Here is a 72,089-nt window from a genome sequence, read left to right as displayed (position 1 = left end):
CAACATCAATTTATGTACCCCTTAAGACTGTTCCGACCTCTTGTTAGTTCTATCCATGTCAAATACTATAACCTACAATGTTATTAATGATTGTGAAGATTTAAGGTGTGTTGCTCAACCAAGCATAATTCTAACATGTACATTGCCTACTCGCACTTTGGATCCTGTGAGAGAAATGATGACTGGTTACTGTGATACTATGAGGGAAGAAATATTAGATTTCAAGGAGTAGTGATGAGAGGAAGAGCATGGAAACCATTCCCTGTTACAGGAAAGCATTTGAATATAGAAAAAGTGCATAGTGATGGAAGCTGTTGAATCGGTAGTTATAGATATTTCTGAAAGTTGGTGTTCTATTACTTCAGCTTCACAGTGAGAGATGCATGGGGTGTTCAATTGAAAAGAGAAGAGCAATATTGCCTCTTGCAGAACAGTAATAGGAGGCAGATCATGAAAACCGTGCTCTGTCGCAAGTAAACATCTACATTTAAAGAATGTGTCTGGTAATTTGTGCTGCTAACGTGGCCATGCTAGCTAGATGATCTCTTCTGGGCAAGGGTCCTCCTATTGAGATATATTGGAGTAGGACTTAGGATGACAGTATAGATTGATGTATGGATCAGCCCTCCCAAAAAAGAAAGCTCATTGGGAACTGAGGAGAAAAGCCTTGGATGACATAGCTAAAAAGCACCACTTGAAAAGGTTTAATGCCATGTTTTACTTCTTGCCTGCCACTGAGGACCCCAAGTGAAGTGAGTTGCTCCAAAGAGCCTATGAAGGGGAAAAAGGGTCATGCTTTTACAGAAACATGAACAGTTACAGAGCTGTGAAAATGATTCTAAAATGTAGTGGCACTCTTAATAGTAAACAATGACAGCAGTGGATCACATTTTCTGCCTGTTACCTCTCAATTCAACCTCTAGTGGTATCACAAGGTTTGACCCATGAGTATCCATTTTGTATTCTAGGATCTCATTACCCCAGCCCTTCAAAAATATGATTTACTAAATCAGACACCGATACGACGTGCTCCCTCCTCTAGCATAACTCCGTCCTCTCTATACATCAGCTAGTCAACTGCTACCAGTGGGACTAGTCTTCAACACAGCCCTAGCTATGCCAAAGCAGAAACAATTTTGAGATGGATATATGTATTTTTTCCTCACCTAGCACACTTGCATATTATTATTTCACATAATAATACACAGTACCGTCCTATTTTTTACCACCTAATGCCATAACATATCAACTCTCCAAATTGTCTATTAGAACTCATCTTTCAAGAAATTGAAGAATTATTTAGATATTGGATGGCTTATTGACCAACAATTTCAGTAGACCTAGTAATAACACTGTCTATATGTATAGTTTTCCACAGCAGGAATAATATTGTACTAAAATTAACAATATAATACATACTCAGTGAGGAGTCATTATTGTACCCCTGTGTGTATTCTAAGATCAGCTTGAAATCAACAACAGTAGCTACACAGTGATTTCAGAGTCATAACCAACTGATAAGCTCATAGATCACCAGCAGTGATTGGTATACATAAACACCATATTGACACTGTTTGTAATAGAGCTTACTGTTTATTTGTGTATATCTTCATAGCCTTGGCTATATATGAGAGCTCCTGTTTCTTTTTTCAAAGGTTTAAAACAAATATATACATCTTTTAAATTGTGAGTTACTCTTTGTCAACAGGTAACATATGTGTCATTGCAGTTGTACTATGACATTTCATATACATCTCATAATTGCAACACAGAAAAAGGCGTGCTTTATATCATGATAAATTATGCCAAATGCCATACAAATGCAACCATTTATTGATACGTGCCTCTATTTAAAATGAGTACCATCAGACAATTTTCTCAGGAGCATCAGAATTACAAACAGCCAATTTTAGATGGCCATCAAATTAAATAGTTTTACAGAGTTTGGTATTGAAACATCCACAAACTGTTATTTTGGCACTGTACCATCACAAATAGCATGTGTGCACACACATTTCCAAGAACAATTCCGCTAAAACAGTTGCTTTCAAGAACTTCCATGATAAATATGACACATTTAAGATGGGCCATTTGAGAGTTGTAAGTACTGTCTATGCAAATATCCTGAAAACAAATAGATGTACCCTTGCTATAGAACAATGCTCAAAGGCAATTGTTTAATTGGACCGGTTCAGGTATTTAGGCTGGTCCACAAGTTTGGTAGAGAAGGTTGGTCTGCTAAGTGGCAGATCCAAACGAGGAGTCAAGAATATGTACAAAACGCTCACTGTGTTAAAAAAAAATCCAGAAATTCAAAAGCAAAAATGTATTTGCTCTTACAGGCTAACATATAGTGCATGTATTATAAAACAATGCTGTGAGATACAACATACATGTGCAAAAACAATAATAATTCATAATGACATCAAATAACAAAAGAAAAGTCTAATATATACAACAAGATGAGCATAAAATCCTGTATGGTTAGTATACAGATGGATTTCAATAGTTTCATTCTTATATGACATTATAGATGTTAATGTAGATCAGTAGGTGTTTTTGTGAATAAATCCAAATTGGAAAATTAAATAGAAACAGGAGGGGCTAAAGAGCTACCCAAATTTCAAAAGAATGTCCTCATTCATAGGAGATTTCCTGTTTATAATTTGTATTCCTTCTAATTGTGACAAATAGATGTTCCAGGGTCATAGGGAAAACAAGATATCTTTTAGGCCAACGTGGCAGAGACTGAAGGTACAGAATCTGGTACAACTGGGAACCTTACAACACAGGTCTTCCCAGCTCGTATCACGTTTCGGCGGAAATGCATAAAATTGCGTCCGCCTTCATTAGGGTTCTGTTGGGGCAAGCCTGCCGGTGCCTTATATCCCAAGTTCTCGGTTCTGATTCACTAGGAGGCCAGGGGCTGAGCAGGGGACCTCCTCCGGCTTGGTCCTGCTGGGAGCTGTGGACCCTTACTAAGGAGGGTGAACTCTACATCATGGTGCTGATGATCGGGCAATGAATGATTCGTAGCATGAAATAGTTGGTGAAGCGTGCGGTGATAATTCTTCCAATCGACCAACTGGGAGCTTAAATTGGTTCCTGGGTAAATCAGGATAACTGTACTGGAGGCTCTGCTCAGATGCAACACCAGAACAGGGAAAAGCGCGCTGGACGGCTTGCATGGACAGCTGCTGAAGGTTCTCAGAGCGTTAAATATGCAAATATCCACCTACTCTCATGTACCAGAAACTTTGCGACTGTTGTATGAATGTGTCCCACAATTTCCATGAAAAGAAGTTAATGCTCCGCAAAGCTTTTCCATATTCTTTGCATACACAGTCTCTCTCAATGACAACTGAAACAGCATGTTAAAATGAGCTTTTAATTGACCCAAGTGGTATTATCAAATTTTAAATAACCAACGTAAAAAGTATTTGACAGTGCATTATGTTTAAATAGAAACAATGGAAATAGAAGAGGCACATTTGGGCATTTCTAAGAAGTGCTTATAACACATTTCATGTTATACTGTTAAATATCACAAGCCAAAACGACTATATTCCTTAAACGTATGCAAACAACCTCTAAACTTCAAGCATGGAGTACTTTTGGACGGGGTGCATGAATGGCAAACAACTGAGCTTTTTGTTTAGTTTTGGTTGTAAATACAAAATATTAAACACAATTAAGACAAGATTAATTGTTTTGAAAATTCTGGGAAGTTGTAAATATTTGAATAGCTCCTGTCAAATATTTACATCATTGAATTGTATTGCAATGAAAATCATCATTTTAAAAATTGTAAGATAGAAATTGACTTAACACAGATCATGTAAGAGATAGCAATATAAATGTGGTGTATTACAGATGAATACATTATAAATAATAATTTTTGTATGCTAAAGAAAATGTTTTGTAACCAAATAACACATAAATCAAAAATAGTGGATTACTCACATCCTGTGAACAGCAGTCTTTTGATGAAAGAGAAATTGACAGTGTTATTCCTTTTGTTAGTCTTTCCTTTCTAAATGTTGTACATGAGTCATGAGTATACAGCAAAAACAGTTTGTATACTACAAAATGCATTTCATATCAGCTTTCATTATAAGTATTACATTCTAGAATATATTTTCCATTCAGAGTGTATGCACACAGCAAGACAATGGGCCTCATTAGGACCCTGGCGGTAAGGGGTTTACGCTAGCGTTAGCTGCGCCGACCCCTTACCGCCAATTCCGAGTTCCCAGAGCGCCATGGTCATTTTTCCGCCCGCTTTTTGCGGGCGTAAAAATCCATGGCGCTATGGGACCTTGGTGTTAATTACGCCACCGTAATTTACGGTGGCGTAATTAACTCCTTCCCCACTCCCATTATACCCTATGGGGCCGAAATGGGAATGGGGAAGGGTAAATGGGTCAATGGGGACTTACCGCCCCGCCGACCTCGGAATGGGGCGGTAAGTCCACCATCCGCCATGGCGTAAACGGACTTTACGCCATGGCGGAAAAGTCCGTCGATGGCGGAAAAAATCCGCCAGGGTCCTAATGAGGGCCAATAGAACGTATGCATTCTGTTAAAACTGTTGCACCCATATTCCCAAGAGCATCTTCTATAGTAAGTACTTATTGATTATGTGTAATCAAATCATATGCAAGACAAAGACAGAATGTCTCACTTTCTCCATGCATATCTTTAAAAATGTAGAACCTTGTAAATGAACAGGTATATTGTCACAGCTCTTCCATTTGACCAAATTTCACAGTAATGTATTGAATCTGATCATGAATGGGATTGCTAAACCAAATTTTGGAAAAAATAAAGATGTGACAGAAATGAAAACTAATCAATACACTTTCTAATCCACATGTACGCAACAGAGAAATGTTCTAGTTTCTTCCAATGCACAATGAATTGATGAGACATAGGAAGAGTCAAACCATGTGTTTCTAATATGTTAACTGCATTACATTCTATGATAGGCTGCAGCTCACGCTTCAGCATGTTGTTGTTTAATTTTGCAAAGTCAGACAATGTTGGCTTTAAGCACAGTGGATGTATTTCTTTTCCACAATTGGTCCACCCCTTTGGGGTCAGCTGTACTATTTTCATATCACTTAGTGCATATTTTTTATCTTACTCTGTAGAAACTATGAAGGATTGCATTCTGGCAAGGGTGTAAAAGCTACAGCCTTTTTGATTTTTTTATATAAAATTATGCAGGTAATTTTTTCTCAGTAAGGGCAGTCCCCTGACCAGACCCCTACATACACAATCTCCATGCTGTGCACTAGCACTTAGAGTGTATCTTATGCGCAGAATGGAATTACCTTGATTAATGATCTCAGACTCAAATAACTGGATAGACACAAAGAATATGGCAAAGGACTACTTTGTTGTCAGCTCAAATAAAGTAGGGACAACTGGTGATCATACGAAATGCAGCTCACTCCCTCTCGTCTAGTTTTTGGTTAAACAAAGATGTTATATATCAATGTACGTCAGCTTTGATGTCACACTATGTGGCAAACAACAAATCCTTTTCACGGGCGGTATTGGTTGGGAACATATATACTTATAGTATGTGTAATTGTTCATAACATCATTGGCTGCCCTTATCTAGTAGGCACACCTCAAACTACCCCTAAAATATGTATAATACCGATTATAGAAAAATACTTACAGCGGATTGGCGTTCGCAATAATGCATAGCATGCTGCTTCATAGCCACTCATGATTGTTTGGCATAACCTCCCAACCTTGGACATTCGGCTCGCTAGCAGCAAGTAACCAAAAAATAAATAAAAACAGGTGCAGAGAACAACATCAGTCCACTGGCCTCTTTGGTCCCCCACCCTCCTCCTTCCTCCTTCTCCCCTGTGTTTCCTGAAGAAGTTACCAGAGTTGTCCGCTCCATGAAGGTCGGTTCTAAACAAGTTTTCCTTTGCTCATCCAGAACCATTAAGGATAACATTGGCTCTCTTGCCCCTGCCCTCGCTGATTTCTGCAATCACCCTTGACACTGGATATTTCCCCTCCTCCCTTAAGGACTCCCTTGTTTGCCCACTCCTGAAAAAACCTTCAGCAGACGCTACCTGCCCTGCAAACTACCCCCATATTTCCATCACCCCCTTTCTAGGGAGGCTGCTGGAGAAGCTAGCATTGTTCCAACTCAATTCACACACAAAACTTGGTGGTCTCCACAACCATCAATTTGAATTCTGAGCATCCAGTGACAAGGAAACTGTTCTTCTAAACACCCGGGAAGAACTGCTTGCATCTCAGCACTCCAACTCCCCAGCTGTTCTCATCTATTTCGATGCCTCCTCTGCCTTTGACATAGTCAACTTTTCCATCCTCATACAAAGGCTCCACGATACCCTTGGTATCTCGGAATGGCCGCTGGACTGGCTTACTCTCTTCCTTACTGACCGCTCTACCCAAGTCATCCTCGGCACCTTCTCCTCACCCACTTCATTCTCCACCTGTGGTGTCCTTCAGGGTTCTATCCTCTCCTCTTGGCTCTTTAACATCTAACTTGCTCTTGGCCTCTGGAGACTTAGTCGTTCAATCTTACATATGCTTTTCACATCTTAATTTTCCAATACTTGATGTTTTCGCTTCTGCTTAATCTAAGATAAATGTGCCCTTCATACACCGGTGAGCCATCAGCATGTCAGAATCCCCTCCTTAGCCAGCATGACAGTCCAGAATGGACTGTAGGTGTCACATAGGCTGAATCTGAATATACTGTCACTTTCTTGTTCTTACTCTGTTAAAGTGCCAGTATTAAAGCTACTAGCTCTGCAGCTTGTGCTGGAAAAAATGTGATACTAAGCGTAGTCTTACTAACACCATTTCCCTTTATCCTCACTACTGACATCGCAGTATGTCTCTCCCCCATGGTCTGATCTATAGTTGACAACCCATCAATGTAAAGTACCGCTTCCCCCGCAAGTGTGTTCTCTCTCACTCTCTGTATGTCATTGTAGCTTTGTATATTTGTAATGCAGTCATGTACATAATCTCCCTCCTTTATGGGCTTGGCAATAAATGTCACTGGGTTCAACAGTGGGCCTCTTACTACTTTGATGGCTGGATTTGGTAGTCTCACCTCATATCCCGAAGCCCTTTGTGTAGTCAGTATACTTTTGGGTCATCCCAGTATTGTGAAGAGATCATGTTCCAATAAAAGGGTTGTGCTGCATTCCATGGTAATACTTGCTGATTTTTCCAATGCAAATGCGGCAGCAGCTAGTGCCTGATCACAAGAGTAGTGACCTCTCATTACTCGGTCTAGATTCCTGTTGTAGAAAGGTAATGGCTTGTGATCCATGGTTGTCTTCTGTGTCAGTACTGCAGTCATTACTACTCCATTGGGGTGTGAGAATAATTACAATCCATCTTGATAGTCTGGGATCCCTAACACTGGAGCTGTTCATATTGCTATCTTCAGCTCCTCAAATGCCCAGGTCATTTCTTCTGTCCATTGTAATGTGCCATCCCCTCTATGTGCTTCTTTTAGTGGGCTCAACAAATGTCTTGTGTATGTGCTGCCATGCATTTTGGAGTCTTGCAAATTGCCTTTGCCCTTTATTTGTTTTTATTTTTTTATTGTGATTTAGTCATAAGAGAAAATCATGACTTTTAACACATGTCATTGCTAAGAGAAAAGAAAACTGAAAAGAGATAACATATATAATATAATTTACAAAAAAATATTAAAACAAATGAAGCACATTCATAAGTTGTCAACCTTCACAGATCATTCTAAAATCAGAAAAGAGAAACAGGTAATCCATTATTTCTTTTAAATTCACCATCATTTTCTTTTTACCTAGACCTTATTATCAGTCAGATTTAGTTCTTTTAGGAGGACAACTACCTCTGCTGCGAGGAACATTTCGCTCCCTGAAACTAGTCTTTGCCAAAACATTGGAGTATCCAAAGTTTGTGTATCATCTACACACCTTTGAAACCTTTTCACTCTCAGGTTCTACGTTCCTGAACATTCAGAGAGAAGAGGACACATTGTTTGTTTTTCCTTTGCATCACATTTATCACAGATATCAGAAGAGTATTTTTCTTTCTCTCTGATATGTTGGATTTATAGTGGATATGTTGCCCTTTCTGGTGTCGCCTTTCGTCCATCATGTAATATCAGTTGTCCAAAATATGTCCTTTTTTAAAATATTTTTATTTTAACTTGCACATGTACATGACGATATCAATCATATCAGATTCATGCATCTTGTATAACATTATTCCATTTTCAACATCCAATGTACATTATTATGGCTGAGGTGCACTGTCTTGTTCGTCCACACTGTCTGCTAGATATTGTTTGCATCTGTCCCAGATGTTCTTAGGGCGAGTGGTTTGTTTGCAATAGTTCAATGTACATTTCCTCGTTTTCATTTGCCCATAGCATATCCTTATCCCAGTCAGCTTTTGTATGGTGGTTGCTATTCTTCCACCTCATAAGGATAACCCTTTTTGCCAATAGTAAACTTAGATTCAATAACTTACACCACACACGTACCAACTTCCCCACAGCTCCCAGCAAACATATGATTCTGGTCCATTTGATGGGATAGTCTGCCATTAGATCTAATGCATCACATACATCAGCCCAGTATTCAGTTAAGCGTGTGCACGACCGGAACATGTGTAAGGTATCTGCATCTTCACTTCCACATCTAGGGCATTTGCCTTCAGTGGCAGGGTATATGCGTTTTAATTTGACTGGAGCGTAATGCATCCATTGTATGATTTTGTAGTGTATCAGTTTAAAGCATGTGTTACATGATATGTGTTTCGTCAATCCACATATTTGCGACCGTTGCTTGTCAGTAATATGACATTCCAGGTCCGATTCCCAGCTTTCTCTGGCTTTGTGAGCTAATGGTGTTCTGCTTGTCAATATGAGTTTATACAGTGTAGAGGCAGATGTTTTGGCCATGCCTGCCGTGAACATATAACCCATTCCAAGGTTTATTGTTGGTTCTATTGGAAATGTTTCCCACACCCTAGCGACGGTGCATCTCATGCGGAAATAAAACATCTTCTGTCTCAGCGAACTGCCCACTACGATTTGAATCGCTTCCCATTGTATAAATTCCTTGTCGGGAAAGAGATCTCCGAACTGGTTGATGCCCTTTGCGCCCCGATGTGTGGCAATCTCTGAGTCCAAAGAGGGTGGAATATATTGTCACCTGTATCGAGTTTATAGTGTTATGATGCTTGGGGCGCAAGGCCACCACTTTATGCAGGAGATTTCTGGGTTCTTGAGTCTGCGTGTCACTAGTCGAACATGGTGGGTGAAGATAAGCGGCTGCCCATTGTGATGCATAGTTTGCTTGCGCTGCTAAATAAAAGGTCTCGAAGTCAGGGGCCGCCAATCCTCCTTGGCTGTACTGATCAGTGAGAGTCCGCCAGCTGACTCTGGGCTGCCTGCTCCATACCAATGAAGTGCATGCACCCTGTATTTTTAAAAAGAATGTTCTACCCGGCCACACCGGGACTGTGCTGAATAAATAATACAGGTTTGAGAGGATTATCATTTTAACAAGAGCTAGCTTGCCCATCATTGATATTGGTAAGGATCTCTTTCTTTCCATTTTGAAACAGAGGGTGTCTGCCAGCATTTCATAGTTCATTGCTCAGGACAGCTGTGGAGTTCTAGCTACATGTACCCCAAGGTATTTAATGTGGTCTGGGCTCCAGATCAGTCCATAGAGCTCTGAGGGTCTGAACGTTGCGTTAGTTAGAGGGAATATTTCTGATTTAGCAGAGTTTAGTCCTGAGTATTCACCAAATGTTCTGACTGCTTCTAGAACCCTGCCCAAATTGCGATCGGGGTTCCTCAGATATAATAATATATCATCGGCATATAGCGTGATGATCTCCACCCTTCCCGTTAACTGTAGCCCGGGTTTGTAGTATCTGGACCTCATAAGGTCCGCTAGTGGTTGCTTTACTAGCGCAAACAATAAGGGGGATAGTGGGCAGCCTTGGCAAGTGCCCCCCAATAGATCGAGCATTGCTGTGAGGTTGCCATTGACATTTATTCTAGCATGTGGACGGGGATACAGAACCTTAACCCATTTTATAAAGTTATGCCCAAACCCATAGTTCTCCAGGACTCTGAACAGAAATGGCCAATAGACTGTGTCAAAGGCCTTCTGCATATCCAATGCCAGTGCTACCCCTTGTGATTCTATCAGAAATGTTGCCAGTATGTTGTAGCAGCACCGTATATTTGCTGCTGTCGACCTGCCTGGTATACATCCAGCTTGGTCTGCGTGGAGGATGTGTGGCATTAATGGTGTTAAACGTGCTGCCAATATCTTCACAAACATCTTGGTGCCCGTGTTCATTAATGAAAGGGGCCTATATGAGCCAAACTCTCCTGGGGGATTTCCTGGCTTGAGTAATAGGGTGATAATTGCCTCCCTATTGTTCTCTGGGAGCTCATCCTTTTCTAGGGCTTCCAGTCAAACAGCGTGTAATTTAGGAACAAGGAGCCCCGAAAATTCTTTGTGGAATTCAACGCCCAGGCCGTCTGAGCCTGGGGCCTTGCTGTTGGGTAGAGCTTTGATAGCGTCTGCTATCTCAGCTTGGGTGATGGGGGCTAACAGGGCGTCCCTGGCTGTGTGAGATAGGAGGGTTGTGGGTATATTAGCGAGGTATCGATCTACATCAGTTTCAGTGGCTGAACTTTGGGTGGAGTACAGTTGTTGGTAGAAATTGTGGAATGTTTTCCCTAATTCCGCTTGTTCTGTCGCAGCTGTGCCATCAGGCCGAGTAATGCAGGGGATACACGTGTGCCCGTGCTCCCCCCTCACATTCCTTGCCAGCAATCAGCCAGGACATTCCTGCTCTCCATAACGCCTTGCTGCGGTGGGTCTGTCAAAGTAGCGGACTTCCCAATCAGCAGCCGCTCTATATTCCTCCATCTGGGTCTTAATGTTCAACCATAGCTGGGGGGATGGATGTTCGGTGTATTGATCTTGTGCCCTGGCTATTTCCCCTTCACGCCATTTCAATTCTCTGCGGACGTCTTTTAACACCCCAAATTCTGTAGACATGGAGATGCCTCTTATGCACACTTTAAAAGCTTGCCATAGCACTGCCTGATCGCCACTGTTCCCTCATTGTGCTCAAAATATTCCTCAATATGTTGGGTGAAGGCGGATTTGTATACCTGATCTGTTAGAGCTGTGGGTTTAAACCTCCATGGGGGCCTAGGTAGTGTCATCTCTGGGATTGACAGTGTTAGTTGAATGGGAGAATGGTCGGACAATGTCCTGGGTTGTATCTGTGTCTTGGTCACCCAGCTCAATGCTCTTTGTGACAGTAGCCATACATCTATTCTGGAGTGCATGTCATGCACTGTGGAGTAAAATGTGTATGCCCATTTTGTACCAGTTAGGGAGTGCCACTCATCTCTTAAACCCAGGTCTGTCATATGAGTGAGTATCATACGGGTGGCATTGGTGAGTGACCTGGGCTGATCTGATGTGCGGTCTAATTGTGTATCAAGGATGGTATTAATCTCACCGCCGCAAATCAGGTGGGCTGTAGGGTATCTGGCTAACTTCCTGAATCATTCTGAATAAAACCCGGGGTAATCAATATTCAGGCCATAAATATTCATGAGCAATACCTCCTCATCGCAGAGTTTGCCATGTTCCAAGACATACCTTCCCTCAGGGTCGGTCTCCATGTTCTGATGTGTGAAAGGAATTGACCTGTGTATTAGAATCAACACTCCCCGTGCATTAGTTGAATATGACGTATAGTGCCGCTGATTCCCCCAACATGGTGCTAGGCGTTCTGCCTCGTGGCTTATTAGATGTGTTTCCTGAAGGAAAACTATCTGTGGCGCCAGCCTATTGATACAAGCCATAACTTTCCTTCTCTTTACAGGTGCTCCCAGATCACGAACATTCCAGCTCAGAAGTGTGACACTGTCTTTATCATTTTGGGCCATTAGTGCTTGTTCTGTTCGTTAGGTATGCAATATGTCTGTGCCTCGGTGTGTCATCATATTTTACATTAGTCTGTATCTGTGCTTTTCCAACTTTAACACCCTTTGCAACTGTCCCAACCCCTCCCCCCACCCTCATGGTTCCCCGAACTTCAACTATGTTACCCCTGGTGCCACCCTCCTTCCCCGTGTTGTGTGGTTTGCACTTGCAACAGGAGCTCCTGCCGAGGCGACCTGGGCCAGTAGCTTGATTTTCTTCCGATTCAACTACCAGTATTCTGTTACTCGCACTCATAATCAGCATTTGCTAATACCTATACTTGCACATATATGACATTTATCATTTTAGCGAACAGTTCAAGGTATTGTATTTGGAGTAGATATAGTCCATGTCTCATCCACGTCGGTATTCCGCTGTTTTAGGGCGCATCATGATGATTCATTTAGCGGGGTCCCAGTCCCGTTTGGCGTCCGCCCAGATGGTACTGGGATGTTGGCCTCTAGGAAACTTGCTGCCTCCTCAGGGAACGAAAAGAAGTACGTTTTGTTATTGTGTTGAATCCTTAGTCTAGCTGGGTATACCATAGCATACTGCATTTGTCGTTCGCGTAGTAGGTTTTTGACATTTGTGAATTAGTGTGTCTCCTACTATACAGCAAGTGTGTAATCAGGAATATTTGGATAACACTCGATTCCCATCTTAGTTCTTGCTTGTCCCTTGCCGCTCTCAATACCAGGTCCCTGTCCCTGTAGTTGACCATGGGTCTTGGGTAGGCCCCAGGGTTGGGTCGCGGTGCTAGTGTCCTATGTGCTCTTTCCACAATGAACATAGATGACCAGCCAGGGTCACCTAGCAGTTTCCTCAGTAATGTTTCCACTGCTTGCTCCATTGGGCCTTTTAAAGCTTCTTCCAGAACGCCCATTATGCGAATATTATTGCGCCGTGACCTGGCCTCTAAGTCCTCGCACTTGAGCTTCACCGATCCTAGATCTTTTGCCATTGTTGTCACTGTGTTGCTCAGTGCTTCCAATGCATCCTCAGTGGTACTGAAGCTGGTTTTAGCTTCAGTAATATGGCCTGTTGCTTTCTCTAACTTGTTTTTGATGGTTTCAGCATTTATTGTGATCCCGTCTAGCTTGTTGTTGAGGGCTGAGAAGCCCTATTGCATCGCTGTGAAGACCGCTTGTGGATCCATGGCCATTGCAGGGGTTGTACCCCAAGCTGAGGTATCTGTTCTGAAGCCATCTCTGCCACCGCCCCTGTTCTTACTATTGTTGTGAACCTGTCAATTGTTCGTTTACCTTTCTTTGGGTCTGCTCCTTTGGGCATTGTACGCTGTTCATCCAGGTGTTTCCGTGATTCCTGTTGCTCTGAATGAAGGTTGTGGTTGGTGGGATACACAGTTTCGATTGTCTACCGTTTTACTGTGGCAGTTAATCCGGTTTTGTTCCTTTAGTTCAGTGCTTGCAGTAGTTGCTTCTTAGAGGGTGTATGGGGGTGAATGTAGTGCCACCGGTGCAGTGTTCATGTTTGGGTTGACGTGGTCACTTTCCAAGCGAGAGTTCTGCCTCTGTGCAACTCATAAACGGTTAGGCCGTGAGTGTTATTGCGATATGTTGTTTGGTACCAGGACTTCAGCGCAAGTAACCGTGCACTGCTACCCCTGAATAAGCAGTCCCACTTTACGGACCCATGTGGGTTTCCTATTAGACACCACCTCTGTGGCCTTCCCTACTTATGTGACTAAAATAGTGGTCATAGATTGATGCTTAGGCACTCGTTGTCTAGGTTCTTTTGTCGTTCGCTCATTGTTGAACGACGGGGTTAACGGGGACCACAACCTGGGGGGCACCACTTCTCACACGTAATGTTCCCCTGGACAGCAGGACCAGACCATATGTGTCCTTCCCCCAGGCAGAGGAGTCACTTGCAGAACCGTATCACGTCTGTTAGTTTGATTCTATGTTCACCGCTGACCAGTGTGCAAGCCGACCTGTTCCTTGAGTGGGGCGTCACAGGTCACTGCATCTTCTGTTCCTATGGCTCTCAGCTTGGTATGAGCTTGATAAGCAGACCTCGCTCAGTGCTTTCCAATCTGGTTTGCTCTCTCCCAGTGCCATCCGCGGCACGTTCTCCGCTCGGTCAATGTTAACCTTTTGGCTCATCTGTGCAGGATCACGCGCATTAGTTGCTCAATCAGCAATGTTGCGCAGCCCATAGTGGGTGGCCCTTCAGTTCCCAACCCTCACCTCTATCTGTGGGATCTGCAAGTGCCCCAATCGATGTATAGTTGCTTCCAGACCTGTGTCTGACTGCTCTGTTATTCACTGGGTGGTGTGTACCTTATTTCCTGGGTCGGCACCACGGCTGGTTATGTCTCCCTTCCCCACAAAGTCTTGGTAGGATGGCCGGTGAGCCAGTGTACCCTCAGGGGGTCTCACAAACAGTTCTATCTAACTCTGTAGAGTTCCTTCTATCTGTTCCACAAGAGGTCCTTCTATCCTGACGATTATGACCGTTGATAGTTTTTCAGTAAGGGGCTATTCATTGCGGGATGGAGGGAGCTTGCGGTGCCTGGGAAGTCCATGGATCCCCGCGTTAGGTCAGTACGGCATGAACGAGAATGGGCCAGTGGGTGTTGTTCAGGTGTACGCACATTCACCCAGCGCACCTTACTGCTTGTAGGGTCCAGATTATTGCTGGTACTGTTGGATCTTCTGCACTCTCAGCAGGTGCTCAACAGATACCGAAGCGCCCGTGATTGGCGGAAACAGCTTGAATGGGGAACTCCCCGCTAACCCTGATTGTTGGCTGCAGCACTCAAGAGTGGAGGGGCCGGCAGTGCATGTGCATTGATTCAAAGCTTCCGTCAGCCGCACCCCACTCATTTCGTACAGAAAAGTTTAACTTGACGTATCTCTGGAGTTTCATTTCAGATCTTTCTGATTTTGGGACATTGCGTCCAGTGTGGTCTCATGCGTGGCTCCTTCAAATCTTGAACCGGGTGATTATTCCAGAGTTATTGTTTCAACAGCCTCGGTCGTCTCAGGAGCTCATGCAGCTAGATGCATCTCACCACGTGCGCAACAGCGCCCCGTAGTTTGGCTTTTTCTACCTTATTCCCCTTTTCTGCCAGAACAGTTAACATGTGTACAAAGTCATTTATGCACTCTACTTCTGTTTTACTGCAGATCAAGATGTTGTCTGCATACTATAGTACTTTCCAATTGTTTATTACCTAAGTCCATCTGCAGTACTCTTTTGAATATGGAAGGGGACTTGCAATACCCTTGTGGAAGCCGAGTGTGTTTGTCGCTGGATTCAGAACTAGAGGAAATTCTGCCTTGACAATGTGGTTCAAAATGCATAAATCCTGTATAAAACGTCATGAGCCTCCCACCCCCCTGTTGCCTTTTTTTCAGAGCACTCAGTCGTGTTGCACAGTGGTTCTGATGGAATTAGAATGCCTTGTTTAACTAGGGCTGCAATGGGCTCATAAGTGCCCTCATCTGCCTCCCTTGACAGAGGTTATTGCTTTACTTTTGGTAAAATGACTCCTGGCTTATTCTTAATCTTCACTGTTCCTATTCCTTTCAAAAGCTTGACTCCATAGGAACTTGTGGTCCAGAAGACACTGGGGACCTTGACCAAGTCTTCCTCAAGAAATGGCAGTGGTGCTTGTAGCATCATCGCCATTCTCTGTGGTAACTCTTTGTAGTGTATTTTCACCCAGTATGTAATGCTAATGTCGAACAAATCTTGTGATCCGAGCGGTTGTCCTTGAACAATTCGTCATCAGTTACGGTAGTCAACCTGTACCCTTTTCCCACTGCAATCACTGTCCTCCACGCTCGTCCGGTGTCATCTGTCCTGCTGCACACTGTTATCCAGTCTTCCCCCACAATTACTGCCGCTAGCTCTAGCAGGATCGATGTCCCCTCTGGCTTCTGCAATCGTCGCTTTTGGGCTTAATATGTATTCATTTGGAAACCGCCACAATTGTCACAGAATCCCTGGGAGCCATGCTATTATTACTTTGACTCCCTATTGGAACAGCTCTTCATCTGCTGGCACCTCCCTCTGTACTGTGAGTCTGCAGTAGGCTTGAATAATTTCCCTCACATTTAGAAGGTGAATCCCAAGTGTGGAACACACTGCATCTTGGTCAATGAATGAGATGGTCATGTTGAGTTTGCTCATAATGCCTCTTCCCATTATGTTTACCGGTCTCTGTTGGGAATAAAACAATGGTAGAGTGAACAGGTGATAGCACAGGGGAAGCGCGCTAGTCTTGGAAGCAGGACCACACAGAGCAACAGAGGTTTAAATCCCAGATCTGCGCTTAGAAACCAAACTCAGGGACGGTTTTAGGAACGTTATAAAAAACAATTAAATTCAATAAGTCATGCTCCCCTCTAGAAAGTGTAAGATCATCTGTAAAAGGAACCAAATCCATTACCCCCAGAAAGTCCCTGCACATTCATGGCGTTGACTGACATTGGATACCTTCCTTCCCTGATACAGGATCTAGTTGCCCCTGTGTCTACGGAAAGGAAAAAGTTCTGTCATCTATCATAACCCCTATACGTGGTTCATTTGCTGGGTTGGGCCCCATCTGCTTCCACCTACCTTTCTTAATATCCCTAACCTCAACCCCACATATATTATGTCTATAAAAAGAAACAATTTGGTCACTTCTTCCTCGAAAACATTGGATTCGGTCACTTTTACAGTATCGGTGCCTGTCAGGGTTGCATCTTTTTGCTGTATCATGTACGGGGACTGCATATTATTGTGCATCTCCAGTGCAGATGGTAGCTCTGTATATGGCTTTGTGGGCCCCTGTACCTGGGGTATCTTTATCATAGGCTGGTATGCGTGTGTGTGTGGGCATCCAATGGCTACAACTGTCACTTTGTTTGGTCTGGAGTGTAGTAATCAGTCTGTTCTCCCTGGTACGTGGGCTGATATTGCATTCCCCGCTGTTACGACACACTCGAGAAATGTTCCCTATTTGTCTACACACCCAACACTGGGATGGTCCTCTTGACCGTGCTGCATCTGATACCCATACCCTCTTCCTCTAAACCAGTGGTACGTGTCAACCCGCCCCATAAAACTTTCTCCCACAACTGGCGGTCTGTACAGCACATGCGGGCTACCTGGTCCTTCCATGCTCGTTAACACTGCCCCTTCCATAGCATACTTTGACAATTTCTTCTGCGCTAACTTCACCTCTTCCTGCTTTCTTTCCTCGTGCTTTCTTGCATTATCTTGCATTAGCCTACAATAGTGCGCTGTAGTGAATTGGATTTCAGACAATGGTTTAGCCTTCATGCCCACCAACTTCTTAAGCTGCTTTTGCACCTACTCTGGCAATCCTTGACATAGTATACAGTAAAACAGCCCCACTGTTTCGTCTCAGGGTTCTCGCCTTTCAAGTCTCCATTTATACTGAATAACTTGAATATACTACAAGGGGCCTCCGTCTTTCCCCATTATGCATGCCATAGTCACGCTAATGTCTGAGGTGTCTGGGTACTGTACCCGCAGACGTTTTTAGGTTGTTAAAAGGTGAGCCACCGTGCGCCGTATTTTGCGTGGTTACTCCTAGTTACCCCGCCTTTTCCATACGTCATCAGCATCCTCCCCAAGAATAGCCAAAAGTAAGCTTTTCATGTCACCGACTGCTAACGTTGTGCCTGCCGTTAGTCTTTCGATCTCGTATATCCACTGCCCTGCACGCATGCTCAACAAGGGTAACTTACACCTCACGTTTTCCCTGTCAATCCCATGGTATGTATTGATGTCGCCCCCCTTCCTTCTCTAATAATGGGCATTGAGTCAGTCCATTCTTTCCGCCCTGACTCCCTGTGTGTCCTTAGTGCTGGTTAACACCCACGCCAACTCTCCCTTGCTTCATGGCGCGAGGTTCCTGAGCCTTAGAGTGTATGGTGTAATGATGTCTGCGCTGCGTGAGATGTCCTTCACCCCTGTAGTTCCTTAGTCTGTCCGTGGCCTTGTCCTCTCTCCACACTGTTCCTTGGTCTGGGCTCTTCCCTTGATAATGGTGAAAAGACTGTTCTATTCCCTCATCCGGAATCCCTACTAAATCATCATCGGATCCCGTGCCACCACCACGCTGTCAAAGTTATCTTAGAAGCTAAACCTCCTTAATACTGCATCTACCTGCCCCCCGTCTTTTATGTTATTCACGCTTCCGCATTCCCCCCTCACAGAAGACGCAATGTCATCTCTGTCTAGTAGTGGGGCCCCACTGCTATGTCTCCCGCCTCGGATTCGCCCTCGCCTCCCCAGCTCTTCTCCTTCTTCATCGTCACTAAAATGTGCTAAACCCAACTTTACCTTCACTTCCCTTACAGCGTGAATATCTTCTTCTCTGCGCTGTCGCTCTCTAAGGTGCAGCTCCATTTCCAACTTCCTCTTTTCCCTCTTTATTTTCACTTGCCTCTCCTTTTCTTTTTCTACTCTCCTTACCCTATCCTCGAGCTCTCTTTGTCTACATGCCTCTCGCTCCTCGTGCTCTTGCGCTTCTGCCCTTTGTTTTTCCCTTTGTGCTCTTCCATGCTCAGCCTCTTCCCCTTTCTCTCACCTCTCTACTTCTTCCTTGCACCCTGCTACTTTTTGGGTAGGGTCTTCCAATTCGTCAGCAACCTTCCGTCTAGTTTCAATAATATTTGTCTGCATACCCACTTGTTTGCAACTATATTCTCTGTTCCCTCCCTTCTTCCTTCTATCCCGACGTCATTCTCTTTTATGCATGCCTGGATCTTGCTACTCTCTCTTTTCGCTTCCTGCACATTCAGCTCCATTGACCACTTGTCTGATTCTGTCCTGCCCCTCCCTCTTGCTGTATGCTGGAGTTGCAAATATTGGATTTATATACCTTGCTGCTGCTCTTAATTCCTTGCTGCATATAATCTGTGTGGCCCCGCTGTTGCTCCTTCACCCTCGTGTTTGGATGGAGGAGGGGTACGGGCCAAGGGTTTTTCACCCACGTTGTCCTGTTGGTTCAGCATCAAGAGATGCCATGCCACATCCCCTCCATTGTCCTGGAACATTTTCCACAACTCGAATATAGCCATTCACGTGCTCAACATCTTCCCCTTGTAAGCCTCATGTATATGTGTGTGATGGTTGCTGCACACATTTGGAGAAGCTCCCTCCTTTTAGGCAGTTTACCCTCTGTGCTTCGTGTTCATTCCACGCTATATTTACAAATGTTGTCCTTATATTGTGGAAGGGGCTTGTACATGTGCTCTAGGATTGTGTCCCTCATGGTTTTCCCACAGTACATTACTTTAATACTTACTTGGCCACAAGTCTGGGTTTTCGACACTTCCAATGTGATAAAACAAGTTCACTTTATTTTTCCTTGGTACCAAATGTTCAAATAACAGGTTAAGCCCCAAAAATCACAAGTCTCTCCTGCTCTCAATCAATGCCCTTTCTGCAACGCTCCTCCTTCATAGGCATGAACACCAATATTGTGCATGCGCCTTTCTGCGCACCACACCAAACCACAACACCTTCTCTTCTCGCCAATCTACATAAGAAACTCCTGCACTCCTTGTGCTGTCCAAGTCCTAAACACAAACCTTACTGGTGATGTCACCTCTAAAATGCAGAAGAAAAGGGAAAAGAACAGAGATTGCTGATACCCGCCCACTCACAAAATTGACCACAACATTTCCTAATAACACTGAGGCCCCAACAAAAACAAACAACATATATCCACGGCCGTCTTCCTGTTTTCTAAAGGGTATAACAATGCTTCACAATCTCAATCTGTACCTACAGCGTTGCCTTGTAGATAAAAAGTCTCTACAAGCCTTAACCAGAAGAACACCTCACGTGATTCAAGCTAGCTCCACTTGCTAAGCCCTATACACAGGGATACCATCATCCATGACCCAAGCTACAATGCCCAACAAACAGGAAATACAATATTTGCATATCATTTTATCATCCATACCCTCGAGACAATCACCTAGGCCAATTGCTGAAACTGGTTGTATCAAGATTGAATGTGCCCTATCCATTAACAATTAACATTCACCTCTGCGTCTTCCTGCCGCTAACAATATTCAACACCACCCTACACCCGACATCTGTTCACCACTTCCCCTATTTGCTGTATGGCTGAGTCTATACTTACACTCCGTGATCAACTGAGGTTGGTCGGCTACCTGCTCTCCCCCAATCGGCCACTCTACCCTTCTGGTCTGATGGGCTTCCCATGGACAGCGGGCAGGATTTTCTCCAAGGTAGTCCCTGACAGCCTCTTCATGGATTGCACCTTCTGTGTGATTCTCGGACTCCATGGGTCATCTGACAGCCTTCCAGCCATTGCAACAGGAAGAGACAATTTTGTGCTGATCGAACGTCGCCAACCATCCTCTGCTACCACTTTATAACAGTATACCAGACGACGTGGGGTTGTTGTACCAATAATGTCAAAAGTTAGCAGAGTATTTGGACCCATCTGAATCTTTCCCCTGACTATAACAGAGAACTCAGCCATGGGGCAAATAAACTGTCTTTATTCTCCAAAATACAGGGACCATACAGGAAACAACAAAATCTCTGGCAATCACAGCTCCTGAGCCCCGGTCACTTGGTGTTGTTTCTTAGTTATGTCACAACCACCAACCCATCACAAAAGCTTAGGGCCGTATCCATTGGGTAGCTCAGGTGATACCACCTATGGAAATCCCCTCCATGAGTTGTTCCATTGGTCTTCCCATGTCAGATGGGTTCACCTGAGCCTTCCCCAAAAACTATTACTTTGTTTCATGGTCGCACAATAACCATTGGCCCCTACAACATTATACACCACCCACGGGTTGGATTGTCTGGATTGGCTGGAACGTGTCTCCCCAGGCCTGGGACCCCTTTCTGTTCACAGTGCTAGGTGTACCTTTTCAAGGTAATGGGAAAGACTGTGTGTCCCCATTGTTGCCACTGATATAGCCACCTAGCCTGGTAGGGTGCATGCAGGGTCAACCATTAGGGGGACACCATATGTATCAGTCTTGTCTGCCATGCTGGGAACAGCTCCTTTTCCCACCATGAGTATATGGCCATTGTTCGGCTTGGCTGGGTCACGTGGGTGAGGACCACGAGACAGGGTCTTTCAGTCTGCAATTATTTAAGATTTTGTTCTGTATTTCGCAGGTGGCTCAGTGCCTCGGAAGTCAGGAATCTTCCCCCGCCCTTGTCCTTGGTTACAAACAGTGGCTCTGTGCTTCGCGCTGCAACATCTGCATCTCTTCTTCCGTATTTTGAGGCTGATGGCTTCATGCAAATTCACTACAGTCCTTCTGTAGTTTCCCTATATGCTCTGGTACTTCCTTTTAGGAGATTAGTATTAATCAAGCTTTTATAGGTTCCTTATATGTCCCTGTAGCTCCTTATGGTTAGTTGCAATGAAGTGATTGTAAGCTAGCTCCGTGTACCCTTTGCTGCCTTGCATTTTTGCATTTGGCTAGTGAAAAGGAAAAGCTTCTGACAGTATGTATATGTGTCCGTCCTCTTATTTACAGAACAGTGCAAGCATGTTCTTCGTGTGTGCGTGTGTGTCTAAATAACGTTGTGCAGGCGTGTGAATTTACTTTATGACTAATGTTTCTTTGTCGTGTTGTCACTAGTGACGTCAAAATGGCTGGTTGTTACTATCAGTCAACCTGATCCAGTGATGAGGCACCTGTCTCGGAGAAAATATCAGCTAGATATGCTTTGAATGGTTGTCTAAGAGAATATCTGTTCCCATACCTGGGATGCACTGGTCATGGAGTGGCATCTCTCATTTCTTATCCTTTGGGCTGACATGTGCATAGGGGATGTGAGGGCCATTCCAGGGACCCTCTCTTTAAGTCCTTTTAACATTCTGGTGACTTGATAACCAGGATACCTGAACCAACTTTACTACTCCGCCAAGGAATATTTTATAGCAGGTTAAAAAAACATTGGTAAAACCAACAGTTTAGGCTTTTTTTCTCAGTGCTCATAAGGTTTTTAACATTGTAATTTGTTTATAGTGCAATGTTTTTTAAATTATCATTAGACAATAAATAATTGGTATTTATTTTTTATTTGCAAAACAATGTACAACTAGGTTTAACAAGTGCTATACAAAGAAAACAAAATGGGATAACTAGGCACTTTACTTCAGGACTTTCGGCTGGGCTACTGTATTGCTTAGATTTCAAGTAGCTGGAGGCACACATACTTTGCTTAGAGATATTATTACACCAGAAGCTGCTTCATAATAGCAATGAATCCATTGCCTTTCACATACAGGTAACAGATTATGTAACGTTTGCACTGGTGCAAAAAAGTGAATGCAGGCTTTGTTAGCTTTACTCAGAAATCATTAAAAGCTATTTCCTTAATATAAGTAAGACAAATGAAGAAGTTCTAAACTACACCCAAAGGGTTCCGAAAAGCATGCCTCAGGAAGTGAACAAAAGAAAATGTTCTAACAACATAAATTAAATTAATCAACAAGAAACACCTGAATATGAAATCATAAACCTGACTCACTCTCCTGCAAACAAGATCGATGAAAACATTTCAAAATCAATTAAAGGAAAAAAAATTCAGTTGGATTAAAACAACTAATAAATCCAGCCTATGAGATTACATTATCTGCAATGAATACCGAATATTCAGTTTAAGCAAACTATTTGAATCATTGGATAAAAAATGCAAGAGCAAATGATGGTAAAGCAAATATTAGCAAATAAAATTGAGCCCTTAAACAATCTAATACTCTACCATGAGACTATTGAGAAGACTCTGAAAGAACAGAACAGAGCCATGTTGGAATTATTAGACAGGTACAATATCGCCATAACAAATAAAATTGAATCTGAACAAGACAACAATATAAAAGGAAGTGGTATCACTACGACAACAAGCAAGTCAAGAAACAGTAGTAAATCAACTTTTAGTCCCACACTAATGCCATCACCTATACTAATTACATAAACTCTGAATACAAGAATCGAAAAAGCTATAGTAGGAAGCCAAACCTTAACGGAGACAAGCGCAAACCTAGACACGATGGAGAAAACCACAAAACCGACATTTGAGCTCTTTTTAAGACAATAATCAAGAAAGAAAAGTAATAAAAATAAAAATACAAAAATACAAATTAATCCCCTTAAAAAATAATTAAAAAAAATACAAAAATACAAAAACAAATGTGGCTTCTAGAAAAAAAACAATTGAGAATGAGCTACCAATTCACACAACAATACCCTGCCTCACAAAAGCAAGGCCACTCTGAAAACAAAGACAGGAAATATATCTCAGAAAGCTGAAGATAACATCTTGGATATAACCATCACAGAGGAGATGATGATAAATGTATCGACTTATTCAAATACTATACAAGAAAATGATGAAAATGAGAGTATGAATACACAGTATGATGATGAAATACAAGAGTCCCCTGAGCGACCAATACAAAAACCAATACAAATTGTCAAACATGCAAATGATTAATATTTTTTAGCAGTAGAACAAAAGGAGCATGCTCCACAAACCAACTAAGTAACATCCAAATCAGAAACAACATGGAAAGGATCTAACATTGCCAAACTGATTCTCCAACAAAAAGAAAGAGAATATGATATAAACAATGGAAAGTTGGAACAAAAAGAGGTGTCAACCTCAAGAATCCCCAAAACATCTTGAAAAAACATGAAGACGGATAAAACTGACACAATGAAGGAAAAACCTGAAGATAATCTTCACATGGCGACTGCAAAACTAAAGAATCTGAGTCAATTGGATTAGCTAATGTTAGCGAGATCCAAAAATGATCCCTTTCCTAACAGGACTATGGTGCTTATGAGCTTCTGGGCTAAAGCTGAATTGAAACAGGTTGAATCTTGTGATATAAAGTCCATATATTTTAAGAACACAAAAAAGAGAGCCACAGCAATACTCAATATCCCATATCGCTTCACTAATTTTAAAAGAACACATATGGCAAGCCAGAGAATCACTGGCTTTAATTGAATTACAATGAAACATCATGCGCTTATATACTACCATGAGTGAGAACGATGAAATGTCAAACCATTACGTACAAGAACACTCAAGACAAATACATAAGAGAACAAACCATTGCACATACATTGTGAAGGAGAAAGAGGAAAACTGCAGAGAGAAGTAAATGGCAAACCAAATGAAAACTCTCCCAATACGTCTAAATGGTTCTGGCTTCAGCATACCATAGAAAGAACCAATCAAATCAGGGATGTCATTTGGGGGTTACCAGAGGTCGCAAGTGCGACCTTTGAGGTCTCCCTTGCGACCCATGTGGTCTCCCTTGCGACCTCTAAAAAAAAAACACTTTATTTTTTTTTTTTATAAAGCAAGCTCCTGGGCTGTGGCCAGCACCATGTTGCTCTTTTAATTCTGGAGTGCCTAGCTTTCTTGTTCAGGCCCCTTAAAAAAAGAAGAAAGATAAGAACATGAGGGCCACAAGTCTAACACTTTCAGCACTTAACCCAAATAAGAAAGAATAGGAATACCAAATAATGTGTCTTTCTGGAATTCTATGCAATCATTGCTAGACTCATTAAAGGTTTATTTCAGGCACACTTCAGGGGGTGAGTCACTGATTTAGTCGGTTCTCAAACGCCTGAACTCAGCCTTTCATCCTTCTGAGGTCGATAAATGGATACCAACACAGGTTGGGTGATATTGGGTGTATATTTCTTCTATGTAAAGCGCTTAAACTTAAGTGCCATATAATAACACATCATTATCATTTGGTCATGGACATCTGCTTGCAATGACAGTAATTTGGTAATATGGGCTTATACACACTGATCCTATCGATACATATGGCGATCCATTCAGTTATGAAATGTGCATCACATTATAGTGATATCGCAACCATATTTTTTGTAGTGTACAATGCTATGTGATGCCATTTCCTGTTTTGTCGCTGGGTGAAAGGTTGTGTTCCATCGCTCCCCGCGATATCACTTTGGGGTGGGGTCAAATGACATCACTTCTTGTGATGTCATCAGGGGTCAAGGGTTGTGTGATGTCACTTCCACTACCCCTGGCATTTTGGTGAAATGACATCCCTGAATCAAATGGGTAACTATTAGAGCCCAAACCCATATCTCCAAGGAGCTTTTCAAGATGCTTGTTTGGAATACCAGGGGATTCACTCATTTGATTAAAAGAAACCCTGAACAACCCCTACATGAATTTAACTTGATACTATTGCAAGGAACGTGGATAACAACAGAACCCACAATTCCTAACTATGAAATCTTCTGGATCCAGTGTTCAAACAGAAAAAAGGAAGACCAAGGGCAGGATTAATAGAAGCCTCATGAATAAGCTGTGGTGGAAAATTATCCTCATGGATTACTCCTTACCCATGCATCCCAGTACTGAAGTTGGAATTTGACAAAACAAATCAATGTTCCAAAACCAATTTCAATACTCAACCTATATTGGAACCCAGCAATAATACCTCAAAATGAATTCTTAAAACATGTGACGGAAATGGTGGACACCATAGAAATGGAACCTATCCACTACATGACTATAATTGCTGGTGATTTAAACTTGAAATGTCCTAAATGGTACTACCTTAGGGGATAGGAGTCTGCAAGCAACCTGGAAAAGAAATGGAAGTGCCACAACAATAGACTATGTATTTGTATCCTTACAGGATCTTAACTTCATCCATCATGTCAGAATTATTGAATCAAAATTCAGTGACCACAACATGTTGGAAACCACCTCGAAAATCAATCCAATTAATGAAAAAAACAATGTATGCAGGAAACATGCCCTTGAATAATGTATGGACGAAATAGGATGAAATGGTCACCCATTATAATTGAATCATTACCAACAAAAATAAATGAAGAAACTTGCAAAAGTACATAGGAGAATCCAACATATAGCTTCTGGCCTTATACTCATTCTTTGGATATGACTGAAGAACATGCCTCAAAATATCAGCGCTCTAAATTCACACATAAGGGCTTAAAAGACTGCAATATACAATCACTAAAAATTGACATGAAATGGAAAATCAGGAAATGATTTCATCTTCCTCTCGACGCCTGGCTAAAAAGCTACAAAAAACATAAAAATGAAATATAAAAACAGCGCGAAACAGTGCATTGCACAAAGGAGACAATCAAATAATGAAGATATGATAAAAGCGTTATCAACTAAATCAAATTCCCAAATGTGGCACCTTTTAAAAAATGCAAATGCTAATGCTAACCAATCCCTCTTGCTAAATGCTGTAAGCGAAAAGACCTGGCAAGAACATAATAGCAAATTAGTTGCAGATGCAACAGAACCAACCGAAGGCGCAATCTATATAAAAAATAAAAAAGAACTAAAAATCGACAGTTTAGATGTCTTGCTTGAAATTAGGAAATTAAGTTCCTCCTGTGCACCTGGCCCAGATGGACTGTCCAAAGCCATCCTAAAAAAACATCCAGAACAATGGGCCAATGTACTACTTAAAATATATAGCACAATTAAGATGACTGGTAACACCAGGCCCTGATGGCAACAGTCAATTTTAATCCCTATATTTTAATATGGAGCCAGAAATGATCCTTCAAACTACAGACCATTAGCACTGCTGGACTCTGCTGGTAAAATCTACACCAGATTCATATTAAGAGACATGAAAAAAATGGCTGCATACGTAAAACAAAACTGACTACCATCAATCAGGGTTCATATCCGGGATAGAAACTGCGGCAAACTTAACAATACTGTCTGCGTTAAAAAAACAAGCTGTCATATCTCAGAAATCACTATTTGTTGCATTTGTCAATTTCAAACAAGCGCTCGACTCCATATCTCAAAGTAAGCTGTGGAAGAAGTTAAGAGCAGCTGGCTGCCCAGTCTACATATTGAACACAATTATGCAATTCTACACAAACACCATAGTCAGGATAAAACTGGATGATCAAGGCCGCCTATCACAACCAATAACAACAACCTGTGGCCTAAAGCAGGGATGCATACTTTCGCTACTCTTTTTAGCTTTTACATTAGCGGCATCAGTTCTAATGTATAAATTACAGATATGTTCCACCTAAACTAGGGAAACAACAGATTCCAAGCCTCTTATATGTAGATGATCTGGTGATGGTCGATCAGACTTTTGGCTTACAACACCAATTAACATCCCTTCAGAAATATGCAGATCAAAACAAGTTAGAAATAAATACCACTAAAACCAATATCATGTGAAAATAGAAAGGCACACTTAAAAGCTCTGAATTCAAATGGAGAATAAATCATAGTACACTTAGTAACAAGTATCTGAGTATAATTACCTAGGAATTAACATCAATAACAAAAACAATGACATACCGTATAAACTGGAAATAAAACACAAAAAGAAATTACTGACATCACAGGTCAAAATCATACTAGGCAAATACGGAAACTTCTCATTTTGTCTAATACTAATATACTATAAGCAAAACGTGGCACTGACTGTGATATATGGAGTTGAGTCAAAAATTCCCCATCTTCAACCCAAGTGGGATTGCATTAAAGGATAGTGTCGGAAAGCATTACTTTCTTTTCCTATCAGCTATCCCATTCAAATAATTAGATACGAACTTGGGCTTACCTCATTAAAACGCAGAGTCTGGTGGAATATGCTGTCATTGTCTAGGAAATTACTGATGCCGGAAGAGTACAACAATACATTAATTCTTATAATAATGACTTATCTCATGGAACACACCTCCACCTCTAGGCATGTTCATGGAACATGCCTAGAAGCAAGTATGTGAATCCTTACTAGAAAACACAAACATCTTGAGAGAAATGTTCATAAGATATCCCATCAAGGCAAAAGAAAAGCTCGGGACTACGATTGGATAAATACCAATACAGAGTGTAAATATTTTACAATTTGTGAGAACTCATGTTTTCTTCTGAAAAAAAGAAACTCATTACCAAAATATCTTGAAAAATGTCCTGACCCAAGATATTGAGCTGCCTAGTGATATTAAGATTTAACTTTTTGCCTACTAGAGATCTTCTTGCTCGTTGTAACAATGTCTTAATTCTAACTATCAGTTGTAGATTTTGTAATGATGACGGAAACTCTGAAACTCTCCAACATCTATTAACGCAATGCAAAAACCTAGAGGATAAACGCAAAGAATATTTTCATAGATCGTTTGGAGATTTCCGAATCTTGGACCCAAAAGTAATGTGGAATAAAATAGTCAATGGAGAAAATATATCTGTGAATTTATCGAGTGTTAGATTCCTCGACAATCTGAAAATTGGAGTGTAAAATTGAAATGCAAAAGAAGAAAACAAATGTTCTAATCATATAAATGTTCTAACTGTTGTAATTATCTTTAAAAAGGAAAGGTAAGATGATTGAACCATACACATATAAGATGAAAGCGATGAAAGCAGAGAAGATTATGCAAAAATGTGAAATGTGAAAGGCTTAATGATAGCCAAAACACAAATAAATATTTAAACAAAAAAGAAAAAAGAGGGGAGATGGGATATGTTCTGCAGTGTAATGCAGAACCACAGGAGTATTATGCCCAAGATCACTCGCAGGCTCAGACACGTGTGCCGCAATCACAGCAAATGCAACAAGCACCATTGCAAATGCAATAGCCACAAGGGCAACCTCAGCAAGTACCCATGCAAAAACATTATATATAAACTCAGCAAGTGCAGACAAAACAAGCTATGATACCACAATGGAATATGAATACAGGAGCCCAGCAAGCACCTGCACCCAAATTAGGGAGTGTGACCGTGGTAGGACGAAATCCTTTCACAGGTACAGGGATGAATGTATATCCACAATAGGACACACCACAGAGTGACCTGATGTGTTACGTAATATCTGTGACACCACACCCCCAAGAGGAACCAAGGGTCAAGGTGATGATAGGAGGCAATACACGTTAATTTCTTGTAGACACCAGAACAACTAGTTCCTGTGTCCATGAGCGAAAATATCCAATGTCAGGCACTGCCATGAATGTGCAGGGATTTTCTGGGGTGAGGAGTTTAGTTCCTTTTACAGACAAATTACCAATCTCTATAGGAGAACACAAAATAGGTCTATGAGATTATTATATTCTAGGCGGACGCCAGTTTACATATTAGGACATGACGTGATGATAAAACTTAATATGACAATGGGCCTCATTATGCGGTAGGCGCTTAGGGATTACCGGCACCGTTAAGGTCACCGATGCCAGTAATCCTTTAGCGCCCTTCTACGAGGTCCCTCAGCGGATCCCGTCCTTAACGCCTGGTCTGACCAGGCGTTAAGGACGGGACCCGCTGAGGGTCTTCAGAGCTAATAACGGTACCGCAAAGTGCGGTCTCGTTATTAGCTCCTTCCCCATTCCCATTGAGCCCTACTGGGGCTCAAATGGGAATAGGGAATGGTATTTGGCATGGGGACTTACCGGGTCCTGCAGGGTCGGAATGACCCAGTAAGTCCCCATACCGCCCACCCGGACCCGGTATGCAGTAAGGGAGTAGCCATGTCACTAATAGCGGCATGGTTACCTCCTACTGTGTACTGAGGCCCAGTATCTTTTACTGATGAAGGAATAGTGTGTTCCACTCCAGGCATACATTATATGAATGTGAGAAAGTTTTTATTAGCCTGTACAGTCCAGAAAGCATTACAAAGAGTTCCCTTAGATTCAGAAGAATTGTTGTATGGAATAACTGTTTTATTATCATGGTTACCCCCGTTGATAGGTAAACTATTAGGAATGCCCAATTTGTTTTTGTTTAGACAAGAAATACCCATGGATGATGAAGAAGGGCAGATTATACCCTTGGAGTTAGAAGCAGCAGTGGTAAGAGAGGACATGGTGGTTCTTCAAATGACAGATGATGAGGGAAGAGGATGGAGAACAGTGAAAGCCCTCAGTGAAGGATAGTGTTTGCCAGATTTGACAGATGAGGAGTTGTTTAAGCATGAGTACTCAGATGATTAATTAGTATTTTTCATAAGTCTCACATACCGTATTAAAGTAGAGAATGGACAAATACTGCAGATAATGGCACTGGTAAAAATATACTGTTGTTTCTTCAGGAAGCTTTAGAGAAAGTGCCAAATATTTTATGTAATACAAGTCCATATGATGTGGGTCTATTGAAAGGAGTATGAGTAGTTAAAATCAAACTTAAACCAGGCGCCCTTTTGCCACGAGCAAAGCAATATCTGATTTCTAGAGAAGCAGATGAAGGTATATTTGAGACCATTTCCACTTTAATGTAGCAAGGAATATTGGTGCCATCTGATTATTCATGTAACACAGCCGTGTACCTAGTGAAAAAATCAACAGGGGGGTCAGAGAGATTCATACAGGATCTTGGTCCCCTAAACAATAAAGTCAAAGCTGATTTTTCTTTAGTTCAAATCCTGCCACAACATTGTGCAACATCCAATTTAAAGCCAGATATTTCACAGTTATAGTTTTGAAGAATGCAATTTTTTTCCACAAGCATTGACTTCCTTTTCGTATATAAATATCCACCTGAATTATACTTGTATGCCCCAAGGGTGCTGTGAGTCCCCTTCATTCTTTAATAGAGTCCTCCAGATGGACCGGGGTAATGTTCTGCTCGAAAGCGCAATAATTCAATACGTGGATGACATTTTGGTGTGTAACAGAACAGAAGGAAAATGCAAAGAAGTTTCAGTTAATCTTATGACTAATAGCTCCGAGAAAGGGCATTAGGTGGGCAAATAAAGGTTACAATACTATCAGGAATAGGTCTTGTATATAGGACAGTTGATTTCTCATGAAGGATAGAAAGTGACACCTGAGAGAGCAAAAGCAATTATGAAGACTTCAGAACCTAAAACAGTGAGAGAAATGCAAAAATTCATAGGCCTATGTAACTATTGTAGGGCCAGGGTTTTCAATTACTGTACATATATTCGATGACTCTTAAATGGACTTAAAAAAGCACAGATGGTCAGGAGTAAAATAATATGGACAGATGAGATGACTGAAGGATTTAAAGAATGTAAAAAAGCAATCAGTACAGCCCCTGTGTTAGTAATTCCACATTATCATGAGGAATTTTACTTATTTTCTCATTCAAATGGAAAAAACATCACAGCAGTCTTCAGACAGAAAACGACTTTAGGATACAAGCATAAACCATTGGCTTACCATAGTGGCATTTTAGATTCAGTTAGGAAAGGGCATTAGCCTTGTAAGCAGTCTTTAGCTGCCGCTGCATTTGCAATTGAAAAAGCTTCAAGTATAACAATTGGATGTTCAGTAGCATTATTCATAGAGCACAAATTATTTGTGATTTTAGAGAAACCCAAAAGTACAGTAACCACACAAAGAGCATCAGGATACGAGGTCATTATTTTGAACCCTACAACTAAAATTGTTAGATGCAAGACAGTCAAACCAGCAACATTGATAGCAGAACCAGTAGGAGAGGATGATTATGTAGATGATTGCACAAAGTATACTGAACCCTATGATTATATTCCCCAAGCTAGAGAAAACGCTATCGGGAGGAGGGAAGCTCTCTTTATTGATGGCTCTTCAAAAATTGACCAAATCACTGGCGAAATGCATACTGGGTCAGCCATAGTAAAGCTGAAATGAGAGGATGAATTTGAGGTAGCGACAAGCACGAGATTGCCTTAGTATTTCTCAGCACAGGCTGTAGAATTAGTGGTGCTTAACGCCGTGTTTCAAATAATCGAAGATGAGGAGGTGAAGGTTTACTCTGACTCCGCCTATGCAATGTCAACTGTACACACAGGTTTGTCCCGTTGTAAAAGGAGGGGCTTTTTCCGCACATTCGGCAAGCCAGTACAACATGCAGCCCTATTGGATAAAATTATTGAAGCTTTCGGACTCCCATTGACACTCAAAGTCATAAAATGTGCAGCACATTCTAAAAGGGAAGACATCCTTTCTCACAGAACTAAGCTGCAGATTTAGGAGAAAAAAAAGCCAGCCTATATCCCAACCATTTCGAATTTTGAAATAGAAAGTGTTAAACAGATGGCATGATGATGAATGTTGGTAAAGAAAGGCTTTAACATGTTGTCTAATGTCTAGTTAATTGAGATACAAGGTCGAGACCCACAAGAAGAACAGGATGTATGGAGGAAACAGGGGTGTTCTCTATCCCCCACAGAGGCAATTTGGAAGCAGGAAAGTACTGGAAAGCCAGTTATGCTTATTGCATTATTAAAGGTAGCATTGGAGCCGCTTCACTACCCCACGCAAATGATTCGAGAGAGTCTTGCTGCTCCATTTGCAGAAGATTGATTTTCACCAAATCTGCTAGAGCATGTGGCACAGTTTATTGTAAATTGCATTCTGTGCCAAAAATGTACGGCAGGGCACACTTTGCAAACAGTAAGATGAGCAATTCCTAGACACAATGGCCCATTTGAGCACCTACATATAGATTATGTGGATATGCTGCATGCACACAGCCTGATGCCACATGCGTTACCACATTCCTTTTGGTGATGTGTTCCCAAGATGGGATGTATGCAAGGTTTTGCAGTCTGACAATGGATTGCATTTTGTGAATGAGTTGTTTGAACAATTAATTCTTCTGTTAGGCATTAAGCATACATTTTCCTCAGTGTATCATCCTCAAGTGAATGGTTTCTGTGAGAGATTAAATGGATTGTTAAAAGAGAGAATTGCAAATATAAAAATGATTTTAAAGAAGGGATGGCTACATTGTCTGCCCGTTGCCTTATATGCCCCAAGAAATCAGCCTGGCTCAGATCACCATCTAACTCTACATGAGTTGGTGACTGGAGGCTGTATGAGAACACCCCTTGTTCCTCCAACAAGGTTAAAAACTGATGCCCATAGTGTAGTGAAGGTACTAGGTGATGAGATGCATGATTACCTAACAACAATGAATGCAAGTGTTTCTTTCATGTCTCAACAGGCCAAGTGCCGGAGGGAGGGGTCAAAGAGAAGCAACACAGACAGTCAACCCATTGACTCAGAAGATGTATTGAAGCAACCCAATCTATATCCAGGGACCAGGTGCTGGTACAAACGTCTGTATGCACTTGGAGTACGCCCCATTTTGAAGGACATTACGAGATGGAAGAAGTTACCCCCACAGCTGCTAAATTAAAGGGAAGACAAGCCTGGCTGCATTTGCATGACATAAAACCATATAAAGGGAACACCCTGACCCCTCCTGCAGATTCCAACTGTGAAGTAAGAGAAGAAGTTCTGCGCATGCAGACCCATTCAATGGCTAAAGAGCAAAAGTAAGGAAAATAAAGAGAACAAAAACACTTAAAATTGAAGATCGAGATCTTTCAAATTTGCTAAAGAATAAATAGACTTGCAGTTATCCTGGAACCTTTTCAGATAGGGCCAAAAGACAATCGGCCTCAATACAAGCCTGCCAGTCTGGTAAAAATGAAGCTGGTATGGAAATACCAGCAGAGTTTACCGGACGGGATCATTACGACCCTGGAGGGCGGTGTCACTGGCACCGGCACTGTCCCCTCCATGAGTAGCATCCTGATGCCAGTAGGATCCTTGACAGACGCCTGCCGTGCCCTTAACACAGGCATGCCGCAGATCAGTGCACATTCCGAGGTGGACGGACATGCAAATACCGGCATGAATATACCGGTAATAAGTCCATAAATGATGCCTTAAATACTGGCACCGCGGGACTGGCGTTAACAGGGATCAGGTGAGCAGAAACCTGCCACATGAGTACAAAATCAGACCAGGTGGACACCATTGAAACCCAGGCACAGCAAAAAGGCAGCCCACCCACACACCACACCCCTCCCAAAGGAAAAATGCTACCACTAGCACTGCTGGAGCAGAAGTACATGCAGGAACAGCTACTCTATGAGGAGGCAGTGAGGCAGGCCATGCAAGAAATGCGCAGGATGGTGAGAAGGGCACATCACATGCCCAATGTGCAGGCCATTGTGCCCTGCAGGCACCCAACAATACCCTGGCAACGTGTGAGCCCATTTATCCTAACCCCAAAACAAATCCACACCCTCTACCGGCTGGACAGGGACAGCATCACGGCAATAGTGGACCTCATACACGACGACCTTGTGAGTGTCATCAACATACGTACAGCCATCCCCCCCTGCTGAAGGTAGTGCGTGTGCTCCACTTTTTGGTGATAGGAACCTATCAGCATACAGTGGCCCAGCTGCGTGGGATATTACAACCCTGCTTCTCCCGTGTGCTGATGCAGGTACTTTAGGCACTCCTCAAACATATATATGACTACATCAGCATGCCATGGACTGCAGCAGAGGTAAACACTACCAAAGTCGCATTCCATGTGATAGCAGGCATGCTGACCGTAATTGGTGTGATAGACTGCACACATGTTAAGCTGGTGGTGCGACATGCCATTGAGGTGGTATACCACAAGAGGAAGCAGTACCATTCGCTAAATGTCCAGGTGGTGTTTGATGCCAGCGAAATAATAACACACTGCTGTTCCAGGTACCCAGGCTCCACACATGACGCAATGGTCCTGCGGAACTTGATGCTGCCCCGCTACATGGATCGACATGCCGGAACCCATACCTGGCTGTTGGGTGAGTCTGACCACAGTGCCACACGCATTGATGAGGGGAGGTATGTTGCCAGTGCTGGGAACCTGCCTGCTGGGTGGCCCATGTGGGTTAATGATTAGGGGGGTTGTTGCCAGTGCTGGGAACCTGCCTGCTGGATGGCCCATGTGGGGTAATTATTGGGGGGGTTGGTGCAAGTGCTGGGAACCTGCCTGCTGGGTGGCCCATGTGGGGTAATGATGGGGGGGTCGTTGCCAGTGCTGGGAACCAGCCTGCTGGGTGGCCCATGTAGGGTAATGATTGGGGGGGCATTGTTGTTGCCAGTGCTGGGAACCTGCCTGCTGGGTTGGCCATGTGGGTAATTATTGGGGGGGGTTGTTGCCAGTGCTGGGAACCTGCCCGCTGGGTGAGCCATGTTGGGCATGTCTACATATTGCTTAATTGCACCATCCTGGGGTACAGGTGCACACTGAACGAATGGAATCCCTGTGCATCCTGGCAAAACACAATAGTCACAACCATGTTAGTCAAAAGATGCAAAACATCTCAGCTACCCTTTCTCATGCCAACATGAAGGTGATGCTGGGTATCCACTGATGGGCTGGCTGCTGACCCCAATCAAGCGTCCACGTAACCGACATGAAGAGGCGTACAATCGAACCCATGCAAGGACTCGCATGACTATTGAGCAGACATTTGGACTACTGAAGAGTCATTTTTGGTGCTTGAGCAGGTCTGGGGGTGCACTCATCTATGGTCCTGAGAGGGTGGGGTGTATTGTGATGGTCTGTGCAATGTTGCACAACATGTGCATCCGTCGCAATGACCCCTGCCCCGGACATGGACATGATGCCACAGGATGATGATGATGATGATGATGATGATGCTGGGATCCCTTTCCATCACCATGGCCATGATGGATAGGCTACACGACAAGCATTGATTGCAAATTATTTCTGATAATTTTGTCACACATGGGAATGGATGTGGTCACACTGGGTGATGCGCACTGTGTAACATTGAATGCTTAAACACTCCTGAAAAGAATGGCCAGACAACTGTTTTTTTTTTTCCAACACAAGTGTATTATTGTAAAGTGAACTATGTACATTATGAAACAAGTTGAACATGCACATCTGTCCAATCGTGATCAGTTGAACTACCAACAACAAAATGTCCTCAAACAATGCCCCAACACACCCTTTCCCTGTGACACACATTTGCACCCATCCACCCCACAGACAACACCACAAAGTCCAACTCAAAAACAATCAATGCCCCAATATCCCTTCCCCAACATATTTTCCCCACCACGCACTGTAGACCAAGGCCTACTTCCGCCCCCTCTTTTGTGCAGGTGGATGAGCCCCCATCTGACATGTTAACCTAACTGAGTGCCGCACAGGGCTCCCATGTGTCGATGGGCATGAGTGGCACTGGCAGAATCTACCGGAGGCGTGATGATGTGCCTTTGTTCTGCAATGGCAGTCACAAGGAGGTTTATTGATTTGGCCATGTAGGACATGACCTCATTGCCCTCATGCACCCTTCTGGCCAGTTGATAGACCGCCTTAGTTGCCCGGCCTAGCATCCGTGATGTATTCCTGGTGCTGTCCTGCATGGTCTGCCTCATTAGTTCTGCCACGGTGATGTATCGGTTTAGTAGGGCATGCGTCGCCTCCTGGAGCTGCTCGGTATAGGTGAGGCGGGCCTCAATGTCACAGATGTGGCATAATTCCAGCAAAGGGAATGGGTGGTGGGCTGCAGGGGCCAGGTGGGCTGATCACAGGGTCCGGTTCCTGGTGGTCATTTGCATCATCTGCGGAAGCAGTGGCCTCCACGGTGCCGCGTGCATCTGTTGCATGCCCTGTACTCTGCATGTCTGGAGTGTGTGTGGGTGTACCAGATTCCTCCAGCTCGGGCATGCTACGTATTGGCAAAAGGGGATTGGGAGGCATGCTTATTGATGACTGATCTGCAATTTCCATTTGCGGTGATGCCGCTTCAGCTTCTTGTGGCGCTTGCCTCATGCATGATGTACTGGGCCGGCATGGTAAGTCTGTCACTGATGTTTGGCCATGCTGCTGGCAATTGCCTGCAGGTGTTGTTGCCTTCTTCTTGAGGCTGGCAGGTGTGTGGGGGCGGCTGGGGGGATGTGAAGTGGAGGCCATGGACCCATGTCTGCTGTCGCTGCGTCCAGGTTCCTGGATGCTGGGGGTCTTCTTCTGAGTGTGGCGACGTGAAGTGGTGGTTGGTATAGTGGCAAACTCACCCTCACTGTCTGATGTGGTGCCTGTGGGCAACAATGCAGGGGTCCATTATTGTTGTGTCATCATCCATGTGACAGCCATCACACTTTGTACAATTTGCTATCATGTACATCTTCATGCTCATGGTGGGGCCCCTATCCTGCGCCACACATGTGTGTGGGGGAGCAGAGTTGGTACATCCTGATGTGTGTGCATGGTTTGGGGTGTGCATGTTGGTTGGGTTGCTGTTGGGTTTTGCAACAGATATCATGTATATGCTGCCCTGGATTGTGGACATGTGTGGGGTGCTTGTGAGGGGGAAGTGGTATGCTTGTGTAGGTGGGGTCATTGGTGTGTTGTCAGCGGGAACAGGTATGGGGGCCTTTGTGAATGGTGGCAATGGTGCATGCGTCATGGACTGGGGTTGATTGTGCCATGCACAGGGGCCGTGTAGGACTCAGTGATGTGTGTTAACGCATGCTGACAGTGTGTCTGTTTGCATTGCATGGGACATGTGGTGTGTGCCTTTGGTGCTTGTTGGCATTCTTCATGGTAGGAATTGGTTTCTGTTGAAGGGTCTGGTCGGTGTCTTGCAGGGCGGCAGGTGTCTTGGGACAGTCATGCACAAAGCACTATTGGTCATGAGGGGACACATGAAGTACATGGGATGTTAGTCATGGTCACTCACCTGCTTCTCCAGATGTTGTTGCGCCATGCTCTGCATCTCCAACACCCTCTATGTTATTCATTTTCATGATGTAGGCACATTTTTCCTCCCATGTGTGCAGTTTCAGTGGTGAACATTGTCCGCCTCCACTGGCCTGCACCTGGCTGCGCTCAGCTGATAATAGGTTGCAGACACTGAGGCGCAGGTCATCCCATCGTTTCCGACAGTCCCTTACAGTCCTCAGTGTCATGCCCACTGCTGAGACTTTGTTGGCCACTTCAGTCCATATTTCTTTCTTGCGCAGCTGTGCAGGCCTGCGCAGGTCCCCTCCAAAGACTTCGGCCGCATTTTACACAAGGGTGTCAGCGAGCATGTTTAGTTCTGGCTCACTGAACCTTGGTTTGGGCCGTCGGATATTTCCACGTACTGCAGACATGTTCCTTAATGCTCCTTCACTGGCCAACTACTGTGTGTGGAGGATTGCAATGGATTGTGTTTTTCAAGCTGGCTGCCGGTGAGTTTCCGGCGCAATGACGTTACTTCCGGTTTCGGTATTGACGGTACCGTTGTTTACAGATTGTTGGTGCTGGGGTTGGTGTTAACGGCATCAATGGTGCCGTTATGTGGGTTTCTGGCAGCTTTACGGGTATGAAGGTGCTACCGTAACCGCCATGCCAATTAGTATGGCATTGCATGCTCGGAATCAGCCATTGTATCCACACACGGTGCATGATGGTATCGATGGCTACGGCATGCCGGTAATTTTGTGATTTTACCGCCAAACTCGTAATGAGGGCCAATGTATTAAAGTAGCAGAGCCAAAAGTAAAGAAGCACTTTCACCTTCATGTTACCCACTGTAATAACAATACACACATTATTGTATGCTCATTTTACCTATATAATACAGTGTTATCCTGCTTTAGTAAGAAGACATGTGAACATCCTAAAGTTTTTTGGCAATCCAAAGAAAAATCACATTATTTCCAGGATAATTGTAGCAATTATCCACAGTTCTTGCTATAAAGGGGTGATATGTAGAGAATTACAGAGTTATATATTAAAAGTCCAAGCAAAAGTGAGGAGGATTCAGAATATAAGAGGCTCATTACCATCAAGAAAAACAATTAGTTTTCATTGAATATTACATTTGCTATCATTCTGTATTATGATTTGTGTTTTCCTTCTGATTATTATGGCATTTAGACATGTTATAAGAAACAATGCAGACATTGTGGGCAACAATTAAACATTTACTATTGTCCCCAATGAAAGCACAAACAGTATTCTTTATAATCTTACTAGGCACCTATTTTGATTTAAAAGGGATGTTGAGGAAGACCATGTAGAAATATGAGGAAGACATGTCTTGATAATATGGCTCATTTATCGATAATCGAGGTCCCAAGAATGAATGGCGGAACTGCAGTACTGATATACCAATAGTGGTCCTCTGGATCCAGAGCTTACATGCAGTTGCCTAAGAATTGGGGAGGAGTATGCTCCATTGTAGTAATACATGTTACAGCATTAGTGATTCCTCAAAGTGATCTCAAAATGTATGGATTTCCAAAAATGAATGAACACCAGAGGAGGAAGAGAGCACTCAAACTCTGCCGGCTGAAGAGAAAGAACTATTTCTCATCATAATCAATGAAGGCCTAAAAAGATATTCCAGATGACCATAAACTGTTCAGCAAAACGGCAATGATAGTGACATCTATATTTATGCCAGGACTCCAGACTGCAGTACTGCAGTAAACGCCAAGTGGCTGCAGATTACAAGATGGGAGCTGTTACAGAGGATCAATGCAATTTAATGCAATTAGAGAAGAATTGAAAGCCATCGCGCTGATGACTCTCCAGAACAGGTAGGTTCTGGAGCATCAGATATTCTGTCTGCCATCAGAAGATTGCTGTCATATGAGTTGGAGTGTGGATGAACACATAAAGAATACAGGTCTGCTGAGGGGGGTTACAATGATATAGATTCCAAAGACACTGTAGTATGAAGAGAAGATGAAGGCGATTGAAGAGGAAAATATAATCAAGCACTCGACCAGATGTGGAAATGCAGAGGAGCAGATGGACATGTTTTCCCTAGCTCCCGCACCCTGAATGCTGTCATATTGGAACTGCAGGAGAAGAGCCTTATGTGGGTCCCCATGTGTTGTCCCTATACCATATCGAATGTATGAGAGATGATATGCACTTAGACAACCATACTGAATTTACCCTTACACTGAAAGAGTGGCATGATGTCAGCATGCACAATTGGATATCATGGAGCAGTGAGTGAAGTTTGATGAGGCCAGAGTGATGTCATGAAGCAGATATTCGAAGACATACAGTAACACTATGAAAATACTTAAGAGTGATGATTTAACTGAAGCAACAAAATATATATGTATGAAATGATAAAGTAATCATACATGCAAAGAAGACAACATAATTTGCTGACCAATAAGTGTAAATAGGCAGTAATGCAAGATAGATGAGACATACAGAAGCTTGCTATAGAGGAAAATGTAACGTGACTAGGATGGCCATAATGGGAAGATGGACGCCAGCTCAAGTTAAGATTCAATCCAGCTACCTCAGAGAAAGAACAGGGCTGCAGAGGCAGGAGATGTTGAAGAAAAAGTTTTGTGTGCAAAATAAAGAGAAGTCTATATTGCCCTGGGATCAAGGATGCCATTTTAAGTAATAGTAACAAGGCACAAAGGGCAGCAGACTGATAAGCCATGTACATAAAACGTTTCTCTTAGATTAAAGAAGAAGAAAACATCGGAAAGAGCCAAGTATTAGACAATTAAAAGTGTATAAAGCCTGTACAAGATGGAGTGAGCAAGTCTCTACAGGCCAACAGGAGCAAGAACATTCAGTATAATTAAGTCAAATAGCAGTAAATAAAAGGTTGTAATGTACAAATGTGTGGTCTCTTCACACGTGATTCACATGAAACAAGGGCTATTCATTAAGCTTTGAATTAATATCGTGATGTGCTTACACTCCCTTGAATGTTCCAGAACAGAGAGCAAGCTACATGGTCAACTACAGATGGGGAACCTTTGGCTTTTGGCCAGACTAATGAGAGATGATGAACGAACTGGGAAAGTGGGGAGTAATCTGACTTGATGATATGCACTTAGACAACCATACTGAATGGTTTGGTTTGCACCAGGGTTTCGTTTAGCTCATGTGTTGCCAACCAAGCTGAAAGTCCAAGGTAGGGTGAGAATGCCAACCAGTCAGAGGGTGTATTGGCTAACCTGCTATACAATGTTGTATAGACCAAACTTCTGCCATTTTCTTTGCTATAATCAGTATTATACATATTTAGAGTTAGTTTGAGATGTGCCTTACAGATAAGAGGCAACCAATAATGCACTAACGCTTATGAATACCATAGGTACATATGTTCCCCTAACCAATCCCTCCATTCAATAGGTTTTACAGTTTGCCACCTTGGATGGCATCATAAATGATGTATATTGGGGTATAAAACCTCTGTATAATCACGTTTGTTTGTGAGTGTGCGGACACCAGTCTGATTTCTGCCAGTTTGCCCTGCTTTATTCTTTGAGTCTGTCCATTTATTTGATCTAAGTACTTTATTGGTAATCCCATCTAGCACAAAAGACGCTTCAAGGTACTAGAACACACTCCCAATAACACAAGCCACAATAGTGAATGGTGAAGGATCATGGGAGTTATATTCCAAAACAACTGGCAACCCAAAGGTTGCAGCCCTCTGAGCTAGTCTGTTGATGTGTGTACCACTCCTCCCTACTGCCACGTGCAAGGAATGTGGATCTTTGTGAAGCATAGTTACTGCTGCGATTAGCCACCACTCCTCCTGAATGTTCAATGAGAGTAATGAAAAAAAGAATCACACGCTATACCTGCGTTGTCAATTGTGGTGCCAGGGAGATGGCCAGATTCACAAGCTCAATCAGCAGCTCAGTGGTGCAAAATGAGATTCATTCAGGTTGCTCTAGCGTGCTCAGCGGCAGTGTGCTTGAAGCAGCCAGCTCAAAAGTATCAATCAGTGGTATGATCATACAAAGCAACCTCGAATGCTCAATGAGCAGTCTGTTGCATGGTGATGTGCTGGTTTACTGGCAGCTGGACAGTGGATCAACTGCACAATGTGCTTGAATGTCTTTTAGATTCAAATGAGCAATCGCAGCAGCCAAAAGGAACACCTCCTGGCTCTGGGATGGTACAAATTCTTCTTCCAAAACCCTCTTGATTCTGGAGATCTTTTTTGCTCTTCTGATGTTTTAAAATACCCTTCAAGCCTCAATGATTCCCTGAGAGTATCCTGGTTTACTGGCTTTTTAGACTTTTGCAGTAGGAAAGTGTCATGGTTCTCCCAGCAAGTATTATTTTCACGAGAGCTGTTCAGCTAAGTGAATTCTCCCTTCTTCACTCTCCAGACTGACATGTGTGCCATTTCTCACCATCAGAGTTTCTGTTGTGCTCAGCCCTGCTCCTCACATATGTTCAATTTGAGTAATTAAAACAGAATCACACACAATTTTGGTGCCAGAGGGAAGTGCAGCTCGACGCAGTCAATCAGCACAGAGGTACAAAATGGGTTTCAATCAGGTTGCTCAAATGGGCTTTTTCTCAGCAACATTGTGCTCAAAGCAACTGGCTCATAAGGATAAATCAGTGGTTTGGGGATGGAAAGCAGCGCTCAATCACTCAAGCAGCAGTCAATTGTATGGTAACATGCGGTATCTGACCTCTGGCAGCCAAATATATTAGCCACCAGTGGCGGCTGGTGAACTTTTTTATTGGAGGGGCAGAGGAACATTTCCTAAAGCAATGTCATGCCTTTCCCCACACTATATGCCAGTATAAAAATATGTTCACGCTTGCTGTTCCCATACATTTTCATGCTGGCTGCACCAATATATGCCAGTATTTCCACATAAGAACATAATCAAGTATGCTATGAGCGTAGTGTGTGATAAATCTGAAGGTGCCTCCCTAGCTAGTCCCTAGGGATCTGTCATCCAGCTGGCAAGGACACGGCCATTACTATTGTATCCAGTTCCTGGGGGTGGACCAGTGAGGGAGGACTACCTGAATGGGGTGTCCTCGGGGAGTGGAAGTGGGAACCCGATGAGTAATATGCAGCATCCCCCTTCTCCCAACACCTTTTCCCCATCCTGGCACTTAGGACATTCAGAAACACTGCCCCCCATTTTCCAAACAAGCACTTTCGCACACCACGAAAGACAACGGACTAACTCAAGCTCTTTACCTGACATGTCCCGACACAAGGGTTAGGCAGAGTCAGGCAATTGACCAAAATCACTCACACCTATTGGTCTTTCTTTTCCCCACAGGGATAAAAGGTGGCACACAAGAGCACAGTACGAGCAAGGCAGACCACACGATGAGAGAGCTATCCAAGCACGGCGGTTCAAGAGGAGGAGAAAGGCAGTGAGTATTGAAGGGGCAACAAGGAGAGAAGTGACCTTGCCCTTTCCGACCCAGACCCACAAAGCATCCGCAGAAGGAAGCATAAGACCGCAAACAATAGCCTGTGTGTGCTGCAGCACATGTCAATGGTACACAAAGCGTGTTGACTCCAGACAGAGTGAAAAGCCAGGTGGTTCCGCACAGCCGGTGAGTCGAAGGGGAACTGATAAAGAAACCAAATTGTGTTGAGTGAAAGTCGCAAAGTGGCATATTAAGGAAAGTTCAACGAACTGTAAATTGTTAAGGGAAGACCAGCTGCAGAGGGGTCTGGCACCACATGGGTGCTAAATCGAGAGACTCTGGTTGATCCTGTGTTGAATCAAACTATTGATACTAGAAGGCTCTAGGAGAGCCACTGAGGTCTAAGTGGTCATACGGGGGTCCAACAAAATCCATGTACAGTCGAAAGTCTTTGCCAACCAAACCATTTAAAACACAAGAGAAGTTAATCCTGCAACATTAGAAAGAAAAAGGAATTGTGAAATGGCAAGAGTGAACCTGGCGGAGGTATGCCAATAAAGAGGGGTGAAGTCTAAAGTCCCACGAAACAGTGTGTTGACAAAAGTGAACACAGTAGAGGGATGTCCACGGTGAACTGTTTAAAAAGACATTAAAATTGGTGAGTACTAAAAGAGAAATTGATTTGTGAAAAGCCATAGTTGAATCCAGCGGGAGGGAAGCTGATATTCAAAAGGGGTCTATGCCCGGAAGAGGAGGACCCAGGCGTAAAGAATCTTCACCTCAAGTGCAATCTGAAAAAAATGTGTTTGTTATTTGAACCTACCAGATCCTCAAAAGCAGGAGAGACAACCTCTGAATATCCTGATATTGATAAGAACTGTTTGAGGGGTCTGCGCCCGGAAGAGGGGGGGTCCAGGGGTGAAACCATCACCTAACGTACATTTTGAAGAGAAATTCTTTTGTTTGTTATTTTTGAAACCCATCAGGTCCTCGGAGGGCAAGAGACCTATAGTAGAAAAGAGACTTAACCACCGAAGGGCCTGATATGTGCACCAGAACTATTGACTCGTGCTGGGAAAGTTTGAGAGTGTGCTGTGCTCAGGACACCCACCTTGTCCCATGCTCAAACCACAGAGAAAGGAGACCCCCAACTAACACGTCCTGACTTATCATTTGTGAAATCTTCTCTTTCTTTTGAACCCCATTCCACACTCTTTTGTATTTAGCGTAAGGATTGGCAATATTTCCTTAATGTAGGCGCTTTTATTTGACACAACACCACTAGGACTGCCTTATTATTGTTTGGTGGTTGTAGCTTGCTCCCATCCTAGATTTAGGTTTAGATTAGGCATTTCTCCAACCTACCTATACAGTTTAATAAACACCTTTGCACTGTGATCATTTGTGTCTGTCTATTCTTGATACTTGATTACAAGTGCCAGTAACGATTCTGTAAGAAAACATGCCCCAGCACGCCCTGGCCATATATGCCAGTACCCCTACATACGAACATACACCTGATTGCATTACCATTAAAAATGCCATACCAGAGTAAGAAAATATATTAATCTGGATCCAATGCAGGCCAGTCTGGACATGTAAGTACACTTATGCTTGGTTTATCATAGATGCTCAGTAAACAAATATAATGCCACAGTAAATAATGGCTACGCCAGCAGCACCAAAATGCCAGCCAAGCCATGTAATAATACCTATCTTGCTTGCTTGCATTATCATTGATGCCAGTACAAAACGGCTAGACTGGCTGCACCATAATGACAGTTTAGCCAAGTTATAACATATCATGATTGCTTTATCATAGATGTCCCGAACAAAATGTCATCCAGAGTATGCAATGGCTGGAATGTCTACACCAAAATGCCTTTCTAAACATGCATTTTTAATCCAACATTGAGCGTTAATCACCCAGCCTGATGCACCTTTGTTTTCTTTCTCCCTTTCTCCCTTTTTCCCTAACTTCCAATCCAATGCAGCTTTGCCTACATCGGGTGAACGCTTGCACAAACCAGATACACAAGTCCCCCCAGCCTGTGAGTAATGTTTTAACCTGGCTTCTAGACATGCACCTAGGTGAAACATATATAACACAATGTTGGATTGCTAACCCATTTGGGTGTTTCTCTGGTATGTTCTGTAAAGGTTATTGCGGGTGATCAAAGCTCTAAACCTATAGTACACTGTGCACATACTTGATGAAATTGAAGTAAGTGCACCCTGTGGTTAATCTGTATTTTATATTGACACTACTGTTATTGAGCGTATGACTCTTTACACAAGCTTCTTTGGTTCCTTATATCTTATATGTAGAAACAGGAAACCAGTCCTGATGAAAACTAGCCCACCGTGGGGTTTTAGTTGAAACTAGGATCAAGATGAAGAGCTTTTCCCTTTAATTAGAGCTGAAGACAAGAATCAAATGGAAGACAATAACTGGAATTGAAATTGACTCGCCTAGTAAATTGGAAATTAGTTGTATTTCTGTTAGTCTGCCTCTCCCTTCTCATTATGTTTTCCAATGTGATACCATGGTAGATAGCAATTTGATATGGCTGTTTTGTTTGATGTGGAATTTGTGACATCAAATTAGATTGTGATTCAAGAGGTTATCTATTTAGGAATCCGACCGAACCGGAAAAGAAGTGCGTTGTATGCTTTCCCTTTCATTCTTTCTCCCTGTCCTTACACATTGCGATATTCCGTTGCACTATTCTGTCCTTTATTTTGCATATAATTTTGTGACATATTTATTCATGTTTTTTCATACTTTTTTTTAACCTGTATGTGTCATAGCCAGCATCATGCAGCCACATTAAATTATTGAAAATGATATAAATTAATCTTTTTTTTATTTATTATTATTGTATCATACAGTTAAAGGAATAGTGCGCTCAAAAATGTTATTGTCTCGAGCGTTCGGGCATGTGGTTTTATGAAAACTGTGATCGATCGTAAAAACATTTCCTATGCACCTTACCTTAGTTTTCCTCACTTTTACACATACGAAAGCCACAAGTGGGGCATGGCCATCTTGTGCTATTCTTATCCATTGCTGCATTGCCCTATGGTCGACTGCCAGCGGCACTAAATCATATCCCCCACCCCTGAAGTAGACATCACTAGACACGTACGGCCCATTTCACACCGCAAATGCAAGTCTCGTGTCAACATTCTCTGTCCCCCAGCTAATGACGTGTCTCGATGGAAATGGCAGGACACCTCGTTCCTCAATAAGTATAAACAGACCGCTTCTCAACAGACAACATCAGAGTTGCTTTTTCAATCCTTTCACAGTTTTTTTTTTGTATAGCCAGTGACTTCTTTCTGCTCTGTTCCGCTATCTTCGTTGCTCGGAGCCCATGCGAACAGACACGTGTACTAGCATTACTAATATTTTAATTTTGTCGTATAATGGCAAAAATACATCCCTACCAGTATGAGCCAGAGAATTCTGAAGTGGAATTAGCTGATGGAGAAAGATGCAGATACGATGGGGCATCGGACGACAGTTGGGAAGACGAATCACTAGATCCTGAACCAGAGCCCAGTCGCATGGAAGACGTTTTACACCTGGTGTACCTGCAATCATTGCGAGGCCATGCCAACTGAGGAGGAGAACTGCTGTTGCAGAGAAAACTCTGGATGCTTGGCCTACATATCGGAAGAAGAGACACCGCCGCAATGTGTTACCGAGCTGCATGACTTCAGGGCAGCCTGCCTCACAAGGTCCATGTTGAGGATTATGATGGTGCTTATGCACAAACTTCGTGCCGCATTTCGCCCTCGCAATCCAAGTAACGAGTAAGTGTACTCTAGATTTGATGTCACTTTGACCACTGAGTCCACTAACATTTCTTGTTTGTCTCCTATATTGTCATAACTTTCACCTATCACTGCCAAATGAATGTAGTCTGGCAATTCAAAACATCTCTCGCGCTTGGGGGAAATCATTGTGGTCATCTTATGTGTCTTTCAATTTCAACTAAGAAACAATATTTCTCTTCCACAGGTGGTACAGGCTGGTGGACTATCGTTCGTTTACATGGTGGCTTCATGGGAGGCTTGGATACCATGATCGAGGAGTAATACCCGTCTGTGTCGTTGGAGCTATTTGCACCAAATTCCCCAGTGACAGCGGACAGTACAGGGGATTTTCCCACACTGTGCTGCAACCCAAAGTATACAATGTGTAGTACATTTGTGCCATCAGCAACAAAATAAAATACAAATTATCTGTTACGAATAGTTGCTTCCATTTTTCAGTGAATTTGCGAAACGCTCACTTTTCTATGAGTGACATGCAACAGTGGTTGGCGCCTTTTTACGCTCACTTCCTCTGAAACAATCCACAATCCATCCCCCTCCATTATAAATGGCCAAGGTGCCAAATCCAGTGTCTCCAGGCTCCCCGCTTGCAGACCGCGCCCCCTGAAATCCACATAAGTGTTTCTCGATTCAGCAGTGTTCCGGGCCTTCTCTGCAGGCCTCTTGCCCATCCATCCCCCCTCCACTATCAATGGCAGCTCGCACCTGTGGCCCTGCCCTCCCAAGGGGGCTGGCAGGTCAGGAACGGCCAAGGTGCCAAACACCATATACACTTCAAAGGTATCTTCCGCACTTGGGCCATTGTACACACAGCCTCCCGAGACCCTGTGTCTCCAGGCTCCCCTCTTGCAGACCGCGCCCCTGCAATCCACATAAGTGAGTTTCCCTTCAGCAGTGTTCCGGGCCTTGTCTGCACGCCTCTTGCCTATCCATCCCCTCTCCACTATCAATGGCAGTTTGCACCTGTGGCCCTGCCCTCCCAATGGGGCTGGCAGGGTGAAGGTGCCAAACACCATGTACACTTCAAAGGTATCTTCTGCACAGGGGCCATTGTACACAGAGCCTCTGGAGACCCCGTGTCTCCAGGCTCCCCTCTTGCAGACCACGCCCCTGCAATCCACATAAGTGAGTTTCCCTTCAGCAGTGTTCCGGGCCTTGTCTGCATGCCTCTTGCCCATCCATCCCCCATTCCACTATCAATGGCAGTTTGCACATGTGGCCCTGCCCTCACAAGGGGGCTGACAAGGTGGGAACAACCAAGGTGCCAAACACCATGTACACTTCAAAGGTATCTTCCACACAGGGGCCATTGTACACGTGGCCTCCGCAGACCCTTTGTCTCCAGGTTCCCCTGAAGCAGACCGCATCAGCAACATGTCACACATTCACATACACACCCACTTTTCGAATCCTTTATAAACCCCTTGATATTTATCTGCAGAACATGTCTGAGCACTGGAAATCAACTCTTGATCGTGCTACCTGTGAACATCTGTGAGCACTGGAAGTCACGCTTGATCGTGCAACGTGTGAACATCTGTGAGCACTGGAAGTCAACTCTTGATCCTGCTACCAGTTCTCCTGCTACTAACTACCCTACTTGCTGAATCTGATTGTTTGTTAGTCAAGGTAAGGGCAGGTCACCATTTAACTTCAGTATGTTCATCTCTTTCTGATCTCAAAATGTCTATCTATTTCGACTGAATGTACCCAGAAGTGTAATGTTCATTAATCTCAATGACTTTGCCATTGTCTAATTTTTCAAGTGTTCTGATCTTGATATATAGTACATTTTATCATTGTCAAATGTAATAGAATCTCAGCCTTATCGGACCATGTCTATAAGCATGTTTACTTTTGATGCATGAAAGTACATTCACTGGACGAGTACCACGTTACGATTAGTGCAATTCTGTATGTATGTCAATTCTGTACGTATGTAGTATTCGACTACGCTACACAGGTTTTGCTTCTTTGAACAAAACAAACGTGGAATAGAAAACTATGCTATAATTCCATCAATCTCATGTATTCAGTACAATTTTTTTGTAATTGTTGATACTTTGTTATGCAGATCTGATCGACTTTTCAAAAATGCCTGCTTGGATGGTTTGGGTTGCAGTTCTAGGAGCCATTTCAAAAGTCAGGGCAAAATCCAGCATACATTCCCAAAGGATATTCGTTTAATAAGATGATGGGTTCGACATTGTGGTTTTGCGTTGGACGAGATTGAAAGTAGAGCCCAGGCTGTTTTTGAAGACTTGAGGGCCAATCGATTCTGCATCTGCAGCCTGTACTTTAGCCAGGTTATGTATGACCAATCGACAAGCACAAAAAAGGGTTGACTCAGAATGTTTCGTAAATTGCTTCCAAATGCATTTCCAACTCTATTGATGCACACGCTGCCTCAGGTGAGTCCCGGGTGATGAATTAGCTGTAGATGGTGGGGTACTGAACTGGTAACTCCATGGACAGATTGGTGCTTTCGGTGTAAATGTGTCTCACTAAAGTTTGCATATTTACCAGATTGTATTACATTTTAACTATACCACATTTTACTACACATCTGTCCCTGGTTTTTGGAGACTCCAATAGAGTTATTATGACCATGGAAACCAATGCCACAGTGCCCTTCACAAGAAGCATAATGTTTTCGTAATCGGTTGCTTGTCATGTCCATTTTTTTACGAGAGCATACTGACGGAAGCACAGACACTCGCAAGTGATGTAACACGTCCAGTATACCAATGGTGAGCCCTACAGACTTGCAGAAGTTCATATTATTGACAGTTGGATCTTCCCACATATCTAATGCACATTTAATTTTCCCTTATACCACTTTGTAACAATGCACTGAAAATGAAGGAGCAAGATTCTGCATCCATTTTTTTATCGGAGTCAACAACAACTTCACGCGACTATCACGTAATTTTATTTCAGTTTTCAATTATGAGAATGTATTATGCTTGGAATTTAAAATAGCATGATATTGTTTATGTTTCCTGTCGGCTGTTTACACTATGGGCCTCACTACGAGAATGGAGGTAGCCATGGAGCTATTAGCTCCATGGCTACAAACGTTCCGGGCTCCATTACAGGGTTCCTGCAATGGGGACTTACCGGGTTACTCCGACATAGGAGGACCCTGTAATTCCTCCTTGCAGGAACCCATTCCCATTCCCATTTGAGCCCCCATAGGGTTCAATGGGAATGGGAAGGGAGGTAATAACGGGCAGATTACATCTGGCCCGTTATTGCCTCCATCTTCCCCTCGCGGAACTCAGAAAGCATGCCTGGTTTTACCAGGCGTGCGATCCAGGTCCTGCGATGGGAAGGCCATAATCAGCGCTCCCGGAATGAAGGGGGCCGGTCCCGTACCGGCCCACTTCATTACGTGAGCACCAGCCTTATAATGAGGCCCTATGTGTCATTTATGGGTTACTCTTTATATGTACCATTATCTGCATCCCATTGTCCCTGTTCCATTTTGCTGTTTTCATCCATACTAAAACAAGTACTGTGTTACAGGGGAATGCTAGTACTTTGACTACAATTACATCATCCTTTGGAGTTGGCCCAGAGTATGAGGTATGCGTACCGATAGTTACCTTCAATGAAAGAAAGTAAATCCTACAAAGGATACTAATAGACAGTGACATTCATATGAACGTGCAGTGTTTCAAACTTTTATGATTTCAGTCTCAACGTTACACTTCCTCCCTAATGCAGAATACATTGCAAAATGTTTGAGAATAACATTACAATCAGTATGTTTTGCACAGTGATCTCTGATCGAGTACACTTGCCATCAATCAGGGGAAAAATCTAAATGTATATTTTAACTAAATGGCGTACACTGTGAGGGTATGTTTTTTTATGACTATTCTATTCAAGGAATGTATACAAGGTGTGAAATTAGAAGAGGAGGCACATGGTGCTGGTGAGTTTGTTACTGAGAAGACCACTGTTTCACAGAAAATCAAGAAAACAAGGGTAACTAACAAACAATTTTGTTTCTAGAAGTGTTTTGGGCTGCTGTTTTCTTCATAACATGTTCTTTTATTTAAAGTGCCATCTACTGTATTTGTGATTTACATTGAACATGTTTTTACAACCCATCTCCTAGAGGTCCAGAAGGAAAAGAAGTATAAAGACACAGACAACAAATGAAACCCAAGATGCTGCTGCCAAACAGATTTCACCATGGAGCAACCACTGTTTGAGGCGCAGCGTGGCAGTCAATAAGCAGACTCAAGATGCTTATGTCCAATGGCCAGAAACTGAATTGAATGTGAACGGCAAAGCCAGCAAAGTGTTGTTGGACAATTACTACAATGTGAGAACTCGACAAGATGAAACTTAATATAATGAAGATGCTTTTGAATTCCTCACTGACCACTTGACACAATCTACACCCGCAAAAAAGTTCCACAATAGATGTTGATGCTTTCTCCAATTTGTGTGCAAATTACACAAGCTGAACAAACAGAGACTGAAGCTTAAACGCAATTGACAGAGGAACTTGGCAAAGATCTCGACTACAGTTTGTCTAGTTTGGCAGAATTTGTCCACCACAGTTGAGTCACAATCCACAATCATGCAGCATGATTGGCTAATAAAGGAGAAGAAATACATTGTAATTGACAGCTGCCTGGTAGAGATTATACTGATGCTGAAATGTGTCCATCCAGTGAGGGGGAAAATATGCGTGCAGCCATTTGTGAATGTGACTCGTTTATTACAAGGCACTAACCTGAAAATCCAAGCCACCTGTGTCCACCTCCATGATACATTTTCATGGTCCGCTCAACCGATGCTGGGCAAAGTGCCAGCTGGAAATCTACTATGTTCAGCAGCTTTACTTTTCAGTGGCTCGATTTTTAGTAAGTTGTCCAGTTTCTGTCAATATGTGGGACTTCATTTGTGGAACTTCCTTGCTAAAATGCAGTACTACAAATATCAAAGAGAATTCTTATTCCCTGCTATTAGTCAAGCCTGGAAAATTGAACAAATGTCAATTGAAAGCACATTCTCTGGAAACCGGTTCAGGCTAGCTGGCGATGGACAGTGTGACAGCCCCAGATTTTCAGAAAAGTACTGCACATACCACTTTCAGGACATGGAAACTAAAACAATTGTGAGTTCGGAGGTCGTACAGGTGTCCCAATGTAAATCCTCACTGGCCATGAAAAAGCATGGTTTCATAAAATCCCTCAAACATCTTCAATCGAGGGGAATGCAAATAGACCTCATAGCCACTGACAGACATGTTGCAATAGCCAAGGCGATGCGAGAGCAGTTTTCCAAACATTTGCCATCAATTTGATGTATGGCACGTTGCCAAATCAGTGAGTAAAGGGGTCAGAAAATATTTTACAGTGGTCTCAGTCTTTCAGCAATCATCTTTAGTGGAGCTCCAAAACTTGTGATAGGTCTGTGGATATTCTACCTGAAAAATGGTGCTCATGAACGCACCACTGTTCTAAAGTGGACAGAAAACCAAACTTTTCACCAATGTGCACATGGACCTTTATCGGAGGAGCAGGAATGCAAGAAGAAGTGTTTGGTTCCATCTTCACTTCCACACAAAGCTCATGAGAAGATTGTGTTTGATAAAACGCCTTCAAGAGACCTGAAGGGACTCACAGAATTCTGTCACAACAGAGATTTGGAAGTGTTCCACAATATGTGCCTAATGTACAGACCCAAAATGTTGCATTTCAGCATTGACGGTGTGCAATCTAGAACATTACTAGCTGTATTAGTGCATAACGACAATCTAGGGAGAGAACAATCGAGAACTGAAGGAATCTTTGGAATGTTTTGTTACACAATGGCCTTTGCAAAATGAAGCAAAAAATGGGTTGCCAAGTCAATATACTAAGAAATGGAATTCAATTTAGTGAAAGATCTCACTTTGACTGTGTTGGCCTTGCATACTCATATAGTCGATCCTGATTTTGTTCCTATGACACATGCATCGCCAAAAAACATTGCAAACGAGCCCTGTCCACCAAAAGCGGACCTCGTTGAACAGTTGACTTCCCGGTATAAATGATTAGCTGTGGTGTGTATGTTCCACAATGTATGTACATTGTACATGAACAATGGAATGATAGTAAACTCGATTTTCAAAGCTATTAAAAGTATTAATAAGTATTTAACTATGCACATTTAATCTGGTTAAGAATCATTTATTTATATCTTGAACGATAACATGCATGTCTGTGGTTGTTTGGTGTCTGTAAAGCTCAACATAGGTGGCTATAGCGTTCAAATTGTCTTTTAAAATGTATCCCCTTTGTCAACTTTTTTTTGGAAGAAGTGCCTGTTGTAGGATCCCATATAGTGTACCTCTGTGTTTTTCCCCTTCCTGCTTACAGCCAGCTCTTGTGGGTCCTTCACTGATCAGGGTGCGGGAGGGTCAGATGGATATGAGCATGAAAGCAACTGTTGGGTATGCAGTTGCCTTAGCATGCACGTGTCCAAAATGACAGAATAACTATGCGTCCCACTAGGGAATGAGACCAGGAGAGTAATTGCAAGGGAACCAAATTTTATATTAGCAAATTAATGGAGCAAATGACTCGGCTGCCTGAGAGTGCTCTGCCGAACATTACAAGAGCAGTACATTATAAGTTCTCCAAACGTCACTACTGATGTTTCCCTATAGGTGCATAGTGTTACATCAGGATTGGAGGAAGACATGTGTATACAGTAGATAGATAAAGGGACTGGCTTCAAAGGATTGGCTGGTGTCTTGGAGATCCTGTGGGGCGCACGTGTGTCAGCTGGGCTCCTCTCGACGAGGTGAAGGTTAGGCAAGGTTCCACGGAGATGTAGTATAGCTATCTGACTAAGCTAAATAACAAACCTGGCATGCACGAACTAATGACTGTAAGCAAACCACAGCATGAAAGGGGGCAATTGGTGTGAAATAGGTGCATTTTGTCCTATATTTTTATGTGTAGGAGTTGTTCCTTCAGATGCCTTATCAGAAGGGAAGATCTTTGATTTGCGGCCTTTGGAGTCTTAGATTTCAAACACAGTGGGGATAGGTGTTACTGTTACCAAAATATATGACCACTCTATATTAGGCATATGGTAGGTGAATTGGAGGTGGTGCGGGGGTAGGGTATGGTGACCATATATGCCCAGAGGGAATAGGGGGCATGGGTTCAGGGGACCACGGCCTGTAAGGGAGGGGGTGGAGAGGGCATGAGGTGGTCAGCAGAGATAGATGGGGCACTAAGGTTGGAGCAGGCCTTGGTCTCACATTCTTATATGAGCACATTTTGTCAGGCCTCGATACTCACTATTTGCAAAAATGAATAGCTGCATTTCCGTGAGAACAGGAGAGGTGCTGAGCTGACAGAGGACAGAGGTAGTGTGGGCTTGCTGTGCGTGACGCTGGGAGAGGGAGAGTGAACATTTCACCACAGGAGCAGAGGTCCTAGAAAAAAGATGGCATTTGGAAGAACACAAAGTGGAGTTCAAAGTATACACATTAGCACAGCATTAATAAACTTATATGAAAGAGGGATAATACAAATAGGTACAGGAGGGGTGGAGATGTCTCCCCCCTTAGCTTAAACATCATTTGCCAGGTACGAGAATGTTGCAGGGGGGCGGGATATACCGCCTCTCTTCCTACATTTGTTAGTGCACGGGAAGTTCAGTGGCGATCGAAGGGCACTTGGATTTATGACTTTTCAGCGTCTCACGTTATCAGCAAAGCACATTCCTCCATGAAAACAGGGCACACGCAGACGTGACAAAGGGGAGGACCCTAACTGGAACTGTTGTCATAAAATAACTAAATCAGTATCAATATAGAAGAGTAAAAAAGTATTCACGATAGTGCAGCATTGGTGGATGCCAGCAAACAGTTTGTTTGCTTTTCGAACATGTTTCAAATGCCACGTTGGACGGCTGGGCTAATTGATCCCATGAAGTGAAGGTCACTGTGTTTGATGTTGCTTGTGGTGAGTTCATACCGACGCATCTTGTACAGTATGTTTTTGATTTGTGGCTTTCCTTCACCAAAACGAAACTTAGCATGAGCGCTCCAAAGAAGGTTCAACTGTTGTACATCCTTGGAAGAAAGGGGGGATTTGCTATGGATTGAAGGACGGGAGGTGTGTAATACCCACAGAAATTATAAGGTTCACCATTTTAAAACTGGAAAAGGAACATGTAATTTCATTTTATGAAAACTGTTGATCTGAGCAGACACCCTGCGTTACGCCAAGAGAATGGAAATACCAAATATAATGTAAGTTTTACTGAAGATGAGTTTATAGACAAATGAGTCAAGGTTTCATTTCTGACTGGTATTGCTTGCTTACATTGTAATGGGTTGTTGGTTGGGGCATATTGATACGACAAGCAAGCACAACCTATATGTATGTGTCTTTGTCCCAGGCATATGGGCAGTCCAGCACTGAAATGCTATGGCAATTCCCTTCAGAAATACCTACAGCAACCCCATACATGTGTTTCAGCCTTGTTGTGCCTCATCAGTGAGGTGGAGCTGTGCCTCTCTGAGTACAGTGAGCATGAAGTCCATGCCTTGGTTCCCCCAGTTTCCACCAGTTTGTTGCTAATATTCCGTTATAATGCCATTGATGTGTTGTTTGAATTCTTCTGTCAGCTTCCGCATCCCATTGTGAGCTAAACATACTCCACGGCACTAACCTCTCAAGCACATCATAGACTCCAACTTTCCACAATGTTTTCTCTGTGTTTCAATTGTTTCTGGTTTGTGTTCATTATTAGGTTTCACGTGGTGTGGAATTAAAGGGTAAATGGATAGATTTGAATAAAGAACGGCTACTGAAATATATCTTTGTTATGTTTTCTACACAGCAACATTCTGCCTTTCTGTGAATGTCATCGTTTCCAGATACCGAGTGATGGTTTCTTCAACAGGCAGTGGCAGATACAACTAAATGGATGGATCACTATTACGCTGATGGGACAATCGCCAAGGAATGAAATGCCCTTTGGTGGTGCCAGCAACAAGGAGCAACCTGTCATCTTTTACGGTGGTCTAGCAAGAAGGTGATGCTGAAGCCTAGCGATTCAAGGTGTGTAGAATGCGCTTCTTCTACCGGAATGAACACAGTGTATCTCATGGTAAAGATTTGATGCTCCAACAGAACGAAATAAAAATGTGGTTGATAATCGAAATTGGCGGATGTTCTCGGTGCGTTTGTTGTGAATGAAAGCACATTATAAATTGCGGAGTATTGGTGTTTGCTTTAAAAATAGTGTTTTCTATTCAGATTTGGGGCACGTTGTGCTGTGAGAGGATGTGTGCTTTGATATCCCGTGTCTTTATCAACTGACGTTTATACATAGGTGATGACTGGGCACGTTTGGCTACGCTGCCCACTAACGTCATAAAAATAGGTGGAGAATATCGCTAGGAATACTGATGTCTGCTTCAGGAGCGGGGATATGATTAAGTGCAGCGAGGGCAGTTCAAGTTACGGTGATGCAGCAACGGATACGATTAGCACAAGATGGCCATGCCCCACTCGTTGATTTCACAAGTGTAAAAGTGAGGAAAACTAAGGTAAAGTGCATATGAAATGTTTTTACGATCAATCACAGTTTGTCTAAAACCACATGCCCGAACGCTTGGGACAATAACATATGCAGGTTAACCAGCAAACTGGATTAACCACAATAGGCTAACAACAGTTAAGAGAAGAAGAGTGAAGAACATTCATTCCTCTAAAATTAAAATTATGCCATATACCTCTCTCCACATTTTGGTGAGAAAAACAATTAGACGCTCTTGAGAGCCAGACATAAAGGACTCCCACAGAGCAATGGGAGAACCAGAGGATTCAAACCATAATGCTCTAAGGGCCCTTCTCCGCAATTGAACCTAGGCATTACAATCGGAGAGGAGATGTTTCACCAATTCCACCTCATCATCACCACAGAATTGACAGCGTATATCCCCCTTTGGAATATTGGACCACCTGCCTACGATCTAAAATGTGTTAACAGCATTGAATTTGAGTCATGGGTAATCCCAGACAATATGATTTCTAAGAAACCTACTAATTTATGAAGGGGCAATCTGCCTATCAAATATATAGGGAAACAACTTTCATTTGGTCGAAACTACAAATCACCAGGTAACCCCTCATTATACACTTGAAATGATTCAGACCCAGCATCAGAAATTCCTCCCAAGCACTCCCAAGCCACTGATTGGCACGACGCTGCATCCCTCCCATGGTAGAGTGCTTCATGAGAGGGACCTTGGTGGTAAAAACCTCAAACAAAATCCCCATGACAGTGTTGCTCTGAACGTGTGTGTGCTAACTTCCAGTAGAGCGTCAGACTGTTTAACATAATTGGCACTCGAATCAGGAAGAGGTCAAACTCCAGAGCAATCATTTTGGCAGTGACATAAGAGAGCAGTCTCAGGAGACGTCTGAGCAGTTTGTTTTCGATCTTAGTTAGGGCCCCCAATGATCCCAGGGCCAAAACCTGCTGGCGAAAGAGGAAATGGCCCCCAGGGTTCTGGCAGATCACACCTTTAGGCCACTCAGATTGGACACACCTCCAAGATTGACTTAGAAAATAATGCCAAGATATACATACTGGGACACAACCTCAATTGGAATGTCCTCCAAATTCCAGCTGATTCTGACTGCGCATCTATGAGGAAGTTCAAAGAACATGATCTTTGTATTCGCACTATTGACCCTGAGGGAATTCAGGGTCGAGAATGAATTAAGGTTGTCCAGTGTGGCTTGGGGACCACCTGACGTAAAGTTCCAAAATTAAAATTTTGTTGTCAAATCCCATCTATAATACCACAGTAACGCCAGGTTTAGATGGAAGGCACTTTGGATCAGCCAAAGCTAACCCCATGTCAGAAAGCTAGAGATTGAAGAGGATGGGCTCTAGGATACAACCTTTCTTAAGTTGTGAATCCAAACTGATGTTCCCCATTACCCTCCAACCAAACTTTGACACAGTTTTCAGAGTGTAGCAGCATGATCATTTTTAGCGGGCCTGATGGGATTCCCCAGCTATCCATCTTCCACACAGTTTAGCGCGGTCAACAGTGTCAAATGCAGCATTGTAATCTACAAATGCTGCATAGATAAGTCTCTTACGAATCAGCCAGGCTTGCTCGATAATAGTGGCGAGGGCTAGGATGTTAACAGAAGTCAAGCAGCCCTTTGGGAAACCAGTTTGGTTCCAGGGGATAATATTTCCAGCCTCTACCCAATTGGTCAATTCAGTGAATATGATCCGAGCAAAATCCTCGGATGAAATTTCCAACATTGCCAATAGGCAAAGATTTCGAAGGTCAGTGGAGCACCCTTCTTATAAACTGGGACTAGAATAATGTCATGCCAGGAGATAGGGAGAACCGGGGTGACAGCAATACTACTAAAGAGGTGGTGGAGAACCTTTGCCCAAAGAGAGATGTCAGCCTTGATGATCAGATTACAGAGACCATTTGGCCCTGGGGCCCGAGTAGATTTACTGATGCTGATGAACCTGGCATCCTCTTGTGTACTTTCCCCAAATTTCCAGGTTCCCACCTCCTGGGAACATAGGACTATCTGGAGTTGGGATAACCCAAGGAGGCTGAGATCTAGGCAGTCCATTCATGCTCAGGAACACCATTAAGGTCTAGCGGAGGCGAGTTATGGCCATTGACAATCTGCCAGAACTTCCTTGCATCATGATTAATGGTTGTCATCATCAGATAACAACATTTTTGACATTCTCTGGAATACTTATGGAGTCTAAGCCACTTAGTATAGTTAACCTTAATCAACCTCCTGCCTTCAGCATGAATGGCTGGATATACAGCCTCACGTGAAAACGTTTACAATTCTGTGCAAATAGATCTCTTTTTATCATGTATTGCTTTGTCAAAGCCGTGTCTATGTATCTTGGCAGTGCCTGTGGCTCTCTGGTTGTTCCCCTTGTTTACCATGGGAATACTCTCAGAGACCTGGGCGATGAGCCCCTTGTAGTGTTTTATTCTCTCTAGAGCCAACCATACATTGCACACAGAAGTTGAAATAGGCCCTTTAGTTGGGAAATCCAAAAAAACCTATGTGATGTTACCAGCACAGCCTCAATTCTGGTAGGGCTCCATCCCACTCCGGTCAGTGCTCTGTTCAAAATGAATGACCCTGTGTTACGGTCGCTATAACATCAAGAGTTAGGATGACAGGAAAACGATCACTCTCTGAGCGTTGATGAATGCCCATATCAATTAAGGCAGATCGTCTGTTAGCCACAAATACATATTCAATAATGCTAGAATTGGAGGGAGAAGACTGGGCTGGACAGTTCGATGGTCGTGCCCCATTCATCTTAACATAGCTAGATTAGAGTCACCCGCTCAGGCCGTTAGTACAAACTGTGATCAAGTTGAGACTCATTCCTAGGGCCAGAGTGGTCTGCATCCATTTCTCTGGCCTCAGAAGCTTGGTTACTGGGAATACTGTAGTTAAAGTCCCCAACCAATATTGTTGTTGGGACGTTGGTCTCAAAATCAAGCCACCCCACCAGATCTTTCATAACAGCGCTGTGAGGGGAGGCATAGGGGAGATCATATATGTTGACAATCCTGATGTTCTGTCTCCCAGGCGAGTCATTTAGGGATAGTCGACTGATCAGGATGTTATGTGAGTTTCATGGTATCTCGGTCAGCCACAGGTTTTTTTTTTTTGCACCCAGGACCAGTCCACCCCTCAGCCCTTTAATTGCAGACTTTGAACTAACACCAATGGATCCACTAGCCAGGTCTCCTGCAGTGCAATAATACTAAAACAATCAACATGACCAAAAAGACCATCATCTTCAAACAAGTGTTTGTGCACCCTGGTATTCCAGCTACAAAAAAAAGAGTGGTTAGGGATGCCTCTGATTTCACTGTCGAACCAACCCTGCAAGCCACTCACATTTAACAGATGCCTAGCCCATACCCAAATTGGAGCACAGAGGGCCTTGAGAGGTATTAGTTATGGATGGGTTAGAGCATGGTAGTGCACAAGGAACACCCACTAGATTGAATAATAGATACTCCTGTGCTCGAGAGCTGGTAATGATTTTAGGCCCACCTGCCAATCCATCCCCATACTTCAGAGGGGGGGTGGTGGGGTAGTTTGTTACAGCTCAGGGCAGCACACTCATATCCAACTTTAAAGAACAATGGAGAAACGTCAGTGACATAGTCAATCATAATGTCCGAAAATAGATAGACAAATGAAATAACACAATCAGCACCCTCACATTGGAGCACGGCCTTAATGTCATGGTTACTGATGGAGTGTAGCGGAATGATGGAATGAAACAGCTCCAAAGCCTGGGACCAATTCAAGAAGGCTGATCGATCTCTTTGAAAAAGGCTCCTAATTTTCAGCGCCTTTTCGTGCCAGTGTAACCAGTGCCGGCCCTGGTGATCGTGGCCAAGGTTTGGGCAGCAGATTGGGTTACTAGCTACTAGGCCAGTAGGTGCTTGGGGATGAGAGGTAACTGCAGGGACAGCAAACAGTTGTTTTAAATTATACAGAGGGACAAAGTTGTGCTGCCGTTTGCTGCCCTCTGCACCCCCCTTCTGAAGATTTGGATCACATCCGCTTTTCTTGGGTCCATAAACAAGAGGAGCAGAAAAGGACATGTTGGGAACATCATCAGAAGACTTGTGGCCTGCCAGCTACAGCACTACTGGGCCACTAGAGCTAGCACTAGTACTACTTCCCTGATGACCAGACGGTAAGATTAGCGGGACCTGGGACACAGGATTCAAATTATTCATAATGTTCACAGGAGCCTTGCATCCCAAGTAGCCATGCGCAGGTCCCGCACCGGCGCTGTTGTCTACACTGGATTGCAGCAGGTTTGGCAGGGGTTCCAGGGGTGGTAAAGATGGTTGTAGACAAGGACTAGAGGCAGACCCAGGACCCTCCCCCGGCACTGAGGAAACAGACTCAATAAATGTAGAGCCCAGGGAGGGAATGGATGTGAACAGCTCTTCTTCCCACTGTCCAGCCAGATCGAAAGGGGACAAGACCAGATTGGAATCAGCACCCAGGGTTAGGAGAGAAGGAACCTTTAAAATGGGGTAAAGATCTGTGATTATAGTTGGGGATTTCAGGTGATGAAGAGATTTGGCAGCTCCAAAGAGAAAGGTCTTTTGTTGACAAGATTTCGCCACACGCTCAGGGGGCAAAGTCACGTGGACGTGGGCCTCGTTCACGTATGGGAAAGAACTGACAGTGGAGATAAATGGTTTAAGGCCCTCCACCTGCACTGGGCTCTTGGCTACTCCTGTCCTGCAATTGACTTCAAGGCATCTGATTTCGGGTTGTAGATGGTTGGCAGATAGTGATGAGATAGGAGGGGTCATATTAAATGTAGAAGCACCCAGAGCAGCGGTTGCACTATGAGTCCCCATGTGGTTGATGATATCCCCCTGTAAATGCTTCGGATGTTTCGCAGTCCTCCCTGCGAGCGGGCTGGAGTTGTTTCTTGTAAGGGTGGCACTCAAATGCATGGATTTGTATTGAAGGGGAGAGAAAAGTGGCAGTATACAGGGCCAACCTTACCCAAAGCAATCCGCAGCCCTGCGGGTAGTATCCACACACAAGGTACACCAAACACAACAAACACAGGTAACACAATCCACCACACTCCATGACATGCTCAGCGGTGGGCTGTGGCTTTTATGGAGTGAATCAGCAGCAACAAAGGAGGGAAAAAAAGACTCAGCGAGTCAGGACCAAAGGTAACACACTCCAGCACACTCTGTGACATGCTCTGCATGGGTCTGTGGTTTTTATGGAGTGAATCAGCAGCAACAATGGAGCGGAAAGACAGACTCGGCAAGTCAGGACCACAGGTAAAACACTCCACCACACTCTGCGACATGCTCTGCATGGGGCTGTGGTTTTTATGGAGTGAATCAGCAGGAGAAATGGAGAGGAAAGACAGACTTGGCAAGTCAGGACCACAGGTAGCACACTCCACCACACTCCGTGAGACACTCCGTGTGGGGCTGTGGGTTTTATGTAGTGAAACAGCAGCAGCAATGGAGAGGAAAGACAGACTCTTTATTGAAATTAACCCTCTTTTCCCTCCTTTTGTTGTATTAATATGTATTTTGCCTAGGAAATTAGGGTCTACGGGCATGCCTACCTTGTGTGTTTGTTTCTATATACATAATAACACACCAAGTTGCCTTCACCCTAACCTGCCAGTAAAACATGCATGTAATTTAAGGAAATATCAACATTGCTCACATGCTACACAGGCCCACCAGCAGCTCTCACACACACACACATGATCACATATGTACCCATTCATCCACCAATCACTCACCCATACAAGTTCTCTCACATTCTGCATTGTCCACAAGGCTTTCTGGGGCCTGGGACCTACCTGTCTGCAACAATCCCTACATAAATACTGTCCCTCTCGAGCCCTCGCTCAGCTACCTCCAACCTTCTGTGAGTGAGCTGGTTCTCCAAGCAGAGATTTGGAGGGAGATCTTTATCCTCAGCAGGGGCCTCCCTGTGGAACAGCCTCCCTGCCACCCTCTGTCTTGAGCCTGATCTCCTTAAGTTTGGAAAATTCCTCAAGACTTTCCTCTTCTCCTCTTCCTTCTCTCTCCCTCTGCCCTGCTAACCTATCTCCCTGCTCTTTCCCTCTCTTCCTCCTTCTTCCGTACAGCCTTCTGACAGGATGTCTGGCGTACCTCAGAGTCTCACAGGTCCCTGGTACCCCCATCAGTCCTCTTGCACTTGTTTCTGGCTCCTGCTTTTGCCTCACCATCACTGCACTTGGGCAATGAGCCAAAAGAGTGGTTCTCTCTGCACTTACCCCAGTCTCCACCAACTGGGTGCCCTTGGACTCCCTTACCCCCAGGTTTTCCCCCTCCACTTCCTCTATCCTGAAAGTGTCTGTGCAATTGCATGATCCAAATGCACCTAGCCAGGAGATCAACTGTCTGTTCCCACCTGTCTTCACTCCTTAATTGCACTTGGATGAAATGCAGAATCGTTGTCAGACCTATCTGATGCTGTCTCAACTGTTAATTGTATTATATGCACTTATTCTGCCTGTGTAGACTATTATCATTTCAGAATTTCAAAGCCTCTGTATGACTGTTGTCTTCTTCCCATGTTCCTGTCCTCCTTGTGTGCTTAGAGACACTTGCCTTTTCGTATAGGAGCTTTACAAATAAACATTACCATTACCTTACCATTCACTCACATGCACCCAAAACATTCACAGTGCATTCTCCACACATGGACTCACCCATAATATTGACAGTCACATTCATACGCATTCACTCATCGGTCATTCACCCATACACCTTCTCTCATAGTCAATCACACTGCATTCTCCACATGGCACCCACCTAGCCAGAAGATTCACTGTCACATGCATACCCATTCACTCGGCTGACACTCACCCAGACACCTTCTCTCAAAGTCACCCACACTTCATTCTCTGTGCAGGCACCGACCCTGATCATTCACAGTTATATTTATACCCATTTACTCAACTATCACTCATCCATACACCTTTCACATTCACTCACACTGCATTCTACACGCATACACCCACCCAGAACATTCTGTGATGAATCCTGTGGAGGCATCACTGATTCAGGGCAAAGACCTCCTCCTATGTGGCCAGTGAGCGGCAGCTGCTACCTGATCCTGACTTTGGGGGTGGTATTATGGGGGAGGATCACATAGGAGGAGGCAAATGTCAGGGAAGGGTGGTGACCCAGCAGGAGAGAAGCAATATTCTTCCCTTACTAGAGAAGAAGAGATAATAAATTCTAAGTTCTTGATAACTTGTTGTCACCATGGATGCAACCGACCAAACAGATGAACAAAGTGAAACGAACGGACAGAGTAAATAAACTGACAGAATAGATGATACAGATGGAGTGATCAATCTCAAGCCCTTTAGTGATAACCACCATATCACACTACCACGCTTACTCTTTCCTATACACCACAAATCATCTAGAACACAGAGATACTATGACACATTCGGTATAGCTGTTCTCATACTAACACCAGCCACAGACTCCCCATCATCCTAATTAAACACAGCTAGCTGAGCACACACCGCTAGCTCAAGTGTCTCACCAGGCCTAACGCAGCCAGAAATCATTCTGGGTGTCCACCCTCCAGAATGAACACATACAACTGACCGCCACACCACCACACCTACAGCTAAGAAGCAGCCATCATGCGACTGATACACCAGCTGCAAACATATCCGGTGCACCCATGCACCTTATGACTCTCTCTCTCTACTGACCTGAACTACGGTTCCTGAGGGCGCTCAACCTACCTGTGCTTTGAGATCATACCAATGATACATGAGGCGTTATATAAATGCCAAGTAACATAACATAACATAACATAACATAACAATATAAATCCCTCTCATTGTAAAACATCTTTCTGCAAAACACTCTAGGCAAGATACAATTCATACCTCACACACATATAACACAAAAAAGGGAACGTTCTGAACAATATAACTGGACAAATCTTAGAAATGATGCGAACTCCAACTCCCATAAAGCCCCAAGTACTGAGGCGAGGAAGAGGAATGATAACTTGATGCAGATTGAAGAAAACTCATCATGAGTGCACAGGACATTTAAAAATGCTGTCCTCACTTGAACTACAAAGACAGCAGGAGAAGGAAGTGATATGAGATAGGACCATACCAGAGGAGTTTGTGAAGGCATACAATTGCCTCAGGCAGCTCAAAATTACCAGAGCTACTTAACGGTGTGGTGCAAGACCAGGAGAGGTGCTTCTGGTACAGCTGGAGGACCATCAGAACATCGGCAGCAGCAGTCTACCTGAGATACAGTCGTACTGAAAGGCAGCAGTCTTTGGTCCCGGTCATGGAGAGAAGCCGGGTAGTGAGCAGGATGCTGCGGGGAGAGCTTGAGGAAGGTCTGCAGAGTGACAGAGGCTGTCCCAGATAGGAAGCTTCATTATGCCGATGTGCCATGGATCAGGAATGTTATGAAACATTGGTGAGTCTGCTCAAAGCCCCCGGGGTGTGTACCGACAGGCATGTAAGACAGCAAAACAGATATGAATATTTGAATACCAAACGAATGAAGTACAAAAGCATAACTTGAACGAGTCTCCATAATTGAAAAATGATATAATGTGATATGATATGTCATTCATATCACGCCTGTACACAAGTTTTTCTAGGCAGGAATATGGATGTCAATTTGGGGAAAGTTGGAGCAAGTATAACCCTAAGCAAATAAATGCTGAAGAAATAATCACAGCGGCAGAAAGTGAATAAGTCTCCATATATGGGATATCAATGTGGGGAAAGTTGAAACGAGTACATAGAAACACAGTGAAGTGATACAACTGTGTTGTTTTAAAAGATATTTTGCCTCATTATACGTCAGTGGCCCAGTAATAAAGTGTCCATATTAATGTATGTCTGTAGTTTATCACACCAGCCAACTACAGGTTTACCGGTGGGGCACCTGGGTTACCTCCAGCTAAGAGCCTCCAGCTAAGACCTGGAGGTAAGTCAGGCACCCTAATAGCAACAAACGCTATCAATACCATCACCAGTATTGCCAGTGCCAGTAATGACAGCAAATCCCTGAATGGGGATTAATACCATCTCTCTGGCACTCGTAATCTGAGTGTCGGAAATGGTAATAACATTTGCTGGTATCCTGGCGGATATACCGCCAGAAAACTGGCAATCTTATAATGAGGCCCATTGAAGCTAAGAAGAGGTCCTGGTGAAAGGAACACACCAGGCAGGTTAAAAGACATTGAAACTATTGATTGATAGAGACACTTATTCCTTCTTAAAGGAATTGTTGTTTGGAAGATGCTTTTGTAATCCTCAGAAATTGTAAACTGAAACACTTTCGCCATCCTACCTAAATATCCAGGGGGAGGGAACCACCTTCTGAATCCAAGTATTTCTCCCTGGAGAAAACTGCTTCTGCTAAATTTATTTATTTGTTTTAATTATGAACACTTTTTGCCAAGCATAAGTTAAAGATATTTCCTTGCACCCTTAGTTGACCATTTTTAGTGAGGGCCAGATTAGTATGTCTTTGTTACACTTCGGGCTTCCTTGCAGAATACCTTGCAGAATACGACTCCTTTACAAGCTCCTCTGTGGGCCAGTACAGGTTGCAATGGCGCCTGTACAAACTACGATGGAATCCGTGTCAGCTGACACATCCTGTACGTGGAAGACGTACGGCAAGACACGCCCCCATACGGCTTTAAAACCACCGTCTTTCAAGGGGCTCGTTGCTGCTAATTAGCGTTACAAGCTACAGTGGTTACGTCCGTTTACTCCTTCGTGTCTTCTCTGCAAGAATTCCTAATCTGCTTACCTGGTTTTTTACCCTTGCCTGGCTTCTGGATTGGCTTGCCTCCTCCTTTATTCCTGTCGTGCTCGCCTGGCTTTTCACCCAGAATGTTATTGGATCCTGCTTCCTGCTGTCTCTTGCGGTACTTCATTCCAGCTAGCTGCTACTAGACGCCGAACCACTTTACCTTCCTGGCAGGTGACTTGCCATCAACCATCCAGAACTTTTTTACGCCTTATCTGGATGCGTGTGTGCTCAGGTACATTCTTATAATTGGCAATTCTATCCCTGCTATTATTTTGCTCCACGGTCTTGTTTGGATCTTCACCTTTTGTTGGATTCTGTGACATTGAGTGACTATATTGTGAACTTATCTTCAAGTGCATATAAACGCTTTGCTGATACTGCACCAACCCGGCACTAGTGCGACCCTCGTGTTGTTCGGGGCTATTTCCCTATACTAAAATTCCTGTTTGTTATTTTCTCCTTTCGTTGTCTTCTGTTTCATGGACTACTTTTCATCCTCAAAATATCCATATTTCAGGTTAGTTGTTATTGGTTCGGTACTTTAGGAAGCCTCTTTAGAATTATTCCCACTCATTGTGCTTATTCATATTTTTGTAGATTCATCCAGGGGAAGCTCCACTCCAATACTTACCTAGGTATATTCCTGTAAATACTGCTGTTCTGATTACTTGGGTTTTTTTCAACACTGTCTAATATCTTTGTATTCCTTTGCAGCATTGGTATTGGCGGTGTGTGTTCTCCCCACTCTTTTATTCAATTGACACCTATGTCTGTCCCAATCGAAACAGCAGAGAGGTACATTGTAGAAAAGAGCCCCTCTCTGAGGAAGCCTGAGTCTTGTACTCAGGGGAGCTGGAATGGAAGGCTGAATATCGATTCTTGTACAACCATCATCTCCAAGGTCACTCATCCTCATCTTGAACCTATTTCGGAGTGGTGAGTAACAGTCTTGGACACAAGGACAGTTTTGATGACTTGTCACAGACTGATATTTAGTTTTAGTTTCCTAGGTAAGGAAACTCTCTTTAGGATAGATACAGAGAGGGATTCGTCCAACCCTTTCGTTTTACTTAAGATGTCTGATGTTGAGAATATTACAACTTTGTGTCTGCCTTTTATTTCTGACCCCTTACAATTTACACATACACATAATCACATTTGTACCCATTCACTCATGCACACACTTTTTCTCACATCCACTCACACTGCATTCTCCACACATGACCCCAAAGACCCAGACCATTCAGTCACCTTAATGCCCATTCACTCACTTAATACTCATCCATACACCATTCACATGAACTCACACTATATTCTACACACAGGCATTCACCAGAACATTCACACACACATGATTATATTCATACGCATTCATTCAACCATATGCCTTCTCTCCTATCCACTCACACTGCATTCTCCATGCATGCACCCACAGACCCAGAACATTCACTGTCAGAGTTGTATCCATTCACTTGTCTGTCACTCACCCATAAACCTTCTCTCGTAGTTACTTACACAGTATTCTCCACATGGGCATGTGCACCCACCCACCCACCCACCCAGAACATTCACAGTTACATTGATAACCATGCACACACCTGTCATTCATCCATACACCTTTCACATTCCCTCACACTGCATTCTAAACACAGAGACTGACTCAGAACATTCAAACACACACACAATCATATCCATACCCATTCACCCACCAGTCACTCACTCATACACCTCTCACATTCGCTCATACTTCATTGTCCACACTAGCACTCCAAACATTCATCCACACACACTGCATTCTCAATCACATGACAGGTGCACTCACCACCCATACATGCATACACCATTCATATACACCTAGGCATAAATATGCATACATAGCACACTTACATAAACAATCACATACATAAACAATCACAACAGACATGCATCCACGCACATAAATTTTTTTAAAAGGTTCCTGACCTATTCCCCCTGAGCGATGCTCCTTCCTCTCTCCAGGCCCCTGGCTCAAGTGAGGCATGCAGACAGGAATCAGAAGCCCTGCTTCCTGTCTGACGTGCCATCAAGCAAGCTAGAGCTGACCAAGTTTTATTCTAATCTCCCGCCACAGACTCTGGTCGTCTGAATCCCCTCCAGGCACTCTGTTTTCCTGTGAGTGTCTGTGTGTCTCCTGTGTCTCTAGTCATCAGCAGCAGGAACGCTATTTGTTTCTTCGAGCAAGTGTCCCTCTTGTCACCAGTCATTGAAGAAAGGGTGTTCTCCATTCCTCAGTTTCCAAATTGCAACACATAGCCAACCGTTTGGGTATTTCTCACTCCATTCCCAGGGTGCGTTATTTCCAACAGAGTTGCTAGGTGGTTGACACTGAGCATGATCTCAGAAACTAGGGCCTGCTGGATGTTGTCAACGTGTGTAAGGAGACATTATTGGAGTGGGGTGAAGCTAAGACAGAGCAGGGGCTGTAATGTCCTTAACCTGAATCCTTTTTCACAACCCTGGATGGGGCAGGGTTGCTCACATTTGGGAGAGCAGGTTAAGGCCAGGCTTAAAGTCGGAAGACAATTGTATTTACCCTTGGCTGACTACATGCACAGTGGTTGGGGGTCTGCTCTATGTGACTGCTTCCTGTGCTGCATCCTTAAAGGTAAAGTTGTTTCACCCTCACAACAACAAGGTAGTGTTGCATGGGCGATACGAGAGGAGTGGTGAATAGGAACGCGGGCAGATAAGCCAGCATTCCATGGAGTCATCACCCCTGCACTATAGAGAGGGTGCAGTATTTCATGTATTTTGTTAGAAAAACTGGGGTGGGGACTTAGAGAGCATTGAACTCAGGAACCTATTGCCATAGTGTCATTTTTTTGGTGACAAGGGTTTTTGAGTTTCAAAAATGTTGCATGGGTTGGTGGTTAGGGGGCATTGTGGAAGGTGATAGAGGTGAAATGTGAAGCGGGATTGAAAGCAAGAGGAAGGGGAGACTAGAACATTTTGGAATGGTGGAAGGGGTGCATATGATTGTGGATGGGGAGAGCAGACTGGAGGGTGAAGAGAGAGCAGAGAGAATGGGCAAACAGATTTCTCACTTCAGCAATCCTAGGCATATTGCTTTATGTACTGCTTGTTTGTGTACATTTTAGACCAAATTGGGGGGGATTTAAACTAGACTGGACCCAAATTTGAAGTGCTACACAAATGAACCTTTAGAGTTTTCCTTCATAATGAAACAATTAGACAGGTGATGCATCCCCTCGAAGGACTGGTATAGAGGTGTACGTAGGAATCACCACACTTTTCTACTTCTCAGCATCCCTTTTTTTGCGCTGGATTCTCCTGCCATGTATTTCTAGCGCAGTTTGTGTATCTACTTTGACTAAAAGATACATACATATTATTTCTGGAGCATGATTGAGGGTCAGCCTTTTAGGCTCTTGTTCAGGTGTCTGTGGTGTACACTTTATATTCCAAGCAGCGGCATACATAGTACTTCCTAGTGGAAAGAAATGGAGTTGGTGTAAATGGAAGCAGAGGGCCGCTCCATGGGGAGAGGGCAGAGGATGGAAGGTTTGTGGTTGAAAGGACAGGGAGCATCATACGCATTTATATATAATGTCCCGAATCCTTCAGGGCTGTATGCTTATACCACACAAACAATGGCAGCCGTAGAAATTAGAAATAATATTAATGATACAATAAAGAAAATACGATAATGGGCCCCATTACGAGGTTGGCAGTAACCCGCCCGGTGCTACTGACAGGTTGCCGCCAGCCTCGTAACACCATTTCTGCAGCCTGATATCCCTGTGCCACTGGGATATTACAAGTCTCGGTGGCCTGGGATGTCAGGCGGTGGGATCTCTAAGTCCCCTCCACGGAAATGGGGACACGGAACCACCAGCACCCTGTTAACAGTGCCAGTGTTTCTGTGAAAACCATGCCTCCAGGGGCCGGTGCTCCCGGCAGGTGAGCCCTGCCAGGGGTACCGGTCCCTGGAGGCATACTGGCAGTCATAAAGGGTGCTGGTACGTTGCTACAGGAACCCTTATTTCCAGACTGCCAGACTTGTAATGAGACCCAATGTAATGCAACCCCCAAATGAAAGCAAATTAATGTACCAGACACCATGAAATCTAAACATGCTATTAAGCAGCAGTCAGCAACTCGCTCCCGCAATTTAAACAGTTCCCCTCACTTAAACTTAATAGCGCCATTAGCACTAAGCTGTCACTAGCAGGCGCCCATACTTTACGGCGAAGCAGTTGATTGACACCAAGCCCCTTCTTAAATGTATTTCAAGAGCTCTGGGCAGAGTGGTAAAGCTTTCAATAGCCTGGCCTAGAAAAGACAACTTGAAAACATGACGTATTTTTCTCTAAAGTTCATCATTGCTGTACTCTCAGCTGCCATTCACATTGCACACCCTAAGCTCTGCCAGTACAACCCACACATTCAGCGCTCTCTTAAACTTGCCAACAAGGTCTTCTACTTTAAATTTGTCACTGCTTCCCATTTGGCTTCTAGGGACATAATGGGGCCTAACATCAAGAAGGGTATCGAATACAAGGCCCAGTCCTGATTCCATCTGCACATCAGCTGATGTCCTGGGCAAGCCTCGCCTTGACAGATTATCACAATAGCTGCATGAAGGACGTGAAATAAACTCTGTTGCCTTTGGCAGTGATTTCCTACGGACAAACAATATACTAAACACCATCAATATTATGGTGAGTGTGCTATAAATAAGCAAACATTAATCTACGGGTACATAAGACAAGCACACACCACAGTGCCATGCCGTAATATTGCCTTTCTTGTAATTGTTATAACCCCCTTTGGCAAAGGGTGTGCATAAATACATTAATACTTTCCGCTGCCACCTAGAATGATTGGGTACAACTGTCTACACAGGTAGTCGCAACTTGAGGGATCTTCTCATCACGACTGATCGTGTCAGGAACATAGTTAAGTCAGGCAAGAAATCAGGCAGCTTTTCACGCAGGCTCTATGCCAATGGTGGGCGTGTTACTTTTTGTGGGCTGGACGTGTAGACATACAGGCCAGCCCAATCAGTGCTGGGGGCACCCAGCGCTCCAGGACTCTGCTGTAGTAAAAAGCTGAGGGTTGCATTGCTGTGGTCAAACATGTGGCCTCCCAAAACTCCTATGGACATTCTGTTATCTTGGAATTCCAGCTTTACTGTATCATATGGGGAGTATCCTTTGTTAACGATTCTGTGACAACCCACCATGGATTCCCTGGACACAAACACAGACCCTCCAACAGAACAGGGCCAGTGCAGGCATTTGTCCAAGAGTGCATCCCTTGGTCCTTTAGTGTTCACTGCCAATTTGGAGAACCTGTGGAGAAATATTAAAGCGCTATTTGACCCACATTGCTCATAGCTTTTAGTCATGCTCCCTCTGAGGCCGGGTCCCCTTTCCCTTCATGCAATAGATTCCCATTGGACTTGGAACTCGATTTTCCAGTTTGGGATGTTTTACATGGAGATTGCGGGTCTTGGTGGACTCCCTGATCTTATAGCATTGTGATATCTGGTCATCCTGGGGTTCTATTATGTTAGGAGGGCCGTTACACTCACAAGATACAGTGCCCAAGGAAGGTCCCACCAAGTCAGCAATGTGACGGACTGTGCTCTGGACTAGAGGCGCTGGGGTAGATGAAGTCAGCTCAGGGAAGCAATTCAGGGGTTGCTCATATGTCCTCACAGCGGCAGATGTAGCTACGGGAGGCACCACCTGGAGATCCCCTCCAAGCAGCAGTTTTTTGATGGATACCAGCACAGCAAG

This window comes from Ambystoma mexicanum, chromosome 4p (genome assembly GCF_040938575.1).
Source record: "Ambystoma mexicanum isolate Mex_15411 chromosome 4p, UKY_AmexF1_1, whole genome shotgun sequence".
Lineage (NCBI taxonomy): Eukaryota > Metazoa > Chordata > Amphibia > Caudata > Ambystomatidae > Ambystoma > Ambystoma mexicanum.
Note: the sequence above shows the minus strand (reverse complement) of the source record.